General features: G+C 37.5%; 2 protein-coding genes across 7 annotated transcripts; one reads left to right on the top strand and one right to left on the bottom strand.

Annotated features, from left to right (window-relative positions):
• The first annotated feature begins 31,231 nt into the window (after positions 1-31,231).
• Positions 31,232-40,008, top strand: LOC131282474 (transcription factor Ken 1). Its single transcript, XM_058311950.1, has 6 exons — positions 31,232-31,241; positions 36,548-36,713; positions 36,794-37,005; positions 37,090-37,841; positions 37,911-38,172; positions 39,233-40,008. The coding sequence occupies exons 1-6, from the start codon at positions 31,232-31,234 to the stop codon at positions 40,006-40,008; spliced, it is 2,178 nt and encodes a 725-aa protein (XP_058167933.1).
• An 8,556-nt stretch (positions 40,009-48,564) lies between these two features.
• Positions 48,565-59,914, bottom strand: LOC131282384 (endophilin-A). 6 transcript variants are annotated; one of them, XM_058311827.1, is made up of 12 exons: positions 59,606-59,913; positions 59,129-59,197; positions 58,956-59,058; positions 58,842-58,904; positions 57,562-57,695; positions 55,504-55,570; positions 54,890-54,990; positions 54,686-54,789; positions 53,973-54,622; positions 50,773-50,865; positions 49,357-49,481; positions 48,565-49,247 (listed from the first exon to the last, which is right to left on the bottom strand). In XM_058311827.1, the coding sequence occupies exons 1-12, from the start codon at positions 59,648-59,650 to the stop codon at positions 49,122-49,124; spliced, it is 1,680 nt and encodes a 559-aa protein (XP_058167810.1). In that variant the 5' UTR covers positions 59,651-59,913; the 3' UTR covers positions 48,565-49,121. The 6 variants fall into 6 exon arrangements, with proteins under 6 accessions (XP_058167810.1, XP_058167812.1, XP_058167809.1 ...); XM_058311829.1 differs by having other exon boundaries at positions 54,525-54,622; positions 58,842-59,058; XM_058311826.1 differs by having other exon boundaries at positions 58,842-59,058.
• Positions 59,915-65,133: the final 5,219 nt, after the last annotated feature.

The raw sequence follows: 65,133 nt of genomic DNA on the forward strand, positions 1-65,133 counted from the left end.
AACTGGCCGTTTTCTTTCCATGCATCATCGCCGTCGTCGTCATCGTCGTGGCTGTCGTAATATCTCATTTTGCTCAGATGTGGTTTGGGACAGCTGTAAAGGACCATCGAAAAATTCAACATATGAAAGCGTACACTTGTTGGAGGCTTGTGCTGGTGTTCCATTTCACTTCGCTACGTAGTAGAGAATGCTTCATGCCAAACCTTGGAAAGCGGGATAATTTCTTATCGATATTTTTAGTATGTCACCCCTCGATTGATTAGGTCGACCACACATACCACGCATGAAGAAAGTGCTTCACACCTTCTTTGCCACGAACTCCCAACAACGCGGAACCGCCAGCATATTGTTATCAATGTAGAGCAGAAAGGCCAGACCTTTTTGTACTGGTTGACTTTGATCGAATGCATTTTTTTGGCCGTGCTTGGCATGTGATTAGGACCAATGATATGAAATTTCATTGTCTAGAAGAAAGTATTCACTAGCAGTGCATTGAAATGCGCACTCCTCTATAAGGTCTTTTTAACCATCGTAGGAATTAAAGCGGGTCCAACAACGGCAAAGCAACACAGCTAAGGCACCAACGCTTACACCACCAACACAGCTGTTGGTGAGTTGACCAACCGTCGACAACAACGACGCGAGGAGGATGGCAACGGTCACACCACAGTTGGCCATGTGGCGTAAAGTTGATGAATCGAAAGTGAAGCGATTATGCAACGAGCATAAATTTCAAGAGGGGTCTGCTTCCCTCCGTACAATACCATGATCTTCTCCCTTCATCCCCCATACAGTTGCACCCACCACCAGCATCAGCGCCGCTGGGAGACAGCGCCATCGTCGGTCTCCCTGGTCTCCTCCACCCGCTGCCCTCCTAACTGAATCACGCCTGAACTCCCACCCCCCGCATACTTTCCTCCAACCGTCCTCCATGTACCAAACAGCATCAGTGTCGATCGTTTGTCCACAGAAAACTATCACTTTTGCGCTCGCCGTCGATCTCACTATCGCTTGTTTCATTCCAACGATTGTCGCTTGTGTTCACTTACTCATCAACGATCGGCGATAAACCTTCCAACCCTACTCCATATTTCCCCTCGAGTATTCCATACCTTCATATTTGTGCCCTTCGATGGATTATACAAATGGTTCTCTCTCTTTCTCTCTCTCTCTCTCTTGCTCTCTCTCTCTCTCTCTCTCTCTCTCTCCCTTTCTCTCTATTGCTCTGTTGCTATCTGTTGCGCAGCTCTCATTCTCTCTGTGTTCGCTTGCTCTTACTTCCTCCTTTCACCACTTACTTCACGATCATGCTCGCGAGGAACGATCGCAACTCTCGACCGCAGCAGCAACAGCAGCAGCGCGTGTAGTGTTGCGCGATCGTCATCAATTCCACTAGTTTTCCCGTCAACCCAGAGGACAGAATGGAGCAGTGAAGTAATGCTTGTTGGAGCCTACAAGCTATTTGAAAGGCAGAGTGCAGGGTCGCCGTTTCGATTCAACTAGGTTAAACCATATTTGCTTGACTTCGTTTAGTCCAGCGTCCTGGGGTTGGCAAACTCGCCTCATGACGCAAATTCAACTCTTACCTGTTGTATTAAAATGGTATTTATGATTGGACTCCCTAGTTTGTTTGTTAAAAACCGGAACACTCAGTTTATTCAGTTGATATTCTGTTTACGCCGGTTTGTTATTCCTCTAAAGGGAACATAAAACAGAAATCAGTGGTAACATTCACAATTTTTTCATGTTCGGAAAAATAGGTGTAACGACGCGAAAGAACACGATCAATACATTTTGGCATGCTGCCTGTGTGTATTTTAAAAATTTTAAAATTAGGTAGTTTGCCTTAAAAATGAGGTTTTATATTGTTTTTATCAAACCTAAAAGAAATAGTAAGATTGTCAACCCCGTCAGTTTTTAATTATCTTTCTTTGGCTTTATACCCGTCGTAAGTTATTTTGTCCAAATAGTATTTCATAATATTTTCAAACTGGATTATTTTATTGTAATAAGGGCTGTAGAATTTGTAGTTAGCAAACCCTTTCTTTTTTCTCTAAAATTAGACCCTTGGTGATGTATGTTTTTTCTCCAATACGATGGCTTTTGCCGACCCCTGCACTATGGGTTGCTTTAGGATTTTAGACTTGGATCTATTTTGTGGTGTAAGTGTGTGTGTGTAGATTTTTTTCATCAAACAACTCAAACAATTGTTACAAGTCGCAATGGTGGCTTTTCTGTCCTCAATCCACCGCACTGTTTTGCTCTCACCCCCTCTACCGCTGGAACTAACCCAACATATTCAGCCTAGCAGCACGTGGGAGAGCTTGGGAAAGCAACGTTCAGCTTGTACGCGCACATCCCTAAGATACTTACCATGTTCCATTTATTCATTAGATCGTTCATTTAGCTTTTTGTCATAGGGAAAAAACTGTCAAACTTTGCATTTCTGTTGGCACCAGTGGAAACTCTACGGCTAACAAATATTTTTAATTTTTCATTCCTTTCGGTTTGTGAAGAATTTGAAATGCTGTCAAAAGACTCAATTTTCTTGCAACTATTTGAAAGCTTTCACCCATAGCGGCTTAGTTGTGAAACTGCTTGGACTGGGATGTTTATGTGTATGCGTTTGTGAGTGTGAAAGAGCAAGAACAAAGAAAGAGAGAGGTAGGAGAAGTGCGATTTCGTTTGCGCGTTTCTTTCGAAACGATCGCTCGTGTCGATTGCCGACCTTTCCGCCTTCTTGCTTCTAGCTGGCGTATGGTCCAGTCGGTCACGCATGACTGTTAGGGATGCGACTGGGCCCGTCAACTTTGTGTTCCTCTCCTTCGCGGTTTTCTTTGCCGATTCGTGACGATATTGCGGAATGTTTTCTTCTTTTTTTTCACTCTCGCTTTCACTCGAGAGCAGCCCCCATGGTCGCCAATGGCTAGTGTCGGCGCATGACTTCGCTCACACCGCATAATAGTATAAGGGTAACAGTAATAACGAAAGACATACAAACCCCTTCCGCGTGCGAGCCCACGACTTTCTGAAGGAAAAGCCTTGCGTAATCGAAATACATTTACGGTAGCGGTAGCGCCGGTTAGAAAATCGTCCCATGAGCGCCGGGGCTCACCACCTCGACGGCGTGGGTTCGAATCCCAACCGAGACCGGACCCTCCCCTGTACGAGAGGACTGACTATCCACGTACAACAGGGAAACAAGTCACGTAAGCCCTTAACGGGCAGTCATGACCAAGAGGTCGTTACGCCAAAAAGAAGAAGAAGAAGAAGAATCGAATACATCTTGGCAACTGTTTTACAGTCGACATCTCATCAAAGGCGTGCTTCTTATATTTATCCACTTAAAGCAGCAACTTGTTAAGCGATTGGAGAAAGAATCGCCTCCGGAAACATTGCCGAGTGTAAACATATTAATATTTGTGGCCAACATTAGCAGTACCACTTAAACTTTGGGAAACTTAAAAGTGGTCCACATAATTCCCTTCCACATGCAAACTTAAATGTGTTCCACATAAATCCATTGTACTTTTAAACCTTCGACGGTTAAGGTTGGGAATAGAACATGCACTAGTGTTCTATTATTGAATACGCATTATGTTTCAGCTGCTATAGAACCTTAAAATGCAAGCTGTGCATACATCGGTTCAAACATTTTCACTACCCGCGTTCGGTTGTTCAATTGCCGGCAGATATTTGTTCGTTAATGTTATCATATACCTTTGGCCAGTTGTACGTTAAAAGCATTTCTTCTATTGATAAGCCCCTAAAGCAACAGGATGAAGGTTCACTTGTGGCATCAGATAAGATAAATAATGGATGCCAACGACTACTCATTTCTTTTCGTTCCACAACAATACTACTGTTACCATTAAGTATGATTTAGGAAATAAGAATGTCAAAAGAATAAGCAAGGGTTAAATAAGTCAACCACCAATGGTCCTGCCCAGGAAAGCAGCGCGTGTTTCAGAAGTAGCCTGGTGTGCTTCAAATCCAATAAGCAGTCAACAGGCGCCAAATTTCATCTTGTGCAGTTGCTATTCTGTGTTTGCCCCGTTATTAATATTTAAAATTAAATTTCGCAAGTTGTTCACGGTTCAAAACTATCGCATAATCCGTGGCGAGAATTTCAGTCAAACCAGCGACATAAAACCCCACAGAAATTCGGTATGCTGCGAGGTAAGTAAGAAGAAATTGACCGATATTGTCGACGCAGACCTTGCGAACGTGCTTGTTTGTACTGTCAGGTTGGTGATCGGGAGCTCTGTTGGACATCTGTTGCACCAGCGGCTGATGGTTATATGTAGTTTATGCCGATGCACTGGGATAGTCTCGACCGAGAGATGATGCAACGCACGTGCAGCACGACAGGATGCGGTCAGAGGACAAATGTGGTCGTTTCGGTTGCGCATTCGAAAGTCGATGCATTTGTCATTTTTACCAACACTGCTTAGTGCACTAGTCCAATCCGGTACCTTGTCTGGCACCAGTAGTGCCAAGTTTGTACACAAAAAAAAGATATAATTATAATTTATATCTGGTGACGAATTCGTCCGTCAGCACTAGCATAAAGAATCAGTGAACGCATACGTGTAGACATACTTAAGAGATGTGGGGTTCGAGCCATAGGAACTACTTGAACGTTAGAACAGACACAGTGTTCCTTTTTACTTTTGGGCATAGCACTCCATTCCTTCTGTATATTACAATTATATAGCAGCATTTGTTCTACAATTAGATTTTTATCGAACACAGATTTAGTTGATCGAATAATATACAAGTTTATTATCTAAACCTGCCAAACTATTTCGTAAACAAAAACCATTGAATGCCTCGCACATTGTCATTGCATTGACATATAAGAACGTTCGTAGGGGTCCGCGACAGGCGAGCGGTAGCACCGTTTAGAAAATTGATCCATGAGCGGGGGCTCACCCCCTTGACGGCGTGGGTTCGAATCCCAACCGAGACCGGACCCTCCCCTGTACGAGAGGACTGACTATTCACGAACACATATAGGGTAAAAGGTCAGGAAAGCCCTTAACGGGGCCTGGCGTTCTTCTTGGCGTAATGACCAACAAGGTCGTACAAGAAGCATGTTTTTGTCTAAATAACTCTAAGTGGAAACGGGACTCGAACACGGGTTTACCAAGAGCGAAACCGTAGTCTTGCCGAGGAACAATGGCACAAGTTGAAAGTCGTAAGGAAATATCGCTACTTGAATGGTAAACGTTGATTTCGAAGAAAACTTTTATTTCGTACAATAATAGATTTTTTCCGAACGGGATTCGAACTCCAAACCCCTGATATCACTACGAGTACACCATTAATGAGGAGCGCTATGGCTATGTAAAAAAACTGAACCACCAACCTTTTTTATTGGTTATGATTACCGTAGAAGCACCATACTTGGCGCACTTTCTAATATTTTCTTCGATATTAGACTATTTCCAAAACATTTCAGCGTAAACTATGCAGTCAAATATTTGTTTATGTTTATACAATACATCCGCATCAAAACATGTTATCGGTTTTTAGTTATTGAATGTATATATGATTAAATGAAAAATTCCATCTCATAAGTGCGCCATTTTTTACCCGCGTTAGCAACGCTGCTAAGGAGTGTGTTCAACTGTTTCCAATAATTTATACGCAAAGGAAAAATTATTAGGGATTTCTTTTTATCAGAAACTGTTAGAATGTAAGTGTTTCCAATGAATCGTGGTTAGATTCGGCGCTTTTTGAGACATGTGTGCTAATTTGAAGCGAAAATATTTTGCGCCAAGTTTGGCTCACAGTGTTCCTAATTATTCAGCGTGGAGACTATGAATGTTTGCGCTGCTAGATATTTTTGAATCATAGAAGGCTTTGATGAATGAGATTATAAAAGTTCGCGATGAGATAGTTTTATTTCCACGAGAGAAGCCAAAGTCCGCTGCAAAAAAAGCGAGATTGTCTTTTTAATTGCTGTTGAAAAATGTTTCTATTATTTTAAGTTGACTTTTGAATAAAACTGTTGAAATTCATGAACTGCATCCAATTTGTTTTAAGTGCGCCAAGTTAGGAACACATCGCGCCAAGTAAGGAACATTGCAAAAACCATGCGTCAAGTTAGGAACATAATGTGCCACACAAAAATTTTCTGAAACTTGAAGAAATATCAATTTAAGAGTTTCTTACTTATTTTTCTTATATTCTATGGTAGTTAGGTAGTATTATTTGATCAAACATTGATTTTGTTATTCAACTTTTTATGCAGAATTTCCTTAACCGCGCCAAATATGGTACATCTACGGTATTTGAAATCTACGTATCAAAGTATGTTCAAATTAAAAATATTTCATAATATCTTTAAAATCAAGGATGAAAAAAAACTTTTCGAACTCCGGACCTGCGGAATAGCAACCATGCGTTCCGTGCAACTTTGCCCCCTAGACTATTGATAATAGTGGATTTTTGCGAAAAATTACAGCTATTTGTATGTTTGAAGGCAAACTGAATTTACCATAGTATTCTATGGAATCAAAATTAAACACTTTAGTGGCATTAATGTTGTCTCTCCCCGAACTTCGCCGGGGTATTTACATGAAAATGCCTCGTCGCTCAGGGAATCAAGTTACTTTTTTACGTATCTAGCCAAAGGATTAGTGGTGAGGGTATCAACAGTTTGTTGATGTGACCATTCTTTAAAAATACTAGCTCGAAACCCCGGCGAAGCTCGGGGAGGAAAAATGTGACTAAAGTTTTTATTCTTGGTTCATTTTCTATGCTACATTCAGATTGCCTACAGACATATAAGTAGCTGTGATATCACACGGTAATTTTCTTTCATCAATAGTCTAGGGGGCAAAGTGCATGGGTGTTGTTCCGGAGGATCGGAGTTCGAATCTAGGCTAAGAAAAACTTTTTTGTTGACGGTTGTAAAAAATTTTTTTCATAATTTTTTTTAGATATTTAAATTACTTTTTCAAATCTGATCATATTTTGTTACATAGATTTCAAATTATCATAACCATTATTAAATTAACAGCTTGGTGGTTCAATTTATTCACATAGCCATATATACCTGTATTTTCCCTATGCTATCCACTTGTACAACTGGTATACTGGTAGTGGTGCTCGAGCCTTGTATCAGAGGTTTGGTGTTCGAATCCCGAATGGGGAAATCTTTTATAGTACGAAATAAAATTTTTCTTCAAAATCTACGTTTGCCATTCAAGTAGCGATATTTCCTCACAATTTTTAACTTGTGCTATGGTTCCTCGGCAAGACTACGGCTTCGCTCTTGGTAAACCCGTGTTCGAGTCCCGTTTCCACTTAGAGTCAGATTGTAAAAAGCATGCTTCACGTGCACTGTAAAAATGTAGGGTTTATTGCCTCATCTCTTCACGGGACTTTGAAACTGAGATTTATAAAAATAAAGATTGAAAATGTTTGAACTATGTTCGTGTCGCTCCGATGACGTATTTTTATCATTTCACAATAATATTTCTGTTGCGGTTGCTCCTGCACAGGTTGTCTAGGATACGCACTACGATTTAGTCGCTGGGACCAACAAAACTGCCGAGGTGTGCAGTCTCTCGGTTGGTTTGTGATGCTGTTCATCATAACCGTCACTCATGTGCAGCTGGTGCAATGGATCGAAGCGACGTCCACAGCCTGTATCGCACACAATTTGAGAATTTAGGTCGAACGAGTTAGCAAACGATCGAATGGTAGCATACCCGATCGAATGGTAGCATACTATATATTTCAAGTTATGTTTTTAGTAAAAATTGAGAAATTTAACGTTATGTCTAAAACAATGTTTTTCTGCAGTTAATCTACTACATAGTTTAGCTTTTTTTATGTATGGAGTTCGGTGTACACTAAAAACTCGACCAATACTGAACCGTCGCTTCTGAAACTTTTCACACATTAAGTTTAAGTACTGCAGATGTTGTTGAAGGTTTGTTTGATCACTAGTTTTTGATTAAATTATCTAAATTTTACAATTTAAACTCAGTTTTAATAACACAAACAAAACAAGCATGTAAACAAATGTCAAGGTGTATCCAACATAGTTACCCTAAGGTTTATACATCACGGGGAAATTCATGAAATTTCATACATTTAAATATGCCGTTTTAAAACATTTTCAAAACTTCTCTTAATTTTGGTTGGTGCCTGCAAGCTTCTTCTTCTTCTTCTTCGCGTAACGACCTCTTTGGTCATGCCTGCCCGTTAAGGGCTTACGAGACTTGTTTCCCTGTTGTACGTGGATAGTCAGTCCTCTAGTACAGGGGAGGGTCCGGTCTCGGTTGGGATTCGAACCCACACCGTCGAGGTGGTGAGCCCCGGCGCTCATGGCCCGATTTTCTAACCAGCGCTACCGCTCGGCTAGAACCGCTACCTGCAAGCTACTTACAGTTGACACAAATTATTACCTACTTCTACAAAACTTACTCGAGAACCGGGCGATTTCCTCTAGATTGAATGTTTTTGAAGGTGTATTTCATCGTCGTTCTATTCGAGAATTCAACTGAGTAATCATATACCAACTAGTTTGGGTACAATACTTTTTTACGCGAAAGTGTAAGGTGTAAAGCTTACCAAAAAACCTCCAAGGTGAAATGTATATGCCTTCAAATAATCGCCTTATCAAAATTGGGCAAGGTGCGATAAGCGATTGAGGTTGTCATCTACAGTTTCGCAACTGGTTTTATTCATTTTTCTTTTTACGTTATTCTTTTTTCCTTTTACGATTACTATATTTTGTCCTTCATTGCCCTCCGTACCCCGTAATAGAATTCCGTAGTGAAAGAGTATGTCGATTGTCTAGCCAGATTGAACAGAGATCTCAATGCTGCTTTTTGGAAGAATGAAAAAAAAACGCTATTCAAAATTCAAATGTCAATGTTAAGATATTTATATAAATTTGGATGATCAAACCGCATGATAAAATAATTCAACAGGCACCGCTCGTTAAGTCTCGCAACTCATTCAAGAAAAGTTTCCCTAATTCGATCACTCTGTTCCACGCATTTCCATTTGATATAATACGATGAAGTGACTCTAACCGTGGGTCAAATTTACTACGTTAGAAATTGTTTGATCTGCGCCATTTATAGAATTGATCTATGACTTTTGAAAAAAAATTAGAAACTGCTATTTGCCTTTACCACTGTGTCGTGTGTGTTGCCACACTTTACTGTGCTGTATGTGTTGGGTAGCACAGTAACACATGACCCAACACTAGTCACAACGCTTTACGACCGGCGCGTTTGCAAAAGTTCCTCCGTATCTGCCCGCCCTGTTTAATCATTCTCTTTCAATCTTTTTCGAATTTACATACGAACAACGCGCCCTGTGAAAGCCAGATTTCCTTGCATCTATTTTGGCCCATCTTTCTGTATGGTCTGTTTATTAACAAAAATTATGGAAAACTACATCAAACTTATGATTGTTGTTGTGTTGTATAGGTGTGGGGCAATATGGCCCAAACACTTGATATGAAACACTTACATTACATAAAAATTTCCCAAATTTCGTATCAAGACTATTCGTTTCGGTTTTAGTTCGAATATTCGTTTCTATGAAACTGACATCATATGTTCAACATACGACATGTTGAAATCAACAATGCGTGGAGTATGAAGACGACATACGTCCAATTTTGATTTGCTTTATTTTTACTGTGCATCATGCCCCATGGACATTTTGAATGCTGGGGCATCTTACCGCCCCTGGGCCGGTGCATCTTGTCCTAATCTGTAGACCGTTCATTTTTTTTAAACATTTTGTAACATGTTAAGATTATTAAAACAGTTTTTCTTCGGGATTCGCTAAATAACATATTCACGAACTATAAAAATGCAAGGTTGATAGAAAAATATAATTTCGTCACGCAATGTATAAATAGTTGATTAAATAAATTAATAAACAATAGTTACAAAATTACACTAATTAGAGTAAATTTGTTTCCGCATTCCATTACTTAATTTATTTTTAAACGGCTTAATTCTGCTTAAAACAAGCCAGTGCATCTTAGCCCACCGGGGCAATCTGTACCACTTTCCCTTTCTAACGGAAAGAAATATTTTAGGGCGACGAATGTGTTGAAAACGAGAATGCCTAATTGTATGAACAATTCATTGAAGAATTAATACCAGTTCTATTCCCCTTCATTAACTATTACCGCTTGACTTCGTTGTGATTCCTTCGTACTGAAGGAAACGATTGGCTGAGCGTTTTGATTAGTAGACAGAAAACCCTCGTTTTTATTGTGAAACAAAAGCATCCATTGATCGTAGCAGGGAGGCAGAATATACCAAAGAGCATTGAATATCATTATATCTATTTGATCGTGATTTGCAAGATGCGGAAATATTCCTTAGCGTCAAAATTATACTACTATAGGGTTGTTTCTTATTAGCGTCCCGCCATCTTCTTCTTCTTCTTCTTGGCGTAACGACCTCTTGGTCATGCCTGCCCGTTAAGGGCTTACGAGACTTGTTTCCCTTTTGTACGTGGATAGTCAGTCCTCTCGTACAGGGGAGGGTCCGGTCTCGGTTGGGATTCGAACCCACGCCGTCGAGGTGGTGAGCCCCGGCGCTCATGGGCCGATGTTCTAACCGGCGCTACCGCTCGGCTGTCGCGGACCCCCGTCCCGCCATCGTTTTATGTGAATAAAAAAAATCCAAAGACGACGACGACACGTGCTTAGTGCGTACTAATCTTTTCATTGGCTCCTGTTGTTTAATTACAGTAAAAAAAAGGAATTTAATTTAAAAATAACATCTCTTATGAACGGTTTAAAGTTGCACGCAATAGCACACGTACGCATTAATATACATTCAGGAAAGGATTTGTTAGTAAACAAACATATGAGGCGCACACTTCAGGCGCGGTCATCACTAAATCGACCTTATTTTGGCTTTTTTAGATGCACAGAGAGAAGCCACGCATTCACGTCTCCTCAACAACTGTATGACACGGAAAACTGTACGTGTGTTTTGGAGGATCCCCCTATCGCTATCATTCCGAGAGTGTTAAGAATTTCGCAAAACATTACGCGCTTCCTCAAAAGATGGTCAGTCGTATTGATTACATATACCAGGATAAGCAGGAGTTTTTCTTCGATTACATGAGTATTTCTTTCAGCAGAGACACTTTAGTCAGCTTGTAATAAACTTAAACCTGTTCTAATGAACTACGACCATATTTCTGTGGGAAACATACGGTTTAAGGAAAAAGGGTGTTACACTAGGATTTGATCTGATACATCGAGCAGGAATGGTGTTCTATGAAAAAAATCTCATTGGTCATACACAAGTCACTGCTTTTATAAAATATACGTGAAGGAAAATTGATAACTGAATCATATAACTATTAGGTACTAGCGGATTTACCCGATTACAACCGGGAAGGAAATAACTGTAGACGAAAGACAGTTTCGTTCAGTATCTTTAGTTTTACGCTGTTAAGTTTTACTATTGTTGAATTCAGCAAAAAATTTAAATTTTTAGTATTTACTTAAGTCGACAGGTATTCATTTTTACATACAATTTGGATTAACTATCCAACTTTGCTTCTCCCTTAGTGTTTCCTTTTAAAATTATTCAGTTGAAGCAAGTATTAGAGATTTTTGATTTTTGATTTGATTGATTTTTGCCAATATTACTAAGTAAATAATTAAATGATTCATTTTAAAAATGTTAAAATTTATTAAACAAACTTATTTAGACTCAAAGTTCTTTTAAAAACAATTTTCCTAGTCTGGAATTCGTGGAAAAATGTCAACACGGTTCTGAAACTATCAATTTTATTTTATTATAATTGCCCACGAATTATCCGCCTAACGGTTAATCTGTTCCCTTAGCTTAATCGCTTTTCCTTAGCTTAATCGCGTAGAGATGATATCAATAAAACTGGCTTCAACAACAAATAACTACCCTTAAATTTAGTTTGTTGCACACCAGATCGGAAGATTTCGCGTGATGTAATAGTATGTAATGTCATTAAAATTACATATTGGAAGTGAGATCATTCGATTCAGAGACCATAAGAGCTACGAAATTAATACTCATTTAGTACTAAAATGACTTACAACAATAACAATTGTTAAAATTTGGTGTTGTACGAAAGCCAGGGTACCGTAACCTCATGATACGTACTCTTGTGCATGTGCACTCTTTTTTATTGCTGAAAATCTGTCTCATAACAGTAAGGTGGAAACATTTATTTTTTTCATGTATTATGTCGTGCTGGAGATCTGAAGTTTTAGGAAGGAAGAGAACCATAAGAATATTGAACATTTCACGCTTGAAAAATCTTCTCTTTTACATTAATGCATGACGTAAATTGGTTAGACGAATTTTGTGTGATTCGATGACATATCATAAAAATTTACGCTTTACATCACAGGCATTGGTTTGTTAAAAAAGGGAGAAAAAAAGAAATCTGAAATGAGATTGACCTGTCAAACTGTGACCATTCAATTAAATGACCCCTAATACTTCTAAAATGATACCCATATTGCAGTTTAACCATTGCTGAGGTAGGGGGGAGCCCCGCTTACCCCTTTTCATAGATAGATGAAATTTTATTACATGGTGGCTACATATTTAAGTAGCATGTACACACATTTTTGAGGTCCGCGACAGCCGAGCGGTATCGCCGGTTATAAAATCGGCCCATGAGCGCCGGGGCTCACCACCTCGACGGCGTGGGTTCGAATCCCAACCGAGACCGGACCCTCCCCTGTACTAGAGGACTGACTATGCACGTACAACAGGGAAACAAGTCTCGTAAGCCCCTAACGGGGCAGGCATGACCAAGAGGTCGTTACGCCAAGAAGAAGAAGAAGAAGTACACAAATTTTTATAAAATCCCGTTCCATAACTGTTGAATCGTTTTTATTTTTCATCAATTTAAGCGGTAGGTGTTGGAAAGGGGAGAGTGAAGTAGTAAACCAGCATAAGATGTTCGAAAGAATAAAAAAATAGCTACACTCCAGCCAAGTTTGGTACTGATCTACTTTTTTGATTTTGCATAATGCTGTTGCGTACATGTGCTAAGAAATAACACTTTTCGTTTTATCAATAGCTTTGCTATTGTTTTACTGAAGCGGAGGAAAGTTAAGGGAGTCTGGGGTCACATATAACATTACGAATATGGCCATTCGATTTAGAGATGACAAATACTGCGAAATTGATTCTCATATTTTCTCTTTGCATGTTAGATAGGGGGTGCCCATGGCGCAGCGGTAGCGCGAGGAAACACTACACCACAGGTGTGGTATCGAATCTCGAGTCTGGCACCCTCTGGTATTACGAACTGCTGACCACCGATCTATAATATACCGTCTTTTCGGTCACACAAAAAGTCTCTTCGGAGAGAGGCCTTGTCCCACTAGGGGATGTCTTGCCACAAAAAAAAGTTAGATAGGGGGGGAGGACTTCCGCTTCCCCTAGATAGATGAAATATTAACCCATCACATTTCCCTATGTAAGGAGTATCTGTATCAACTTTTGTGAAGATGCATTCAGTAATCGTTGAGCTATAATTGTTTTTCATTAATTTTAGAGGGATGGTGTTCAGGAAGAGTAGCGGAGTATGGATATATCAACAAACTAAGTTAAAAAAATCATCTTTGGAAAATTAGCTACCTTTCAGTCATGCTTGGTGCGACCCGGCCAAGTAAATTTTGCGTGATGCTATCACATACATATATATTTATACATATTTATATACAGACAACATATACATATAGAGGGTCCGCGACAGCCGAGCGGTAGCGCCGGTTAGAAAATCGGCCCATGAGCCCCGGGGCTCACCATCTCGACGGCGTGGGTTCGAATCCCAACCGAGACCGGACCCTCTCCCCTGTACTAGAGGACTGACTATCCACGTACAACAGGGAAACAAGTCTCGTAAGCCCTTAACGGGCAGGCATGACCAAGAGGTACAGACAACGTTAACTTTTATAATTATTAGATATTTCTCTTTATCAATAGAGCAATGATGTTTTTCAAACAGTTGAAATGATGACGGTTTTGACAGTATAAACAAACCAATATTATTTTCTTGATGACGCGTGATTTTTGGCGCAGCAATCAAAGGTTATAACCATAGTTATGCCATTTTGCTATAGGCAGTTTTTTTTGCTATCGATGGCGCAAGTACGTTTCAATGCGATGCTGTTGTCACATTGAGTTTTTTCACTTAACACGTTGACTGCCATGTCACCCAAAAGTGGGTGACAACAGAAATAAGTTCTAAAAAGTGTTTGGCCTATGCCCTATAGCCTAATGAAAATGTAACACAAATACCATTATAAGATAAATAACAAGTTTTTTGGGAAGCTAACTCTTTGCTTGACCTTCGATAACCGTCGGTTTAACAAATTTTATTAACAAATTTTATTATAAAAGATTGTACTAAAAAAGTGTGCTAAAAATGCTTGGCAGTTATCGAGTTAAGTGTCGTGATCTCCACGAATCATTACTCTTTTCCAATATATTTCAACTTCCAAATTCGACAATTTTTCCTCTCTTAATTCTTACAATCTCCAACCACTCTCGTCAAAATCAATCACAAGACTGATGGTTCAATCCATTTCGTTTTCCAATGTCTACTTTGTTCCATCTTTTTCAATATGCAGATCCATCTCGGTTCAGTAGTAGGCCATCGCTCTTCCAATTTTCATTGCCAACTATATAGCGAATGATTTCATTTTTAATTTTTTTTTCGTTTCCTCGCATTCGAAATTCGCTTGTTTATAATTTCGATTAATTCGTTCACTATTATTATACAATATATTCATCTAGCTCGGCTCAATCCCTACATTAAGGAATTGTAATTTTAACACGTTGCGTAATAAGCGTTTTTCGCACAATTTTTAGTACAATCTTTTTACTTAAAATTTGTTTATAATATTTGTTAAACCGATTGTTTTCTAAGGCCAAGTAAAAACTTAGCTTCCCAAATAACTTATTTTTAATATAACTATTATTTTTATGATGCATTTTCATTTATTTATGGGTCAAAAACTTTTTAGAACTAGTTACTGCTGTCACCCATATTTGGGTGACGCGGTACGGAACGTGTTAAATAAATAAACCTGTCTAAGGAGACTATAACATTTTTAGTTTGTTTTGCTAAAAACGCTTTGTACGCAACGTGTTAAGTAATTCTAAGTCTAAATATTAAGTTACTGAATTTGTGTTAACTGTGTATGGACGATTGTAGCAAACGTCGATACCGTAATTGCGTTGAATTTGATGCAACCTTACTTAGATTGTGATTGAGGAAGTGTAGTTATTCATGTTAGTGTCTACCTCTCAGATTTCAAGGCATTTTCTGTCCGTAAAAAAAGTACAACGCTAGGGGAAATCAATTGATCTCGTTTGAATACTGCTTGCGCATTGTTACCTTTTCATATGTTCCCTATAAAAAGAGATTTAGAAGGGGCAGAGTACCGACCGGAGTTGTTGACGGTTCCGTCGGTATTTTAGGGCAGTGGGGCAGCACTATTCACACCATAGTCGCTTACATAATGTCCACATGATAGGGCAGATGGTCGACAATTTAGGGAGAGGACCGCACCTTTACGGAAGCCGATGGATGGTAGCCATCTTGGCCTCTTCCTGCAACATCGTTCAGTATGTCAGCTTGCTCCAGCGCCGCGCCCTGCTTTATTTGCTAACGGGTGAGAACAATGAAACAAAAGACCCGCTCACAAAATATTCTAGTCCGTTTATGTGTGCTTCTAATCGCGAGATGATATATATTTTGTGCACATTCAAAGTTTTGCAATGGAATGAGCATTTCCTCCCGATGTGCCGAAAACAGTTGCAAAAGGGAGTTTTTACCGACATAGAGGCAACCAAATTTAAAGTGAACCAGAACGTAACACATTTTGCTTCTTCCAGGTAACAATTTGACCATGGGTATTTTGCTTTCCACGTCACTAGATACTAACAATCGAAGTTTACTAGTACTTGAAATGGTGTCGTCAAGATCATTGTAGGAATACAAACAAAGCAAATTGTATTTGGAACTGTTGATTTCCCTTCGAGTGAAATTGATGATTTGAAATTTGAAAATCTGGACCGAGAAAGCAAAATAATATTATTATGAAAAAGGACATCAATTATCATATTTCACAGAAAAAGGCTCTTTTACCATTTTTATTGTGTTAATATTAATTTATTCTAGTTGAATGTCAAGTCTGTGAGCGATTATATCAATATTTATTGAGCAATAAATCTACGAAGTTAAAATCTACGAAGCTGTCACTTTTTCAACCCAGAATGCTGAGAGCAGATAGTTCCTTCACATTGAAATATAAGGTTTATATTATTATGCTTTGTTCTATACTCATACGATTTGATGCAGTTTGTATGACAGAAGATTTTAGCATGCATTATTAAACGTCTTGGTGCAGGTTTACGTTATTTATGTACATACAGCTCATCTGAATTTCCAGCGGTAGATATGATGGTCTTCTTCAAATAGAAACAAAGTTTTGTATGTTTTGCCATTAAATCAATCACCATCAATCGTTTTATATGTATTTCATGTAAAAATTGTTCCAACCCAAAGTTTTTTCTAGACTGTAAATAGTTCCGAGCAGCAAAAGAGGGAAACAGGCAGTATTATTTTGAAAACGAAAAAATTGCCATTAAAAAAATTCCTCCTGTAAATGATTTTATTTTTTGCATTCAATCGAATAGAAACTTTGTGGTCCTTATTTAATCGTTTCTTTTTTTCCTTTTTCAGCATGAATCGCATCGAAGAAACATCCATTGCAAATGAATGCGCTAGCCTATCTATTACATGCCAAGCATATGCAGAGCATTAAACATCTCTGGCTGACTAGGTTATTTTTCTCCTGACTCCTGACAAAATTTCTACGACTGAATTGACATCTACATTCCCACCACCAATATTAGTTTTTGTGCGAAAAATTTGCAATATATGCAAGTAGGTATACAAACGTTCAAACCTAATCTCATAGATACAAAATATGAATATAATTCGGCGATGTTTTGCATTTTGTTCAGGGCGCTACAACCAAATAAGCTGATAGTGAGATTCAAGATCTTATACAATTCAACGCTTGTCACCGGAGCAGGAAAAACGGATATAAATGCTTGGAGGTACGTAATGTCATGTTTCATCCCGATGAACGGGTTTAAGGGTTTACTAGATTATTTTATGCCTTGGTATTGTACTATCTGAAAAATTATTGCTAGGTATCCTCACTGTTTCTCCTCAACATACATTGAAAATATTGACTCGATTGATTGATATGTTTATAAATAAGAAGATTTAAATAAACTTGTTGCTGTAAATGTTGCTACAACAAATATTGTTAGGAGAAACTGGACCTTTTCCTGTATTTCTCTGGTCTAGTATTCTTGGATGTCAATGCCAGACCTTGGGTATGGAACTAATTCGCGTCATTTTCTCTGCTTGTGCTGCTTAGACTATGAACTTCTGTTAGATTGCTTGGAAGCTCAGAAGAAATAGCTACATTATAAATAAAATAAAATAAATAAATTGCTCAGCTGAAATGGCAGAAAACATATGCCACGAATGAGTTTACGAGTACAAATGCTGTTAATGAAAGTGATCGTATGGTAGTGTAAAAGGATAAAACATACGTTTACAACAGTGTCATACGTGCTTAATAAAGAGCTAGAACTGCCAACCATTTCCTTAAACTGTTGACCCGCAGTTTAAGACAGATTGTGCAAACCGGAATTAAAAGTGCGAAACAAAAATTGAATTTCAGTTGTCAGTATTTGTATGAGAAAGGGTGACGATACAGGGAGTGAAAGAGACGATGCAGAAAATACTAGCATTCTTACCATGCCTTTCACATTCGTTCCCTGCATCATCGCCACGCTACCGAAAGCGTCTGTGGTGACGAGTTTGTTCCATTTGAACGATCTGTTCCCCCGCCAATGCCTCAACCAAGCACGAATGACAACGACGGCAACGGCACGAGCAACTACTCTCTACTCTGGTCACCTGGCGTCTCCACTGCAAACGCCACGGGACTTTATTCGAGTATTTCTTTTGCTAGAACCTCGTACCGGGTAACTAGTACATAAGCGAAGCGTACTAAGGTATTCAACCCATCCATGTCGTACCCTTCGCGCCTACTTCAGGTTCCAATTTTGTAATCGCAATTTCCTTTCTCTTTTCGATTGCGCTCGAAATCGCTCATGCACCCTTACACCCAAGCTCCTAATGTTCATGACCTTCTTGAAGCCTGCCACGCTCCTGTAGACTTTCCGTAGATCACGGGTGCTCTGTGCACAGGCACAAGTTGCTTACAAATGTTGATTGCAGGCTAATCAGCATCCAAATTCACTAATATAGGTGGACTGACGTGAAAAGTCCAAAGGAATCATACAGAGTGATTTGTGTGCACAAGAAGTGAGAATGTGTCACACAGACTGTGACATATTTTTGAAACACTGCGAAAACTGTTAAGGTGGATCCGAAATAGTTTTATCCAGACAAACAACAAAACCGTGGAATATTTTTGGTATCAGATATGAAATAGTAAAAATTTGGTATCAGATATGGAATATGAAAATCCTTGGTTGGATTAAAAAGAAAAGCTTATTTGTGTTTCCCTACGGCCGTATCCATCTTAATGAAAATAATACAGGTCGACCTTACGAATGGGGAATTAAAATTTTTACTCTTTGAAATCCGTGTCATCGGGGTTCATGTGATAGTCGTTCGTAGACACATGTTGGACGCCGCCACTAATTTAATAGTTAGCCAATAATCAACACAACATGAAAGACATGAACCTTTGCTTCAAGTTGTGCGATCAAACGTCGACACATTTCCGGTCTTACAATTTGACTGCACTCCTTCCATTACGCCTCGTTATCGAGCCTTGGTACAAGGCTAACATACAATCTGATACATTTTATTTCTTTAAAGTGGAAAAAACCGGAAGTGCACCAAAACAATTATTTTGGCTTGCTATCTGCTTCAGAGGCGTGGCATTTCGACGGAACATTCGCTCACGAGACGTCAAATGTCCTGAAGTTTTTCGAAAGTTTTCTAAATCACTTCAAATGTTCTATACCAGAAATACAGGTTTTGTAGCTATACTTTCGTTCGTTCGTGGACTTAGTTTGGCTTATGCACGTAGATACCGTTTCTAGTTTCTTCTTAGTTTCTAATAAATAAATACTGTTCTTCCACTATCCGATTTATGTTTTTTTTTTGTTAAACATATTTATGTTTCTCATACATTTAGATAAAACAAAACAAGCTGTTGTTTGTTATTTACAAATGTATGTTTTTTAATATGCTAGTATTAGGTGATTCACCCGATATCATCCGGGAAGACAACAAAATAGTCGAGAGAGTGTTTTCACTCAGTTGGGTGTAACCAAGTAAATTGCTTGGAGAAATGGAGAAAGCAATGTATAAGCAACTTGTTTATATCGTTCTCCTAAATATACGGATTAAACACAACAATCATAAAAATAATATCGTAACAATAACATCGTATTGCAAGCCAAGTAAATTGTCTTGTTTGCAGTACCAAATGAGATGTCATCACACCATATGGTATGATTGGCTGTCAATTTATTCGTTTTTTAACGCACACCACAGTGTTAATATGTTAATATGTATTGTTATTGGTAGGTTCACCCATGTTGTAAGTTCAACTGTCCTGCCTGCTGTATCTCACTGTCGACTTTTAGTTTTTATTAGCATTTCACGGCTGCACAGGTTTTGCTGCCTTCTGCTTTTATATATCTGTACATTCAACTTTTACTTTCAATCCGAAACCAGTTTGCGTGAGAAGTCAATTTATTCTGTTGCCTTTCATTTATTCTCATCGTTTCTGTTATTCTGTTATGTTTTTTCGTGTTATACAGTCCTACCAGTTTTTACATTTACCGTATGGTTCAGAGCCTAGTATAGTTTTGGAAATTTCAAAATGTTGAATAGTGGTGCTTATACCAATAGTGGTTGTATTGGAAAATATATATAATAGCTCTACGATGTAGTCAAAACAATAACGATCTTTGTGCTTGTGCGACATCTTCCTTGTTCTTCTACGGAGTGTTAAAAGATAAAACTTCTAAATCACTACAAAAACATTGCTCTATGAGACCAATACTTTGGTCTATGACTTACCAAACTTAACATTAACTTTGCTATTCTGTTTGTAATATGCTTCAAAAATAAATTAGAGTAAAAATATATTCAGTTTTGTTTTCTTTTTTTCTGTACTACCACCACTATGAGCACATGGTACCACAATTATAGGAACCATACTACTATTATAGGAACAACCGGCTAGAAAGAAAAAAAAAGTTTTTTTCGTATGTATTTTAATATACACTGTGAAAATGTATGCTTTCAGAAGAAAAATTGTCTTCTTCTTCTTGGCGTAACGACCTCTTGGTCATGCCTGCCCCCGTTAAGGGCTTACGAGACTTGTTTCCCTATTGTACGTGGATAGTCAGTCCTCTCGTACAGGGGAGGGTCCGGTACGTTTTTCGCATATACCGTACTTATATGTGGAACTCTAATATCTTCCCTGTATCTTAGGGGCCGCAAAGAGGCAGAAACATTTAGTTTTTCTAACAGTAATGGAGCGTCAATCTCGTTATTCAATTCTTTTGTTACGAACGAATTGATACTTTATACTTGCTAGTTACCTACCAACTTTATAATGTCAACTGTTACGATTCTGATTTCAACTGACAAAATTATAATAGACATGATCGCGTTATAAAATCAACTGATGCAGTTGGAATATCTTGTGCTGCAGTTAGAATAAATACTGCTACTGTTATGATACCATCTGAAAACCCCTGTAATATTGAATAACGATCAAGATAATATTTATTTTCGAATTTAGTGAACCCGATTGGTGAACCCGATACGCCGATTTGTCTATAGTGTATCTATTAAAACTACGGAAAATGGCGCCCCAGTAACAAAGATTAATTCTAGTATCGAGCGAAAGAGTAAGAGTTTGGATATTAAACACAGTTTGAAAATATTTATTGGGGAATCTTGGTCATTGTCAAAGTAAGAAACGAAGGCATGAATTTTTATATTTCGATTGAGGCCCGCGTAAGCGGCAATTAACATGAACGAGTTGTGCCTGAAGAACTGCTATGGATAAATCTTAAATAATCTATAAACACACGTGTTCATCGATATCTTACCAATTACTACTCCACGCTCATTAAAATGTTTCCTTTAATAAGAACTATTCAATTCGATAGTTACAAACTACAAGGAACAATCCGAGATTATTAATGTATTTTAAATAGATAGATTTGCTGATAAAGAAGTTCCTTTGATGAAGCTGATGTGTTTTACTTGTTTTGTATGTGCATCTCCGAGGCTGCCTTGTGATTGCCAACATAAACTCTAAACCACTGTTGAGCTTAGATACAACGTTTCGTTTTAATGAGATGAAATAATTTCTGTAAAATAAAAGATCGCCGATCATGCCCCCTTGTGTAACAACTGTATTAGGTCATACTCACCCTAAGGTTTTGGTAAATATTTGAATTCGTATTGCTCGCGAGTGGAAATTACACTTTTATGAACATTATAGTGTACATAAACAAACAATTAATTAATACTGTTAATAATCCAATAGGTTTCTCTTTATAGATCGACTATGACTTTACCAGCCCAATTTATAAACATATCTCCCGATTCATTTTGCTTAAAATTAATTCAGTGAAATAAAAGTGCCTCGGCTTACTGTAACGCATCTTTGATTTAATCGTTTACGTTTAACCGTTGACATAACAGTAAAAACTTACTTCTCATATTTGTTTTGATGATGTCGTTGACAGGATTAATTACTAATAGAGTTGTGTAATTCAGAATCAAATTTTTGAATCTAAATGATTTTTTGCGTTTTAGAGATTCATGAATCTTTCAATGAGAGATTTATGAATCCTACAGATTTATCAACTAATGAAAATTGATGTGCAAAAAATGAGTAGAGAGACTCCTCTTTTTTGTCGTATGATCCACGCCAATGCAAGAATCATGGAGATTCGTGAAAGATACATGAAAGATTTGTGAATATTCATTTAGGTTTCGAAATATACATTAACATATCCAGTTTCGATTCATGATTCCATCTGAATGAATCTTAGGTGAAAGATTCATATGAATAAATCCCGCCAAAAGATTCATAAGGCACAACGCAATTTACTACCAAACAGCATCCAGGAATTAATTCCGAACTTCTAATACTTGCACTCTGTTCATAGCTAGCGAAGGCAGAATATTTCTGTTTGAAAACTTGTCCTCTGCTAGGTAATTTCGACCTACCCTATATTTTCCAATGAATTTACCCACCCCTGTAGGGCTGCCAGTACCTTCCTTGGCGTTATTGTTGTAGGTCGTTCTCTGTTACATAACGCACGCCACCTCTCCAGGGAAGCATGCATGCAACGCGCACTCGGTAAATGGCAACTTGTTTTTTCCCCTCCAGCAGCACATTCACTCACTGGCGTACAAGCTTGCTCCCGCATTTGTGGGTCGCATGGACGACGAAGGGGGTGCGGCCTCGGTCGACGGGGTATCCGAAGGCAACAAGGGAGTGTAAGACTCCACAGTTGGGAGATGTAGGGAATGCGAGAAAATCAGAGAGTTGGCAGTCGAGTTCAAGAGAAGCCGGCCGAGATGAAATGCTAAGGGTTGCTGCAGTATATGTTACTAGTTGGTAACGGCACATAGTACAACCAGTGTAGGTTGGCACTCCTACGTACCAAAACTAATGCCTAATGGATGCAACTTTTGTCATTTTTTTTTAAAGTTTTTTTTTCGTTACGATTCTTTGAGCGGGTGTACTGTATCTCGGTTGCCTCTGATTAACTTAAGGCTGCTTTCGTCTTTTTAATTCCCTTTTATGTGGAATCGAATGGCATCACGTCGCTTCACGAGCGAACAGCTGAATATATGCAAGACATAGAGATAGAATAGGAACGGAGGAAAGAGGTAAAGAAACAAATAAATTTCCGCTATAGTCATTTCAACCACTGGTGTGATTACGCTTCGATGCAATGCTATTGGAAACGGCTTCGATTCCTTCCACTAAAAAATCGGTTTGAAATTCTAATTAATTTTCAACTTCGTGTCACGTTCGACGACTTGTTGTTGCGCGAAAAAGGCGCGAGATGCGAATCTGAAAGTTCATTTTTTGAATATAGACGGGAAGGAATCAAACGACAAAGAATATTGAATAGCTAATGCGGCTGGGGGTGGCAAAAACAATTCTCTATGCGCAACAGCATCCCGCCCGAGTGAGTGGCTTTTTTCGAATTGACAATTCAATGAGTTTTGCAAATGATTGCTGAATGTTTTATTTTTTATTTTTTATAGGTCCGGTAGTTAAATACCGAGATTGAACTTCGAAACTACCCTGGAAGTTGAAATGGTTCATTAGCATTTCTACTATTGTGCTCTTTTCGTTTGTCGTAACTTTAGATTATTTAGAAACAATTTCTTAGATCAGTAGTCTCGAAAGGGTGGTTTTCGATCGCACTTACTACTGATTAACTGAGAAAAAGTTTATTACGGGTACATGCAGGTGTGCCATTGGAGATGCACCAAATATCGCATTGTTCTGTGACTCATGTGCTATAAAGTTACTAAAAACTGATGCCAGGCATAAACAAACAGTCATAGAACATAACAGAAATAACATCAAATACCAAAAACTTTTGAAAATTTGTTTATTTGTTTATTTAGAGTGTAAACTCAACGGACAGATAAAGTCCCAATGAGTAATTAAATCTATCTTAAACGCGACAAAACAAAATACATACTTCTTATACAAAATTTGGGTCCGTTGTCAGGCGCATCTTAAAAGTATTAATGTTATCACAAAAATTGAAGGCGTAGTAAGCTCTATTGAAAGTGTAGCTCATAGCGGTCATTGGAGCGAACTGGCCATAGCGCGTACTATTGGCGGTTGTTCTTAGGACTTCCGAGGTGCGGAGCTGTCTAGAGGGAGCATTAAAGTTAATTAGTTCCAGAAGATTGGGGGCGTCAATCTCACCCTGAATCAGTTTGCCAATAAAAACTGCCTGTTGTACTAGTCGTCGTTTTTTTGAAGTTTGTAGTCCTAGAAGTAGGCAGCGCGAGTTATAAGAAGGTATTGAATCTGAATCTCGCCAAGGGAGCGATCGTATTGCCAACCTTGTGAACCTTTTCTGAATCATTTCAATTCTATCGTGCCAATAGTTAAAGTGCGGGAACCAAATTACACTATTGAATTCTAGACTAGAGCGAACTAAGCTAACATATAACGTTTTGAGACACATTGGGTCATCGAACTCTTTGGCGTTCCTAATGACAATAGTTCAGCAAACCACGTATTGAACCTGGAATAAGTGTTGCTTGGCCGACAAAATTATGACCGATTTTAAAACTCTCTTTTTGCACAAGCTTCGTAGAAAGATAAACAAAGAAGATGTGATAAGCCAAATTCATTGGCTATTCTAAATACTCTAAAATTGACCGCAAAGGCAGACAAGTGTTCTTTTTTCAGGTGTGGTACTTACCGATTTGCACACTGTATATTTAAAATCGTCCAGATTATTCTAAAAAGTGCTCAAGACAAAGTGGCACTCAGGAGTGTTTGGTGAATTTAGCATTTAAAGTAGCATTGAACCAAACAATCAAATGTGGATTGGAAATAGTTTTCATTAATACCTTGTTGTCTGTATATGTGTTTGCTTTGAAAAAAGTATGAAAAGCGACAAAAATATTAAGAATCAGAAGACTGTGGCGAATGGTCGTTATTATGTGAATTATGTGAAATATTTGCCCCAACGTTACTTCTTTGAATCCAAAACATCTAACAACATTTCGAATCCGCTATACAAACTCCAGTAACTGAGTGGTTCCATTAGACAGTACGATTGAGTGAAGCGAGCGCGAAAGCGAGATGCACTGTTCTGATGCTTTTCTGATGCTAGGCTTAGATAGCAATATACGTAGCAGCAAATGCGAAAGCGAGATGCACTGTTCTGACACTTTTCTTACACTTAGATAGCAATATAGCAACGAACGAGCGAAGCGAGCGCGAAAGCGAGATGCACTGCAGCATATCGGTTTTCCCACGCGTTCTGCTTTTGCTAAGAATACTAAGGATGAAGGGGAAATTTTTGTTGCGCTCTGATCGGGTGAACGATTTGATGATCGAGTTTTTGGTAGTCGAGAGGTTACTTTGATTAACGATGGTTACTTTGCCGGAAAATAAAACAAAGCAAAGCGGAAATCTGCAGTCATAGTTCGATTCAAAGTTTGTAATAGGGTGGAAATGAAACGATTTCGTGATTATGGAACCATTTTTTTTCAAACATTGCATTTACTTTTGGGAAAGGTGGTGCTTCAACGTGATGAAAATAACAAGCGCAGAATAAAATTAAATTAATTAAATTAATAAAAATAAAACTACATCCATAAGGTTGGGCCCTGTAAATTGGCCGTGTTACCGGGCCCTGTAAACGGAACCTGTCAACGGGCCGTATTACCGGGCCATGTAAACGGGTCCTGTAACCGGGCCCTGTAAACTTGCGGTGTTACCGGGCCATGTAAACGGGCCCTGTAAACATACACTGTAACCGGGTCCTGTAACTGGATCGTGAAACCGGGCCGTTTTACCTAGTCTTATTATAAAAAATCCTTAACGTCACGCTGCAAATCCTAACGCTGCTCCTACTTGGATAAAGTGACGCACTAAAATCGATGCAAAACCACATATTTGTATGGAAATTCTCTAAACGCTCATCCCATTGCATTGCATTGATCGCCATAGCAATCAGTTTGCTTGGGGAAAATGGAAGGATCGCTATAGCAACCACACTTGACCTGGGGAAACGCGCTCTATATTTTGGAAAATAAAAAGAATAACCACGGAAAATGAAAAGAATGTGTTCTATTGATCAGACATATCAAGGAAACACCGGATGAATCTTTCAACATGATTCTAAAAAATGTGCACCAAATCCGTGTTCAATATGCACGGGCAACCTGGTTCAGCTCGATTCAATCACTTTTGCTGTGTTTTCGAAAGGTTCAAACAAGCGCGAAAGGTCACAAAAAAGAAGAAAAAACACTTAAAAATAAGCACATATGACATAGATTTCGCACAAAACACTATCACTGAAACAAAAACACAGTCACAAAAAACTCACCAAACACTAATTCTATTGCATTATATTTTTAAATTCAACGGTTTTTAAATTGAGATCGTTAAAAGAGCACAATTGCACAGGTCCAATGACGGGAATTTTAAATCGCGTTCAATTGAACATGCGTTCCACAGTGGCCTGGAACTTTACACGAACGAATGAAAGAAAGTGGTATTTGGTAGGCACTTTGAAGCAAATATATTTTTTTTATTCAGTTGGTTTGTTATGGGACAGTGGGACAACCATTCTGTCCGTATGGCTTGATTAGTACCATTTTATCAACAGCGGGAGTCAGAAAATCACAGGAGAACATTATATTTCTCGCCTGATTTTAAAGTTGATCACATTTTTCCTTGAAATGATTGTACATAATTTTTTCAAACAAAATTAAGCACGGTATTTAAAATATGCAATGGTCTGCAGATTATCTTACTCATACCGCATTTACAAAATGGGCGAAATTAGTAGGAATCGATAACATATCCTTCATTGAAAGAAGAGGGTCTCATACTTCATTGAAATAGGTTACATTAGACTGTTACGTATGGCTTGGTGACAGCTTCTGAGTTTTAACCGGGTTACAACACAATCCTTAGGTCAAGCTTCTAATGCCATAAGCCCATGGAGCAAAGCTTCCTATTGGGACAATGCTCTTCCAACCGGCATGAGGTTTTGAGGAGATGCAGCGTTTGATCTATTGAATCTACCATGTTCACTTTATTAGATCTTCTAAATTATGCAAAATTAAAATTGTTCCTTTGCAATTAACCTGTATTTCCCGGGTACCCCATATCTACCGGGACTATTTGTCGACACATTAGACAATTCATGGTGCTTGGCAAATAACAGGCATTGGCCTGTTATTTTTCTTTGACTGAATTTGGCTGTATGATAGTCAGAAAATTATTGTATCCGGACAATGTAAAACACATCCCTCAAGTAAAGTCTGCAGTGATCAAAAATTCTTCTGTTTGGCCCGATAAATGTTTCATTACCATTCGGCCATGCCGGGATTTAGATTAGCCTCTCATAGTTTAATACAGGTTAAATCTTCTAACTGAGTTAAGGCTTTGATTTACTGAATTTGCCACAATTTTACCAGATTCTAATGCAAATTCTTTCATCAACATGGGCCCGTGTAACCGGGCCTTTATACCTTTTTTTTATGTGACACGATATCCTCTAGTGGGACAAGGCCTCTCTCCAAAGAGAGTTTGTGTGCCCGAAAGACGGTATATTATAGATCGGTGGTCAGCCGTTCGTAATACCGGAGGGTGCCAGACTCGAGATTCGATCCCACACCTGTGGTGTGGTGTTTCCTCGCGCTACCGCTGCGCCATGGGCCTTTATACCTAGTATCATATAAAATTTCCTGCAAGTGATCAGCGATACGAGCCGTATCATCAGCCGAACGAGGACAATTTTGTCTCCATTGTGGTCCAGAAAGTAAGTTTCCTAAATTCCCGTCTTGGACGTTAAGCATTCATGAAGTCGAAAGAGTCATGAAAACAGAAGGCAAGAAAGATGGCTAGATTCGAAGTAGAACGCAAACATACTGATGAAGAAAAGGAAAAAGCCCAGACGAGAGTTAGACCAGACCAGTCAGAAAAAAAGACTCGCAAGGAACTAATTTTTCGCATATAAAAAAAGGAATCAAGAAGAGGGAAAGGAAAAGGATTTAAATTTGAGGTTGGCGAACATGAAAAAGAAAGAACCGATTGGAGAAGCGAAAGATAATTGAAGAAAACCGAAAAAAAACGTTTGAAAGTGATCACCGACAGTGAGGATTCGTACGGCGCACGGTCCTGAGGATTGAGAGCCGCGCGAGGACGGCCTTAGTCGGTCGTTTCGTTCGGATCTGTCAACCAGGTCACTGTCTGCAGCGATGGTGCGAGGCATTCTTTGCGCAATGAAACCAAAGCAGCGAATGAAGAAAGGGGGGAAGAAAAACAAAGAAAAACGGCAGCCACATAGAGAATGTATGACCTTGAAAAGTTTATGTATACCGCGAAAGTCTGGTGCAGATTTCAACGTGCGTGCGTATATATGACTATGTGTGTGTTGATTTTTGCATGAACAAGAGAAGACGGACGAGGAGGATCGATCTGATGGATAGGGGTTTGTGTACGTTGCACGTTGCAGCCTTAATGCCTGCACGTTGGAGTTCTTGGGATGGAGAACATGCGAAAGGATCAGCTTGCTGTCGAAATGGTGATGAAAATAAAGAATCCGTGACAGAATAAAGTAATCACCGAATGCGATTGTTATGTCAAACTATTTAAAATTGTTTTAACGGGTAAAATACAAACGTATTGTTGTTTTATGTGTTTAAAGCCTTCTTTAATCATACTATTTTTTGTAGTAAGTGGTTGTATGCCATTGCCTTCGACGTATGACTACGATGACTTATCAATTTGATCATATGTTTAGGTTAGCCGGTGGAACTCTATCGTACCCGAAAACTTACCTTTTAGCATGAGTTTTTTTATATATTCGATTAATATGTTGCTTTCAATCGAAATATGACAATATCTTTTAATACATTAAGGTTAAAAAATGTTGATAAAAATGTGCTCAGCAAAAGTCAGGATCTAAATATTCTGTGGTGTCTTATATTCTGTGGTGTCTTATATTCTGTGGTGTCTTATCAAAGGCTTTAAAAGAACAGAAAATAAAGAATGCAGAGATTGCAAGTGATAACTGTGGTGGTAAAACGAAGCAATGGTATGTTTTTTGGCGCTCAGAATCTCCAGTCTGGGTTGAGCGAATTTCATAGTCTGGCAAGTTTCAATCATAAGAACACAAGGGTCCACCGTAACTAATCGCATTGAATGCTATCCCGAAAAAATGATGCATGGCTTGTTGTACAAAAAAGAAAACCGCGAACGAGCGAAAGCCAGCGATGGAGCTGGATGGTCAAGAAGGGTGAAGAAGCGAGGAAACCAGAGATGAAAAGATGATCGTGTGTGTAATGAACGTATAAACCGGTTAATAGGTTACCACAGGATTGACTTGCATTCGACCTGATGACGATTTCTCCGCCGCGCCTACAGACTCCTTGGGACAGACGAGGCTGTCTAATCGCAGCACGGAATCGAAGGAAAACTCTATTCCCTTCCCTTCGTCAGCTGAAGTGGTCCATTTCAAGGGCCCACACTGGTGTGCGTGATAAAACCATAAGAAAGGAAATCGCAAATTCACGCGGTCCAGGGAAATGCGCTAGCCGATAAAAAAGTGGTGCCCTTTTCCTGTCCCGTGTGAGACGTCACGTGTGTGTGTGAGTATGTGTGTGCACGCGCGCGCGTATGTGTGTGTAAGCGTGTGCGCGACTTTGTGTGTGCGACTGTGTGTATCGATACTTCACTAAAGGGGTACGCGGTAGCCGTATTCGGCGAGTGTGACCTTGAACGATTCACTTTGCAATGTAGGTTTACGAGCATCAAAACCAATCTGGTTTGCTTTCGGTTGCCTGTTGGTGAAAAAAGAAATGACTCCGTTAAAAGGGAGCATAAATAAAAAAGGAAAGCTTCCAACAGTTCATGCAGATCTCATCACTCACACACGAAACAACGTCACAGTAAACGGTGGACGGTTTGTTAGAAAGAGTTCGGTTAGCCGAAAATTAAGGTGAAAGGACGTCGTTTACGAAGCCGCAAGCAAAGCCAGGATACGGAAAAGAGCCGTGAGCTGTTTCCGATGGAGCTTGGTCAAGGCAAGGTTATAGCGCCATTTAAAACAAAAATGTGCAAAACGTTTCAATTTATTTACAAATGAATAGTTCAAATTCAATACATAATATATCAAGTCAAAAAGTAGTTGTAGAGTCTTAAATTAACCTCTTTTAAATTCGGGGAAAAGTGTTAGGTTTTGATACGAGGTTTTACAATGACTGACGAAGACAGTTAATAAACAATTTAACAAATAAACAATCACGCCTAGCAATCTCGCCTGTCTTTCGTGATAATTTTACATGGATCTTGGACAATGGATTTAAAAATTTAAAATTTGATAGGTTTTACAAACAAAGTTAAACGGTGTTTCTAATACTATGCACCAAAAAAGCTGATATTAGATACTCACACATCTTTCAAGATTATCGTGCGAAAGCTTTGTGCTTTTCTCTAGTATGCGTATGCGTATTTTTATCAATCCTGATTTGCGGCTTAAACTACTGTTTATAAAATTCAATTTAGTTAGTTGTCCTCAATATGCAGAATGTAGCTTCAATCCTCCTTTATTGACACCTAATCAATAATTATGTCAACGTTTCTAGGTTACCACAGAAAATAAAATCTACATTTGTACACCACCACCATTATTTGTGTTCTGAATGATTTAAATGTTTATGTCGGTCATATCTAATTATTTTTAAAAAAAACGTTAGTTCAGTCGGATGATTTTCTTATCATCGCTGTTTTTCCAGCTGGGAGTTGGTAATGAGTTTGCATCGTCATACAATCCACGAATCGTTTTTTAAATGTCTGTACCTTTCATTCGTTTCTGTAAAAATGATTGCTCATCAAAACAACATTTTAACTTAAGCTCCCCACAGAGTACAGGGCAAAACTGTAACTGGAAAGGCACTCAAATAGGTTTATAGAAAGCTAAGTTTGCATACTCATCAAAAATAGTCAACAGTTCCTTCACCTTTGGACAAACTGTTGTGGAGCAAAACTGTGTGATTGTTTTTCATTGTGTTAGCTTTAATTTTTCCCGCCTACCAGAATGACGCCGCATGGGTGCAGCATTACATATTAAATAATTATGTAGAAAATAGTTCAGAATGAAAAAAAATTAGAAGTTAAAAATTAAATGTGCAAACTTGTACAAATAAAACGTTCATATACATAATGTGTTCGTCAATCGTAGACATACTATTAATGGATATTCGTGATATTTGTTATTTTTGTAATGGGCCTTTCAATTAACACAACATATGATTAATAAAGACAGTAAAGAGCGAAAACAAATGTCTACACCTGACAAAAGGTGAGGTAAGAGCTATTAATCTAGAAATGGTTGGTAGTGTTGTATCACAGTTCGGATGACCCATCTGGAACTGGACAGAAGAATGATAGATGCCCGAAACAAGCTGAAAATATTCGTTACGCAGAAATGCATTTCCCTCTTCTTCAAAGGGCAGATTGGTGTGATGTACTCAACGCAGGCATGGGGCTTAACTCTATGCGACATGGGATTGAGTGAATCGCTCCGCGGAGGATCGTGGAAGCAGACACACACGAATAGAAGCATGACACAGACGCCGAAAAAAGCGCAATATCGGCCGTCTCGTTTTGATCAATTTCGTCTTACGAGGGTACAATATGACCTTGGACTTGACTCGGCGGTCCGTGCACACATAGGCGTTTGTATATGTGTGCCCCTCTTGCGTTTCACCCTTCACTGATTCTTTTCCTATCCCCGTTGTCCGCAAACAGGCTTAGAGATGGCCAAAAGCCGGTTACGTGTTCGAAGACATTACGATTTCCACTTTCATTTCCAGTCACTGGCTGCAGTGCGTCAACTGCTTACTCCTTTTTTTTGCTAGTTCGTGTAACGCCATTATCTTAATTTTCAATTTTTTCTCTCTAGCTCTTTTCTCACAAATTGATTAATAAATCTTTGAAGATTCGAATCATACACGAATCTTTCGAAACATTAATAAATCTTTCATGTATCTTTATAATTTTTGCATGGTATTGGATCGAGCGACAACAAAACTGGGGGATCTTCCCTTAGAATTTCAGTGACCCTTCTTGGCGCAACGCCTGTCTCCGTTAAGGGCTTACAGCTATTTCCTTTTGTGTACGTTGATAGTCAGTCCTCTCGTTCAGGGGAGGATTCGGTCTCGGTTGGGATTTGAACCCACGTCGCGAATCCGTTGTTTTTTAACATTATAATTTTGAGCTACGGTTTTGAGTTATGTTTCTCTCAAGTTACCCGGTTTAAATGGCGGTATTGTCAATAAACCACAGTAACTGTCCTACGAGAAAAGCCTAGTACCTCTAAAAATGGCCGGGTCCATCTAAAAAAATTAGCAGGTTTGATCTTTATTTTCTTGTTAACACGTTAATGGGAAAGCTCTATTCGAAATGCAACCTAACGAATACATTATACAAAATTGTATAACAATAAATAAATCAATAAACATGCATCAAATGTATGTGGGGTTGAAGTGTGTTGAATTACTATTACTCAGTATGTCTGGTCAGGACAATTAATACACTACAAAGAAAAAACCAAAAAAACAAAAACCAAGACATTAACGCACAGATCTGCCTAGCTGTAGTACGGCGTTATTCCCAGGTCTAATACAAAATTTAATTGCGAATAAATAGACCAACTGTTAAATTAATGTTTTTCAAATACTTTTGCTTAACCGTGTAAATTGAGTTTTAAGGGGAAGTTGGTTGATTTTCGGGGGAAATTTTCGTATACCGGAACATGGGCAACATCGAATTGATTGATGGCAGGTTTAAGTTTGATATACCCAATCTCGATGTTAAATGGGAATGAAACATAGGTTCTAGGGGTGGTATTACACTATACGTATCCATGCTTCTAAACAGTCTGTTTTCGAGAGCTTTAAACATGGTGGAGTGACGAACTTTGCGTTTCGCCCCTATGTCCAACGGTGATTTAAAAAAATTAACATTCATGGTAAAAATATCATGGCAACTGAAGAACTGGAAACAGGAAGTCAACTGGCTATGAAAAATATATTTTAAAATGAAAGTAACTTGATTCATGTGATGTATATTTTTCCATTTTTAAATATCAAACGTCTGTCATCTTTTGATACAACATTTCTCAGAGTAAATCAATTAAACCCCTTTTTTTAAATCAAATTTGGACCACCAAAGTTTGTGAGCCATGCCAACTACCTTTGCATACAGTCAATCGCAATATTGAGCATGCATCCAAATGAGCACTGGATTTTCTTCTCCAACTCGCTCAAACATTGACCTAATTTATTTTTTAAACGTAGTTTTTAGCAAATTTTTTGTTTTTCTATTACTTGTTTGAAATTTTTATAATAAAATGATAAGTGAAGAAGGGCTATCTTCATCATCGCAAAATTGAGCATACAGCTCTGTGTACATCACAACCTAAGGGCCAAATTGGGATCAAATAAAAAATAAACACATTTAGTTAGTATTTTGTATGACTATCTTTGGGACCCAATACTGCCTGCATCCGTTCTGGCATCGATTCCACTAATCTAACTACTCCATATGCCCTGCAAAGCCATTTTCAGTTCTCTTTTGTACCTTGGCGTTAGTCGATCGTTGTTTTTCGACTGATGCTTTGATAAGCATCCTAAATGTGCCATGGGGTTGAAGCCCATTGATCTGGGGAAGTGATTTGAGTCAGTTAGGCATTATACGACACCAGTACCACACGACGTATCAACTGAAGTTTGTATCGTTGTCTTATTGGAGACAGTGCTTACAAAGTAAGATGATTTTTTACGATAGGCTAATGTACGATGGGGGACCCAAAAGTAACGGGAATCGAGTTGTAGGGAGAAGAGGGAGGAAAGGGGATCGGGTTCAATTTTTTTTTTTAAATCTTAACATGTTCTTGATCAGTATGCAAAGTTTAGTTTCTGTGAGTGCATCCGCTAGTCTTTGAGATTTTTTGCAGTGTAACGGTTTTAGTGTTTTCGGCGATTTTGTGAGATGGCCAAGTGGAACTGAGGCCAACCTCGTTCTGGGCGCCCCCCAATTTCAAAAACGGACGAAAATGTTCCAAAAATCAACAATCTTGTTCAGAATTTGTTCCTCCACGATGGAAAAATCGGTGACATGTCATTTTTGGTCAAAAACTGCCTCACGGACAGCGCTTTGTGGGCAGGTGCTGTTTTCCCTCAACATCTTCAAATCTGCCGGGTGGATTTTTTAAGTTTATCCTCCATTATCGATAAACAAATTCTAAATAAGATTGTTGATTTTTGGAACATTTTCGTCCGTTTTTGAAGTTGTTTCAGAATGTTTCAGATTGTTTAAATAACCCATTTTGTCCACGATGGTTTCGCTAAATTACATTGTTTAAGTTCTACCAACTGCCATTGAACTTTATAGTACAACAACGCTTCCTTCAGTGTGATTGACTGTTAGGGCCAAATCGTGAATCTCTGGCATCGAATCAGAACTATTTTGACGTCACAATATGCTTCATTTACAAAACACAGTTTCTTCATCATGTTCACTTTTCGAAAAACAGGTTTTTTTGAAGTAATACAACCCAGCAAAGTGTTCATGTGAGCAATTCCCCAGTTGATGTTAGGACTGACGTGCCTTCTAAGAGTGTCAAGTAATTTCTAGACCTGTTTTTGAATTCTTTGCAAGGATTCATTCTTAGTTTTCAAGGTATTCCTCGTTCGTCGACTGTTATAAAAATAAATTTCGTCCTTTGTTGGTAAGGTTTTTAAGTGTCCCTTCATTTTTCACTTTTCCTCCTCTAGCAGTATTGTACATTGTATTGTTCATTTTACCGCTAGTTCTAATCCCCATAACAACTTTCTGAGGGAAAACATATCAATATCCTTGGTACCAGTTGTAATGACCATTTAGGTCCCATTTGGGTCAAAAAACATGCCAAAGTGCTTAATTTGTAGACTGTTCAGTCTCCTAGATGCGCATACTACTGAACAAGTATTGTTTGGCACATTCTTAAGTTCCCGAAACCTTAAGTTGTTAAAACCTGTCTTTTTTTACATATTATTTTTTTATAAAAAAATTTAGGAACAAACAGTAAAAAAGCAATTTGTAATCTTCATTTATACAACCAATAAGCTACAAAGGTGAATTTAAAAGACTTAAGAAGATCCAATTTTCCTTAGATGCATGCTCAATTTTGCGGCCGACTATATTTGACAGTTCTGGTAGCAGCAACATGGCGCTGCCAAACGCATTTCATCAGCCGTCCTCACGTAGGTCCATGGTCACATCCATGGCCATGGCTTTTGACTCAATAACTACATTTTGAAAGCGTAAATCAGTTCCCGTCGAAGTAAGGGCACCATGCGGCCATGACTTGAACGTGATTTTGAAAGTCTGTGACATTCATAAATACGATTTTCTCGTCATCATGGACATCCCTACATTAGTTTGTTGGCCTATTTTCACCTCAAAATTCAAGTGGAATTGCATAGGTTTGGTGTCTCGGTGTATAATGGGAATCAAAGAACTATTAAATTATTCTCAAATCCTTGACGACGAGCACACAAAGGTTTTCTTTTAGCGAAGGTTAGCTCCTCCACTTCGTTCACAAGAGGGCTTCCAATTCCGTAAGCGGTCGTAAGCCAAATGTGAACGACACGTTGAATTTCAATTCCTGTCGCCAAAAAACGCACCACCCGCACCCACTTTCCAAAAACGAAGCTTGGGTTGTTCAATCATGCGACCTTGGTTGCGAGGGCAAGGATTACGATAAACATACCCTACCACCTGCTCATTGCACTAGGAAATAGCACTATGTTACAATGTTGGAATCATCCTGATACGTCTTTTTGATTTTGTTATTTTGTTTTTTTTCCTTTCGTTTCCCTACGATCACATCGAATGCGTTTAGTTGGTGAGTGATAATATATCAGGATACTCTAACGATGGAAGGTGTCAAATGCATAGATGTGTACGCTATGTACTCCACAAGGGAGAATGCATTCATTTGTCTGGAGACATCAACGACGTAGTGAAGGAATCTCTTTAAATCTCACACAATTGTTTCTTCGTTGCATTTATTAACACAAAAAAATTTCTACAGCGTTATGTCGTTTGAAAATAAGTTTTGTTCAATTGTCAAAATTGAAAGTATGTTTCAAAGGTAGACTGACCTAATAAAACATTTCTCTATCTAATACGATCGATCCAAATGAACTGATAAAGTCCCTTTTTTGTATTCAGACCCAATCTTAAACTTAACAAAAAATTAGCATAGATTTTTACTTCTATCAGTCAGAAACTTCTGGAACATCAATATTAATGCCTTTTCTTCATTTCAATACTCGTAAGAGATGGATATGGCTTGAATGTTAAAATTAATTTATTATCCCTTCTTATTAGTGCAGATCACTTTGGTTCCACCTAAAATAATTAGTGTAGAGGACCATTCTACTACCATTCTTCATATCTAACTACGTCTATTTGGTGTTCGTTGTTGCAAGTCGAACACTAAAAGCCTTCACGAGGGGTAAATTATAATATCTCTTTAATGTTGACAGGACATTGTCGAGTGTAGAATATTCCTATTACAAGGACATTAACCTGTGCGATATGAGGCTTCAATTTCACGACTAATGAAGTACAATTTCTCTTGTCGTCCTACAGTTAGGATGCTGATGCTGCACTATAGCAAACATGGCGAGTGTATACTCCAAGAGATCGGTGCAGCATTTCGCGGGGAGCATGCGACAGATCTTTTACTCATCTGTGATGGCAAGGAGACGGTACGAGCCCACAAATTGGTACTGGCTGCTGCCAGCCCTCTGATAAGGTAATGTATAGTCGCGATTCCCTTAACTTTTCTTCAAGCACAGCACCATTGTAATTCAAGCTACCCTTTTGTAATTGTAGAATGATATTGGAAGAGACACCTGTACTGGAAGGTGAAACCACGGTGTACTTTCCGGACGTGCAGGTGTGTTATTTTCGGCTCCTGCTGGACTTCCTGTACTCCGGACAAGTATATGTGCCGGCCAACGAAGTACACCACTTACAAGATCTCCTAGCTCTACTTCAAATCAAGCCCAGCATTTGGAAGAATAGCGATTGCAGCAATGATTCCGGTAAACAGTTGCCTTTAGATAGTTCATTTCTATTTCTATATTTCTGTAGTATCTATGTGTAACGTACCATGTTTGCCGTTTTAGAGTCGCAAAAATCAGAACCCCTCGTTGATATCAACCGAAATGAGGGTATCACTGCATTGGATCACCGGCGAAGGCGTGCGAGTAGTCAGGAGGGTCTGGTTCAAACGAGGAGCGACAGTCCGACAAGCCGATCGAAAGTGAGTGTCAAAAGCGAGCGTAATTCGGCGGGTAGCTCGGATGATGGAGGTGACCGCGAGGACACCGACTATATGGACGAAGTCGAGGAAGCCATCATCAAAAGCAACAACAACTTGCAACATGTTGGGCACCCGGACCAAGATGAAGGCGATGGAGGGGGAAGTACTGAAGGGGGAAGAGGTGATATAGCTAGTGGCGAAACGAGTGCATCTAGAGGCATCGCAGAGGAAGCAGGCAGTACGACTGGTGAAGCACGGAGTGAGTCAAGTAGTAGAGGTGGCGGAGATGCTACTCTACAATCGTCCCGAACGGCTGGCGTTGATCGCAAAAGTCCTTCAACGAGGCATAGCAGTGGAAGTGTATGCGAGCCGTACGCGGACGACGACGAAGACTTTGAGCTGGATGTAGAAGATCGCGAGTTAGTCGACGAGGCCTGCAGTACGGAAGTGACCAGTCGAACACCAACCAGTGGAGGTGGTACAGAATCGTTACAAAGTCGCAGGCGCAGCTCTTCCGATCCGGTCAATTTATCCATTGTGAAGCAACAACAGCAAGAAGTCGACTCAGACGATGCTAATATCGACGTTGAAACGATAGGCAATGCACCAACAAAGGTAAGGTCAAGCAATTTGAACAGCTAAATCGTCAGCTCATCTAATACTTTCTGTTTGACACGCAACCAGAATCTTCTTCCACCGCGGTATTTGGATCCATTTCGTACCAAGCGGAAAGCGTATTACATACAATCAGATAGTGAATCGCTGAAGCCACTGGACCACGAACTACTGCACGGCTCTCCGGACAACTATGTCGTGACACCCCATAGAAAACGACGGCCCGGATTTCACAACTCGCCGGCCCAAAACCCGCCCTTCGTTCCAAGCTACCTCGAGGACCTGCGCTCACGCAAATGCTTCTTGGCGGCACCACCATCGTTCTTGGCAGGTAAGTAACACGGGACGACCACCATCCGGCCATGATATACATTTTGTTTCGATAGAATACCAAATTTTGGGTAGAAATCGTTGTTGTACCAATTTTTTTTCATATCCTAAAGTAAATAAGTTTATCATTTTATATCCCTTACGTAAGCCCGTAATTAGGCATACACGAAATACCTTAAGATTTAAAAAATCTGTCTATGCATTTTGGTACTGTCCATACGACATGACGACCCATGTTGTCAAATAAACGCACAACTAAAATAGATCATGATATTTTCTAAAGAATTTTTAAAACTCCTGTTTCCTCAAAATAGTATAAATTTATTTTATTATTTAAAATTTGGTCGTATATATTCAGCGATTCCCACACGAAACGCAAACACTTCATAAAAAGAAGAAAAAGTAACAGCTTCGAGGCGAACAACGTGAGGTTTCACTTTGTGTTTTTGGTACACATGTATGGTTCGCTCGAAGGGTATAAACTAATATTTAGTTTACTGTTTGAAAACTTCACTTTTGATATGGTTTTTTTTGCTCGATAATAAATAGTTTAATATTGTTGGAAGGAAAGGAAGCGAAACTTTTTCTAAGCTATAAAACAGATAACAGAGATCATAAAAGATTTGAAAAAATCTTTTAACTTTAAATATATTTCAAATTTCATAAACATCCTGGGCCAAGAAAACATAAAATCCAGCCAATATCAATCGTAACAGAATTTCAAAGGAAGAAGCACTGCAGACGCTTATGATCAATATGATGATTGATCTTCCTTGGAGAATATTTTATACTCTTTTACTTTGCTTAAACTTATCACGGAAATGATAACAATAATTCAAAGTTTTCTGCCAAAACTACGGATCTTAATAAACCTAGTATTGAATCAGTTTTATGTTTTTTGTTTTTTTTTTCTACAAAAAAACTCCACTAAAATTATCGTAACTATCAAATTCTTATCTTTTGGATAAGGATCAACTATGAAAATTATTGGATACAATGCATAACTAGTTTTCCGCGACGGAATTTTCGCTTTTAAATTAGGATTCGTTTTTTTTTGTCAGAAACAAGACCCGGATCGCCTGGATCGACAAGACCCACCGATATTACGGCGCTCGGCAACAGCCTGTCGTCCAGTACCAATAACAACAATAACAATACCAGCAGCACCAATAACAACCGGATACGTCCTCCTAGCGTGGATAATAAATTGGCAGTGGCGCCGTTTGTTTACCCATGGGCACCAGCGGCTTTAGCCGGGCTACCGAGCGGTCCATCGGACTTGTTGGCTGTTCCATATCTGCATGCCGCCAGCGCCAATACGGACACCAGTCCGGCCGAATTGATTCAACAAATGAAGAACTTCGAGAGCACTCAGGCTGAGGCGGTCTTGAGTGCACGATCAGGTGGTGGAAGTGGAGCTTGTGGTGGCAGCGGGGGAAGTGCGACTAGTGGATTAGGTGGTTCAGGATCGAGTTCGGCCAGCACGGGCGTCGGTAGTGGCGGTGGATTGGGGAGTGGTAATGCACCGGTGCGCGAGTATCGGTGTGAGTATTGCGGCAAGCAGTTCGGAATGTCCTGGAACTTGAAGACGCACTTGCGAGTCCATACGGGTGAAAAGCCGTTCGCTTGTAGGCTTTGTGTGGCCATGTTCAAACAGAAGGCGCACCTACTGAAGCATCTTTGTTCGGTACACCGGAACATCATCAACTCACCGGAGGCAGGTGGACGCTACACTTGTTGTTTCTGTACCTTATATTTTGAGACGCTGCAAGAACTGGTGCGCCATCTTTCTGGTCACCACAACAACCTGCTACTTAGTAAAAACCTCCATGAATGATACGCGGTGCTGCCACCTAACCTCGATAGTCTTCCAGGACAGGCCACGATCGAGTCGGAAGAAAGCTTTCTGCTGCAATACTACCAGCAACATCAACACCGGCTTGAGCTGTTTGCTTCACTTTAACCATCCACCCATTATAACTCACGGAATAAATCACCATTACCATAGTACAGTTTCATAGCTTTAGGATCTTATCCTTCACGTTGACGAGATACTATTAAAGGAGGGGGAGGAGTTCCAAATCCCTTTAGAGCAGACGCAGGAGTATTAAACAAGCGCAAATACTTATACAATCCCCGATAAAGTCCATAACTAACGTATTTACTCCGCTTAAGCCGAAACGTCCTGATCAGTGACTGATGATGTCGAGTTTTGCTTTGATTTTCCACAGGAAAATTGAACTTTACAAAACTTGCAATCGTTCGTCAAAACATTAGGAGCGTTCTGATACGTTCTTTTATTCTTCCTCGTTCTTAGAAATCGTCTAAAACTTAATATGCATCAATCATTTTCTACACATGAACAAACTCCCATATTGCTACTCATCAATGTCGTGGTTAAATTGTAGAATCATATAACGAAGCGGTCCTGACCACCTCCGTTTGTGTGCCAACTAGGTATACCCGGAGCGACCGTTTGTTAAATATTTGGGATACTAGTGTATACGCTCCGTCTGTTGTACTTGAGAATATAAGCTAGAAGAAAATGAAAACTCGATACTTAATACTCACTTACTTGTGCCAAATTTGTCCCATTTTGCACCCACTGCGTGTGTCTTCCTTGTGCAGCAGCATAATCACGGAAGCAAAGTAATGAAAAAGCGTCAAACACATGTGGTCTGTTTCACCGATAAGTTCCTTTTGTTGTTTTATTCATGTCTTGATTGCATTCTTGTACTTTTTTTTTAAAAGTTCTGTCATCTTGTAAAGGGGTTGCATTTAATAAATTGTAAGTGCTTTTAGTTGGCTTTCAGACTGTCATTAAATACATGACTACAGCTATCAGCGCAGTCTATAGGAGAGTATTTGCCATGCTTCGCCTGGACCAAAATAGCTAGATATTGGTGGTGCTCACTTTTACAGCAGGGGCAGTGTCATATAGGACTCGTCCATGTATCTTTTCTTTTGCAGAACAAGCAATTCTATTTACAAAACCATATAAGGCCCATCGGTGTCCAACGGTGGTCCTTTCAAGAAGCACACATGTTCATATTAAAATTGCCACTTATTGGTCAAATTTGTGTTTAAATTTGAAACACATTAACCCATAATAAATGAAAGCAACTTTCATTCCAACAGCTAATAATTGATTTTTGTATGTTTCATCAGTCTCTCTATTTACCCCTGCTTGTTCATATCGCTTCTGGATCATTTTCCGAGGTTTTCGGGCATAGTTATTTAACAAGTACTTACTGTTTGTACAATTGTGTTGTAAGCAGAAAAAATAAAAGAGAAGCACAAAAAAGGAAATCCACATTACTAAACAACAATTTGATACACTGTACTAATTTTTGACACAAATCACATGTGTTTGGGTCCGAAATAAGCAGTCCAGACAGTTTTTGACAGCAGGCAGAGCTAAGTGATATGCCGTTCGATCTAAGATAGCTAAGTACAATTATAGTTAGCAATAAGCACAACGTTCATAAAAAAAGTCCCGAAAATGGAAATAATTATTTTGAACATATAAAAAAAAACGGAAATGAAAAAGCACATTGTACTGTTCAATGTCTAGACAATGAACAAACAGCAATACTTAAAATACCAATTGAAAGCACATTTGCGAAGGAGAATGGTTAATGAATGATTTGTTGTTAGTTAACAGATGGTACAAATTAAAAATGTAGGGCAATTAATAAACACTAGTAAATGAATCCTTTAGCAGAACAGTGCTATGAATTCGCTGCATTGAGATCGTACCGAAGACAACCATAAAAAATCTCATACACTATCATTCCACTCTTAAGTGTGAAACAAGACAAGGGAAGATATGCTTTGAAAAGCTGGTGAAATCCGTCTGTTGAAAAGGAAAAAGGAAGCGAATTACTTCTCGAGAAACATTACAACAAGAGCACATCGTGCTACGGATATACTCTAAGTCGTGTGGATGGAAAACAAGACAAACTAAAGACAACAACTGCGTGTTAAACCAGCACAGTTATAATATTTCTTTCCTTCTGCTGCACTGTTAAACCGATGGTTTGATTGAATCGATATTAGATAAATAGTTGAATAAAAAAGACATGGTCCTCCCTGAGGACTTAATGGAGAACGCAAGTTATGAAAATCGTAAGATGAGTGATGAATGCGTACTCTACTTATTTTATGTTATTTTTACTGTCACATAAAACTAGGAAAATTAATTAATTTCTGGTAGCTTTGACAATAGCATTGCGTGTACTTAAGTTGTAACATAATAATTAATACTAAATTAATTAAAAATACTTTCCAATAATTTTAACTTCCCTACATCAATGTAAAATGAGGAGGGTTTTCTTATAGGAACATTCTTACAACTGCAAATTGTGCAACATTTTGTAGTCAGTAAAGAGACCGAAACTGTTTCATTATTATGTCCAAGTTAGTTACATAGCAGTAGAATTGAATTAGTAGATGGGTTGAACACAAAACTCTATCACATGAGTTAAACAAGACACTCCTGTAAGACAATAACATTAATTTTGATCCAACCGACTCAACGTCATTGAATGTCCTGCAACTGAATTAGCAAGAGACGCGGGAAGCTTGAAGCCAAAAAACAGAAAAAAAACATTATGGAACGCCATGAACTAAGTAAATGAGTTCATGATATTTAGATACCTAACATGATTGAAAATGACATTAAAATGAAATACTTCATCAAACACTCTTACGAGCACCATGGTGCGCTGCAGATGATGAATTCTCCACTGCCTCACAAAAGAAATTCACTTTTCACTTTGACCTAGAGATGCATAGTAGCGCGTAAGCAATTCCCGTCATTCCTTAACGCACTAACATGGTACTGTGAAAGATACTGTAAAAGGATAAATAAATAACATTATAAACTTAGAAAGCAAACAAAGCACAAGAGAAACCGCTTGAAAAAATAAATTGTAATATATAAATATACATACAAATATACATATAGAATGTAATTCACCGTCCCAATAATGGTGAAATGAACGGAACAGTAATTTTACTATTCATTGCAAGGATGTGTTCAGTATAGTATATACCTAACTATATGTCAGACGATAGTTTTCGCTAAATTCTGCTTATATTACTGTACACTTTGGACTCTTTGTTCCCTTGATTGGAAAACCTTAGTACACCTATAATAATTTTCTCGCTTTTAAATCAAATTTTCATTTTATATCTTAATTATGAGAGATCCACACAAACAAACCATTGTCTATAGTTGAAATAGGCCGTTGCTGTAAATATTAAGATACAAACGAGAAGGAAAACATGCCGGATGTGTAGAAATGTATTATTTAATAAATGCTTAATGAATCAAGATACTACCCGTTTTTAATTGACCGTAATTTTGTGGAATAAAACGAAGGAAGAATAAACAATGCAAAAACAAAAGCGTGGAACCGTATACGGAACTGTTTCGTTAAATGATGGATAAAAAAAAAAGATCGACAAGGATCATGAATGCAGCTCATTTTAAATTTTTTCGATATTCATAAAGACGAACGTACCAGCTCAAATCTCTTTAATTAATTGAAAAATAAATGTTTTCTTAAAGTGCACTCTGGTTGTTGCTTTTGGGCATCAATTGTAAATTTTATTTTTATTTAAATTCTTAACTGAGTAAAACACTTGGGCTCGTTTAAAGACTCCGTGTTAGCTTTTCAACGTCTTCGACATTTTCAACATCTTTAGACTGTGCTCTAGGCGGTGTAAGAGTGTCAAGTGTATCTTCCTTTGCGTGTCTTATAATTCCTATACTTGCCACATGCCCAGAATATTACGTCATCTCCTTCAGTAACAAGAAACAAGATTTTCTCTTCAAGCATTACAGGGGCCATTCCTGTTGCACTCCTAGACGCCATTTGCTATGACGTGTCGATCTAATTTATGTACTGTGAAGTAAATATTGGATCTATTTATTATTTCCACGACTGGACAGGAATTCAGGGACATGAATGGCCACACACCACCGACTTACAACTACACACAGAAGTAATTATCATGGATTTATCGCAACCCCACTTTAGATATTGGATACCCACTTTGTTCTTTAACCGGACATCAAGCCATCGTACATGGAGAGAAGAATATACTGTATATATCATCTAAATACAATTTTGCATGCAGGATATTTTTAAAATCATTTTTAAATCTGCATTAAAACCTATGGTTTGAATGGCAGGCTTTTGACCGTAATTCCTTTTGTATACTCTTTTTTGGAGAAAATCAAATGCGGCTAGTTTTGTAGACGATCGTTTACCATATTGAATAAAACTATCTTGTTTGAAACACTATAAACTAGACTTTGTATGGAGAAATTTGAAGCACATTTAATGTTGTGATGTTAATCTGTGTGTATAATGAAAGATTATCTGCCTGTTATGCAAAATTGTACTGTGTTCGTTTACAGTTGTGGTTTTTCATTTCCCATTGCAATTTATTAGTGTACCCTAACTCTCGCATTGTTAAACACATTTACTGTTATGTGTATTTATCTGACTAGAATTTCGAATGAAGTTTCTTGGGTTCTGCTATAGTATATATTTATTTTATGATTACATTAATAAACTTTTTTTTTGTTTATTTTAGTTTAGCTTTTTATTCATTACTTTGCATTCATTTGATTTAACAACTATGTATTGTCATTTAAGATATTTGAAAGAATTTCAAATTTTGTATGATTCCTCACAAGAATTTAATAAGGGAAATTTTGTAACTCAAATAATGAAAACATCTTTTCAAATGATAATTAAACGTAAACGTAATCAAACGCAAACAAATTAAACGCATTCCGAGAACTTTGTTGTATTGAAATGTATATGTACAAGGCTTTAAGTTCTCATCTTTCAACAAAGCTGCACGTTTTTAAAATACCTTTCTGTTAAATTGAATCAAATAGGAAATAGTTCTGGAGCTTGGAAATTTAATGGCATCTGTTTCCAGGTATAATGTGCCTTGCCTAGGCCAGTGTATAATGCCACCGAACTACGGTAGAGTCACGATATTTTGCTAAGCCAATAGGCCGATTTGCTTACAAAGCTTTAAGGTATCCGGATCATCTGTAGTGTGTATTAGTGTTAGTGGTTTAGGACCAAAAATAATTTATCTTGTTTGTTTTTATTTTGATAACAAACGTAAATGAACTAATGTACGAGGGGGACCCAAAAGTAACGGGAATCGGGTTGTAGGGAGAAGAGGGGGGAAAGGAGATCGGGTTCAATATTTTTTTTTTAAATCTTAACATGTTCTTGATCAGTATGCAAAGTTTAGTTTCTGTGAGTGCATCCGCTAGTCTTTGAGATTTTTTTCAGTGTAACGGTTTTAGTGTTTTCGGCGATTTTGTGAGATGGCCAAGTGGAACTGAGGGCAACCTCGTTCTGGGCGCCCCGTGAGATGGCCAAGTGGAACTGAGGGCAACCTCGTTTCTGGGGAACGAACTTCAAAACGGACGAAAATGTTATAAAAATCAATAATCTTAGTTAGAATTTGTTTATCCATAATGGAGGATAAACTTAAAAAATCCACCCGGCAGATTTGAAGATGTTGAGGGAAAACAGCAGGAAGAAAACGGCGGATACGTGGCGAGACTGGTTCTTCCACGGAACTGAGACCACGACACGCACCTGCCCACAAAGCGCTGTCCGTGAGGCAGTTTTTGACCAAAAATGACATGACACTGATTTTTCCATCGTGGAGGAACAAATTCTGAACAAGATTGTTGATTTTTGGAACATTTTCGTCCGTTTTTGAAGTTGGGGGGCGCCCAGAACGAGGTTGGCCTCAGTTCCACTTGGCCATCTGACAAAATCGCCGAAAACACTAAAACCGTTACACTGCAAAAAATCTCAAAGACTAGCGTATGCACTCACACAAACTAAACTTTGCATACTGATCAAGAACATGTTAAGATTTAAAAAAAAATATTGAACCCGATCCCCTTTCCCCCCTCTTCTCCCTACAACACAATTCCCGTTACTTTTGGGTCCCCCCTCGTATTTGCTTCAATGGCTAATTACTCTAATTTAAATACGCAGGTGCATTGTACTCCACCGGTTCACGTTGACCCACTTTCTCGCAAGATACAAACGATTTAACAAGCCAAACTTAACATGTTGATCAAGTATTAGTAAAACTATCTAAAAAGTATGTAAATGTTCCTTCATTTCGTTTGATTCTGTCGTACCATGATAATAAAATGGATTGTTCATGCGGTAAGTACATGTTTTATAGGCAAGGGGGTGTGTGATTTGATAGGGATGCAACACGCAAAATAATTAAAACTGTGTATATGAAAAGCCTATATGCAAACTAGTTATTTTGCAGTTGTTTGATAATACTAATTTTCGTTCCAACAAAACCATCCTAATATCCAAACACAATTCCAAAATAACTGATAATCATGTTTACCTAAAGCATTCTTGTTTCCTTCCTGTTAACTGGTGACTGAGGACTGTCATTTAAGTAGAAATAATGACTGCAAAGTGGAATATATGGACATGTTTGTAAAAAATGGGTAACAAATAGTGCACCACTGGCAAATTAAATAATTATAAGAAACAGTAAAACGATTACAAATTATGCACGAAACCGATTGCAAATAGTGAGATGCGTTAAAGAATATGTAAGTACTGGTTGTACAATACATACTAACACAGAATATCTTGCGACGGTCATGTACGGGACTCGACGAGTGCATCTTTTATTTTAAAACGTAGATAAATTCTGTTTTTACTGATTGTGATAATGCTGCAACGTATTAGTATTTGAAGCTACAAACCGTCCAACCTATTTAAACTTAATTAAAAACTATTATAGCATCGTTGGTAAAAACCTGATATATAGCTATCTATGTATAGACATGTTATCAGATTAACCTAATTAAAAATAACAAACACGAAAACGCAGACTGAAATTCAGGCGCTATGGTGAGGCTGTGTTTTGCTTATTGCTCGTAAATGAATCGTAAAATATATCCCAATATACATTTCTGCTCACCGTCTCTATGTTCATCAATTTTTCATGCTGTTTTTTACACTTCCGTACCGTACTTTTACGTACTTCTTATTCCACTGCAAGTGGTACAATTGCTAGGCACAATCCATCTAATTGTTAGAAATTCGAATGTTTGTACCTTGCAACAATCAAAATCGTTGATTTCATGAATGACCGTGTTCTAAAGATAGTCTAATAATGAACCAAATGACATAAAGTTAGCTTGTGTTGTGAAACAAATGAATGAAATATCTCCAAAATTATATCTGCTAGTCAGATGGGGAACCTGAAGCAATATGTACCCGACTAACTAACATAGCAAAATAACCAATTCCTATGATAATTTCTTTAGTATGTGTTGTATGTGGGACAAAACAGGTCTTTTAACATTACATTAATGTCCAACGACTTTTATTACTCTTTTGGAAGCTTTTTAAACTTTGTAGAATCATTTTCATTTTGATCATTATACCCTGACAAAGATTTTCCGAAATATTTATTATTTCAACATAATACACAGGTATTTTTGTTTCATGAAATAGACAGTTTTTACACAAATGGATTCGCAATGTTGTGCACTGAGACTCCGGTGTAAGATAAGATGGAGTAAACACGGAAAAATAAATTATTCATTTCATTTCAAATTCAAGGTAAACTTTAGTTCCAATTTGGCCTGGATTGTATTGCAGTTTTATTGTATTGTATTATAACAAGTAGTAAACTACATACTTTACAGCATCGAAATTTATTGGCAATTTGCCCAAGTCTGAAACATGAACGAGACGCAAAAATGCATAATACAAAAAGTTTGTTGAAGGTAACAAATTGACGTGCTTGCATATGAAACAGTGAAAGTGCATATTACCCCAAGCTTCGCTGTACTTAAATATGGCAACATGAGTTATTCGGCCTGATAAAGACTGATAATATCGAAACTCTCAAACAAAGATGTACCGAATGTTTCAAATATGCAAACGATATCGTTTTCTGATATACTACTCAGTTATTCTACGCTCTGTCATATCGCACTATTTCAGTCTCAGACACTGCCCCTTTTTGTGTGTCTAGGATAATTCAGGTAGAGGAAAATTAGAGTTTATCAGAAATATCGCCAAAAGAATATTTAAAAAGGAGAAACAGGTTTTTTGTTTTTTTTTGCAGAGTTTTTGTGAAACACAAGAAGCTAAACTGTGAGACTTATTAGTGAAAAAACATTTTTTTCATGCCATCTACGTCGAGAATAAGCTACAATTATTAAATTTATGAATTTAAGAATGTAGAACAACGACCGTTGCTAAAACCTACTAAAGTTACAATCAGTCCTTCAAATCTTTAAATACATGTTACATGTGGATTCGACTCTTTCAAAACGCTTTTCTTGGGATACATGTTACTGCATTAATCGTTTTCTTGCTTGATTTTATTTTTGTTCCACATATCGTTCAGTTGCATAATGGTTTACTCATGAACTACTGGAGTACTTTTTACACACACTGCTTTCCATTGTGTTGCCCTATAACCTTGCCGATCAATGCATATATATGAAGAATGTGCATAGTTGGTTTATTATTTGAATGAACAATCCTTTGATAGGTTCTAAAGAAGACGAAAATTATACGAGCAGAGTATTTTTTTACGTTTTAATTAATCAACTGTGTTTATCTAACATACCTCCCTGCTAAACTTACGTTCGTTTTAGGTTGATTTAAACCAATTTCAAATAAAAATCTTTATACCACTTATCTTGTCACTGTTGCACTGCTTCAAATTAATTCTTTTCGCTGCTATTAGATATTTTTTTCCTTTAGTTCCATATTCTCTTTCTATATTAGTTTCATGCTATTTGTGTTTCATTATTTTAACATTGTCATTTAATTAACTCCCTAATTGTTGAATATCGACACCTTCGCGAATGTGTGTCCATTTTGGGAGATCACCTTAGTTGTTGGGCAGTGGCACGGTTATTTGTACGTACGACTGTGGGAAGTAACCAGTTCTTCCATTCAAACTGCCTTCAAACCAATTCTCGTCGACACGCTGAATCAATGTTATGACATCGTTTTCCTGTAATGACAATAAAATGATCAACATCAGAAATCGGAAAGATTGTTCGTATGTAGGAAGGAACACCAAAAGGAAAATGTTTGAAAATGATTTTGGCGAGACAATTTACCTTGAAGCCCAATTCTCCTGGATTTTCTGGCTCAAAGTCATACAGTGCCGTGCAACATGGTTGCGTTTGCTTTGCTGGCATCGGTGTTCTTGCAGGAGATCGCATTGGCGAGGGTAATGGCGATGCTAAACGGTACAAATAAAATATAAATAACGTTTCTATTAAATTACTCTTTAGAAATATACGTTTAAATCCTATTATTACTAAAGAATTATCAACATTAACTGTACACCATTTCTTATTAACATCGACTAACATCACACCTTTAACATTTTAGTTCTTCGAAACATCCACCATCTAGTTTGATTACAGAATACTTACACTAATTAGAAAAAGGTAAGACTATGTGGAATATGGGAACAAAACTAGTAAGCCATTACTTCCGAAAGTAGAATAAAAGCAACATTTTGTGGTTGGAAAAAGGTGGGAGTAGATTAGTTCAGTCCCACCCGAAACACAAAGCAGGTTAAACCAATTTTATGATATTGATGCAATGCGACTTAAAAATTCCTATTATATGAAAAAATATACAACTGAACAAACACAATCTAATAAAAATATGAGAAATTAAAAAAATTAAAAAAAATAATTTTTCAGGCACACATACATACTGTTGAATCTGAATGCAAATCATGCCACACTCTGGATGCAATAAGTTACAAGCCACACTCTTAAGAACAAAACAGAAAACAATCATAGGCATAGACTTGAATAACTTCTTTCCGAATAAGCTTATATGTGCAACGTAACCATCTCATCTGGAACATGCTATAAAAAATATGTATGAATGTAACATGAGAAAAGGCAAGTCAGGCACATGGCTCGAACTTCTGGATTCTTAATCTACTCTATATCTCTAGTCCTCACTCAAAAAGCATCACAAGAGGTAGTTATGAATACTCAAACCACCCTTTTAAACCATGTGATGAGTTCCGCACATATCTTATTCCGGGAAATAGCTTAATTACTATTTTATAAAGAATGGTATATACATGATACTTTCTGCTGCCAAAAACTAGTTAAAACTAAAATAAGAATATAAGTGTGGCCTGAAGGTTATGTGAAAAAAATGCTACACAATTGCATTTCGTATGTACAGTTTGCCAAAGAACTTAATGTTTTTAAACTATTTAATAGTGAACCTTTTTAAGTACTTCAATCTTAAAAGTGGCAATAAAACATCTAACAATGCGCTATCAAAGTACTGCATGTAGAAACGTGCTTAGTGCGTTTAGTTTGTCAATTCATTTGAAATCGTAAAACATTCAAAAGTATGAATAAACACTAAAACATAAATAACAACGATCACACTTTAAATCGAAAAGTTTATGTTGGATTTTATTTTTTAAATGTTGTGATTAAATAGCAAGCTAATTTTGCCAAGATTTTGATTGGAATGAGTTTTTTTTCTTTTACCATTCGTAGAACGCGCCTGCGATTGACCGTTACCCAAAAGTTCCAGATGTGTCGGTTTATTGACCGGCGAACTGAGATGTGATGACGAACCGCCTAGCAATAAGTAGGTAATACAAATAGCAAGAGACATTGATATAAACGAATAACAAACATTTCATAATATTGCCAGTTTGAGAGAGAGAGAGAGAGAGAGAGAGAGAGAGAGAGAGAGAGAGAGAGAGAGAGAGAGAGAGAGAGAGAGAGAGAGAGAGAGAGAGAGAGAGAGAGAGAGAGAGAGAGAGAGAGATAGAGATATGGAGAGTGATAAGAGCATCGTAATTAAAAGAACGTATTTAAACAATCATTCAGAGAAATACACAAATTATACATTTCCTCTTACTGGCTTTATCCGACTTTTATATATATATTATATATTTAAAATTAAAAGTATCTTTCAAACATAGTGCCAAAAACGGGTTTTCAGCATTCAGAAAGACGATTCATATCACTTGATATAACAGTTTAAAACATGTTAAATAAGAGAAAATACAAGACATAATTGATGAAACACTGTTAGTTACATAAAAAGTGAAGGTTATAAAGATTTTGTGAAAATTAACTCGCGATCGTTTAATGTCCTCGAGTGTATGTACATGTATTAAACGTTGTAGAGATTAAAAATCAAAACGTTATTTAATTTAAGGCATTCTCATATTTAACGATGAAAGCGCATAGCTTAAATCAATCACTGATTTCAATCATAAAAATCAAGAAAGAAAATTTAGAATGATTATTGTAAAGTTTTCAGGAAAAACCAATGTATTCCAAAAAGTAACCCAATATTGAGAGTATAAATAAGTTCATACAGCATTCAGTCGGAATTACCAATTTTGGTTGAAAAATGTGTAATTTTTTCTTGGTTCAAAACGGAGGGAAATCTTTGTTCAATGGAGCAATTTTTATAGCACATCCAGGAGGGTAGAACTTCCCGAGCTTTGTAATAAAGATTTTACAGCTGGGCTCACCAAACAGTATTTTCTTCCCGCCATGGATAAAATGAGAAGGATCTACTTTTTATCGCCATTCATAATTTGATACAAAAAAAAATCCCTTTTTTTGAAACGCTCAAGAACGTTCTCCATCTTTTGCAACCAGAATTCTAGCCGTAAACCATGTAAACACAAGAGTTTAATAACTTTAGGGCACATGCTTTTAATAAGGCACATGCAAATGCTTGCAAAAAGAGCACAGCCACCGTATTTTTCAATGTTTTTTTAAATAAAATTGACAAAGTCTCCAGTCTTCACTAACAAAAATGTTATTTTCTAAGCATAAAGAAACAGAACCTTTCACGCTTTAGTGAAAGGCAGTGTTCAAAATGAGACTTACTGGATTAACCCCTTTACAGTTTTGCCCGAGCCCGACTCGGGCAAGCGAATGGAATTTGTACTGCTGCGCCCGAACCTGGCTCGGGCAGTTTTTTGTCGCACGTTTTGTTTCTACTTTCGTTGCGTGTCGTTTATTTCGAGTGCAGTGGCTTCGAAAAAAAAGTTCTTATGGGTTTTAAATCTTTTATTCATACATTTGACACTAATCGATGCAATTGAGCCAAAGTTTTGCTTATTATCGACAAATTATTGCTGATAATAATCACAAATAATGCATATGCAACTGAACATAATTTAATAAAACTCAAAAAATTTGTTGGAAAATATAATTTTTTCTTCGCTTCTAGATCAATTTTTTGAGCCATTTTCTCAACTTGACAGGACTGTGAAGGGGTTAATCAATCCCTGAACACACTAGTGCCGACATCAGATAACGAAACCACGCAAACTTATTTATACTCTTTTTATAATACCACACACAAATTCTAACGAAAAGGACGAATGTTGGTGTACATGAAACAAGCTTAAACATCTACATAAATGTTATGTTGTATTAAATTTTGTAGCCAATTCCCATCACCAGCATGATCAGATTGTTGCAGTTTATTTGTCGATTAATACCTCAGTTTATCTAGTTAATACCTCAGAATTATCAATTATTAAAAGTGGATCGCAAAGATTTAGTTCGAGCACCGCATAGCCTGCTTACCTTTAAATAATCTTTATGATATTGTATGGGAACTGTTGATTCATGCAGGATGAGAAAAATGCTATGTAACCCATGTCATACAGACCCCAAAAAAAAACCCATTTTATACAGACTCAGATATGCTCCAATACAACCACACCTTATCTGTTTCTATTCTGTCTGTGTGTAATTCTGTTTGATAGAAGCCGATGGAAGTTAGCGCTGATTGCATCGTAGTCCGCATTGCACTGCCCATACTCGCATATGAGTCCCATTTGCAAAATCACCATTTTGAGAAAATAACGATTGAACATTTTTACATTAGAAATTGTTTTGTTGTTATTAGTGATACAAAATACATGATTGGTTGATCACAACTATTGTATTGTAACATAAACATTTCGCTGAGAATGGCATTTTATATAAAATACACGTTTTTAATATTAAAATGGTGAAAACAAACTATATGGGACACGATGTGCGGGTACTTTCGAAGGCGAAAGCAAAAGTACTCGCATCTCAGTCCCATCCTGTAGCATACTTTGTTTACCTTGCTCGTCAAAACGTGATGTTCGGGTTTTCATTCCATACGGATATTTGCACTTCAACAGTATATAATTCGTTAAAAACACTTGAATTACAACCATTTGTTGATTATTTTAATTACTTTATATTACAAAATTGTTGAAGTTTCAATAACTAGGACTTTTCTTTAATTGAAGCTAAGTATTATTATATGGGACTGTTATGTGGGTACTTTCAATATAGCACGCAGTCAATTGGGTATTTTTTTTTACATTAGCATGCACAAAATGGCCACTTTGAGATTTTTTTTTGAAAATATATTGAAAATGAACATTAGTCATGGGGCTAACTCAAAAGTGATGAAAAGTCAAATCGGACTGATATTCGAGTATGGGCAGTGCATGTCTTGTTGATTTTCTAAAGACCACCACCGAGCTTTTTCCAAACGATTATAAGCACATAAACCCCAAGGTAGAAATTTTTCATTGTATTTGGAACAAATCACATCAAGCCTTATAAATTATAAATTGTGAAGATGGGAACCGATCCATCTATTCATAGAAACAAAAATGCATAATATAACTTAGTAAAATAAATTATAATGAAACAAAAAATATCACCTGACCAAGGATCACTGTAGTTGTTGTTAGCAAACATTATGGTGCTATGATTTGCGGTACTGTACACGGTACTGTTACTGGTTTTATGACTAAACCGATTATTTTCGCTGCTAGTAGTTGTGGTAGACCTGGCTTTGCTAGTCCCACGAGTACTACCACCGTCTCCAACAGCTCCAACGGTTGGTTGGTCCCATGCATTTAACCAGCTGTCCACGGATGACCCGCTAGAAGGTGGAAGCATATCTAAACCAGCGGGAGATCCAGTGACAACGTGAGCAGCGCCACTACCACTTTCGCCACTACCACCACCGCGAATGCTGCCTACGTCTTTGTAGCCATAAGCAAATCCACTGCTACCGCTGACGGTTCCACCGCTTCGCGTTGACGCTAAGCTCTGCTGGGATCCGTACAGTCTATTTCGGTTAAAATTACTGTTGTTGTTGTTGGTTTGATTGGCAAGGTGGTTTTTGTTATTGGACAGATTTTGCTGGGAACTGTACATGTGATGATGGGAATTGTTCAACCTGTTGGGATTAAATAAATGTGGCCCACCGTTCATTCCATCCTGCGATCCAAGAATTTCGATGTTTAGGTCAGCAAGCGTCTTGGGGACGAATTCAGATTTTGGCCTTGCTGCAGCTTCCTCGCGTCTGAGTGAAAGTAAAATAATGATAATCAGAATTACAAACATAAAATAATGTGTCCAGACTTACTTTTCGTTTAATGTTTCCACTAACACTTTCAGTATTTCAGAACACTGCGAATGATAATCCAGCATACCCTCGGCAAATGTTACCAACTGTGAGACTTGCTCGACCTATCAGGGCATATTCAAATAAGCAGATATAAATTATTAATCAGATAATAGTCTTTGGAATGTTTGGAAGGTACATGAAAATGTTAAGAGGAATACTTACATCATTCTCGAGCAAGTTGTACATTCCAACCTGTGCGAGCTGTAGCGATTCAGCAAACTTCTCTTCTGCGCTCCTGATTTCATCATCTGTAATTTGAGATCCTATCGATTAGTATATTTGAAAGCATCGTTTTCAGATGATAAACAAATAAACGTGAAGATCATCCAATAGATGACAATACGATGTATGCAAAAACATTATTCAATCGATACAAAAAAAGGAAAAAGAGGAACGAATACAACCAGCCAGTGTCCAAAATACCAAAAAAGCAGATGAGACGGAGGTTCCGGAAATCAGAAACGATGGTGGTGCAAGGGTGGTGCAGGAACATTCAGTCAAATGCCACGTAACGTAACAATCAGAATAGGAAAAATTGAAAATAAAAAAGCATTAACAAAAAATTTAAATATTATTTTCACGCTATAACTAATATTTAATAAATAAATAAATAAATAAATAAATAAATAAATAAATAAAACACTTTATATTGAGTATTTCAAAACGATAAAAAATGAACTAAGAGCTACTAAATCTAATTTAAATGCTATCTTTACAATTAATTTACGATTTGTCTCATAGATGTATAACTATAAATTGTATAACTATAAACTTACCCTTGGCTTGGCGTCGTTTCTTACAATCGAAATCAAGACGTCTTCCTTGGAGTTTTTTGCGATGATGCTGTTTATTCATTGGAGCAATATATAAAATGAACAAAACAATATTTTATTAGAAAACAAAACACACGAAGCTGCTTTTAGATCAACAGATTAATTTTTATATCCTATCGCTAATTATGAACTATTAACACGTCTATGAATACACAAGTTAAATGCGCTGTGTTCTTTCATTGCCAAATAACATATAATAAAATATAACTAACTAGCTCGACGCACTGGCGATGCTCGGTAAAGAAGGGATTGAGAAAAGAATTATGGTTTTTACTCTTTACTTGATAGTTATGCTTTAATTTAGTAGTTGCAATTGCATATATAAACCCTGTTGTATAGCTTTCGTGGATATACCTTGACATATGTGAACATGCTTGTTTTTTTTTGTGTTCTTGTAAATTGTGTTTTCAATTCAAAATTTAAAAATTGTTTTTTTCAAAATTTAGATGATTTTATCAAAAAATAATGTTCAAACAAATCCTCAACAACATCTGTAGTTCGCAAACTTAATGTGCGGAAAGTTTCAGAATCCACGGTACAGTATTGGTCGAGTTTTTAGTGTAAACAAAACTCCATACGAGAAAAAGCTAAAATATAGAATAGATATAGAGACTGGTTTGCACATAATCACATTTTTGAAACATCTTGAATTTGCTTATTATTTAAAAAAATAAAAATTTACTTTTTATTGCGCATGTAATGGGAATATGAGGTACAAGTAAGACACTTGTATTCACAGTGAAACTTTGCCCATAATCTCTGAGGTACCCTCTCGGCGACAAGGGTTCTATCCCAACTGAGACATACTACCTACGACTGAGCATCCATGTACATAAAGCTGATAAGGCCATTTATGAGTAGACATGACCTAAAAAGGTCGTTCTGTCAAAGACGAAGAAATCAAATGGTTTAGAATTGTGGTTTCCAAACAGTTTCTGCACCTCAACCGATGAGTGGTGTTGGTCTGGGATTCATAGGCTAAGATGTCACATCTAGGTTTTCCGTTATCATGCTTATAACATGGACCCGACCCACCAACCGAGCCTGATAGTATTGTTTAGCCGAACGACACTGAGATGTAAAATATTTGTTTATGTTAGTACAACACATCCGCATCAAAATTTATGTTTTATTTTTTGTTACCCAATGTAGACAAAAACAAATGAAAAATGTCATCCCACAAGTGCGCCGCATTAACAACGCTGCTAAGGAATGGAAGAGACTTTTTCTTCTTGGCGTAACGACCTCTTGGTCATGCCTGCCCGTTAAGGGCTTACGAGACTTGTTTCCCTGTTGTACGTGGATAGTCAGTCCTCTCGTACAGGGGAGGGTCCGGTCTCGGTTGGGATTCGAGAACCCACGCCGTCGAGTTGGTGAGCCTCAGCGCTCATGGGCCGATTTTCAGACCGGCGCTACCGCTCGGCTGTCGCGGACCCCGATCGATGAGACTGTTTCCATCAATTTTTACTAAATTTATCAAGCTAGATAATTTTTTTAAATTTATTAAGCTAGCTCGTAAAGCAAAGAAAGTCGCTGTAGTTTGTTTGAAAGCAAAGTCCGCTGCAAAAAATGCTAAATTGATTACTTGATTGGTGTTGAAATGTATTCAAGTTGATCATTGAATACTGTTGAATAAAGCTGTTGAATTTAATTAACTACATCCATTTTGTTTTAAGTGCGCCAAATAAGAAACACTTTGCGCCAAATAAGGCACATTGCAAAAACCATGCACCAAGTTAGGAACATGATGTGTCACACAAAGAGTTTCTGAAACTTGATGAAATATTAATTTTTTAGTTTCTTACCTATTTTACTTATATTCTATGGAAGTAGTTAGGCTATGGCTATGGCAAAAAATAGTATGATTTGACCGAACATTGATTTTGTTATTCAACTTTTTATGCACAATTTGCTTAACTGCGCCAAGTATGCATCAACGGTACTAATGTTATTCTATTTTCTTTATTCTAACCCTAGTAACATCCAACAACACATTCTTACCATCACTTCCTTAAGGTCCTTTGTTTGCAAATGATGGAGCGGTTCGAGGAAGTTTTGTTTGATGTTATCATCAAGCGAATACTTCACATCAGCCATCTGCTTAAGCGAATCTCCCATTTCTACAAGCGCCGATGCTGCATAGGTTGGAAAACAGGCGATTACAGTGACGTCGCGTTGGATAGTTGGGTATTATTTGTAGCATAAATCAGCAAACGATGCAGTGAGCCGCCCGTAAAGAACATTAGATCCACAGCAATGTTGCAGGGAGGATTAAAATTGCGTAGAAATAAAAAAACTGTATTAGTTGGTTTATTAAATTGTAGGATATAAGTTTTTTTTAATAAAAATTATCAATGGAATAGTTTTTATCAGTGGTACCAGGTAAACACAATTGTTTATCTATATAGTATTTAAAGTAAATACATGAACATAGAGTGTAGCGAAGAAAAGAGCGAAAAAGACTTAATTGTATGAATCGAATAGAAGCCATGTAACCAAAATGCGTGGTGGAACGAACATATTATCGTATAATTTTTCCGGTTTTACGATAAAATTCTATGTTAACTACTGCTAATATTGAAGAGAAAACGATTGTGAAAATAGCATAAACCTGTTCTTGTTTCACGAAGTCTAACTTAAAAAACGAGCTGCATATATGTTTCCTGATGCCAAGAAATAAAAACATAATGATTTATTATTTTTAATATGCATGTTTTAAACGAGTCGTTCGAGTGATAAATTATTTCACAAAAAAATAACACATCAATATCAATGAATTGTTGAGCGCTTTGGAATGCATTTGTTATGTTGAACAAAATTACTGATTCATATGTTTGAAGTATAAATACAATCTAAGCTAAGGAAGTGTGGAAAAGGTAACGATTGCAAGCAATGCAGGTTAAGATCGATTTTAAAACAAAATATGTTATGCCTTTTTTTATTGAACTGTAATGTGGGCATACAAATGGCAATAGAAAATAAGATTTGGAAAATTAAAGAATATTATTCCTTGGTATTACCACATTCGTCTGTCGTTAGGTATATCAGTGTATTTATTGAATGAATATTGCAGTAATCAAAATTCGATTCGTTGTCCGAATGCATTTAGCTAACAATAACAGTAAAAAGAACTATTCAATTGCATATAACATCACTGAAATATATGTGATGATCATAGTATTGAAAATATCAAACAAAATAAAAAAAAATCATCTAACATTAGTCATCTTTAAAAAATAGGTAGTGCAATAAATATATTCATCAAATAAGTGTGTACTTACCGAATATGCTATCCTCACCGAGCTTTTTACCGTATGTCAGCATGCAGTCCGCCAATATACCTTCTGGTTGTGGATAAGTATTACTTTTAGCCTGACCTGATAGTTTAGAAATACCTTTGACCGCTGCCATCTTCGCTCTTGCTGTCGGGTTAGGTTGTAGGTACTCTTTGGTCTTGGCTTGCAACTCTTCCACTAACTCGACGGTGACATCCGTTTTCTGCAGTGAGTAAAAGATTGATTAAGGATACAGGGCTTTTATCACGCTAGAAATGTTTATTACAACTTACTCGCTCCATCTCCATAAAATCCAAATCCAGCTTGGTGCCTTCTGCACCTCCCATCTTTTCTGTAACATACTGAAAAGTAACGTTTCAAAACAGCGAGGTAGCTTGAGAACATGAGTATAAGACACAATGAACTAAAGCACTAAGACTCGAGAATGTTTTTCATGCATAACAATTTAACAAAAAAAAACGAATGTTATATTGCTTTAAAAGAATCTGAGTTTCAATGCTCATTCAAACTAATCCTCACGCCTTTGATTTGCCCCAATAGTACATTTGACCCCAATTGTGCATCATTTATAAGTAATAAGAAACTATTGCATCAGCAATAATTAATTGATATTGAGTACATGTATTCACTAAATATTTAAAAAGAATGGACTATGGATTACAAAGACACTGTCTAACTGTAATAATAAACATAAATTAAGTAAAAATAATAAAAACAGAAACTTCAAATTTATCGGACACACACATTACCTGATTTGCTTTATTGATTTGCTTTTTAAGGCCCGCAAATGCCATGTTGTCGCCTTTGGAGAAAATGGTGAAAGCTTTAAAATTTCCCGGGGTTCACAAAAAAATATTCCTCCTCTTTAAATCTTCACGCTAACCACACGCGCTGCAAATGCTTCACTATTTGAACACCACTTTTTATGTAGATTTTTCTATTCTTTTCCGAAATTAAAAGGCGTTCACTAGTAAAGGTTGATATTCAATCAATTTCACTAACACTTCCCGGAAAGTGCAATCTGATGTTTAATATTAACACTTTGTAACCTGATGGAATAAAATGTTTGTGAATCTAGAACACAGTCCAACATTTGTTTAAATTGAAGCAGAGTTAAATAGGTAGTACAGCACGGTTTAGCTAAAAACAATATGCACAATTCATTTCGTAGTATTCGTAGGTATCCGTTTAAAAATAGGCAGCAAATAGGTGTTGGCCCAGGATCCAGCAACATGAAAGAAAGTATAAAGAAGAAATGTCAAGTCACGGATCAGTATGAATCGGAGCAGATAGTGTTGTTCTTTTGTTTAAAATATATTTATAATGTAAGATTTGAAGCTAATTATGTAAAGGATCTTTTCCTTATAATCAGTTGGTGCTTGAATTTTCCCATGAACCCGCTATAAACTCCCCTTAATATAAATATATCTTTATCGAAAATATACCCACAGCAAACTATTTGTGCTGCGTTTGATGGTGTTGGAATGGAAAACGTAACTTTTCCTAAAACAAGAGGGTTTTTATAGAACATATAGCTTTCACTCAGGCAAGAAAGACAATTTTCTAAACTGATTTTAATCCTTGTATCACATCGATGAAATTCGCAAAACCTAAAAGTTCACTTTAGATTGGAGGAGTTGAATTTATAGTTTATAGAAGTTGCAGAAAATACAAGTGCACTCGACTCGCGACTGGACTGTGTTCTCTTCTAGACTGTAAATGGAGAAGCTTCGTTGCTCACTACTATCTAAAAAGTATGCGCTCCACTGGGACTAGAAGACGAAAAGCTTCGTTATAAACAGGAAAACGTAGGATGAAAAGCTTTTTTGAGAGCTAGGAGTAATACTAACTCTTATAACAAAAACCTTTGTCCCTTTTCCTTTAACGCCTAAATTTTATGTTTCTTTTCTCTTTCTCTATCCGTCAATCCTTTCTCTCTCCTTCTCATTTTCGAACATTCGTTTTTCCTTACTCTCACTAACTCTCTTTCGATTTCTTTGACGACCTCTTCTCATCATGGCCAAATCGCACTTAAAAAAAGGCAACATTATTTTTATTTTTTTAAAATTATTACAATAACTACTCTCATACCGTTTATATTTTTTTGAAGAATAAATAACAGGGTCTTTAGAAAATATTTGCACCGAATTGCCTGCTATAAAAACTCAATCTCAAGACAAATGCACATTGGTTTGATACGAAACTGGTAGGCAAAACCACCAACAGGTTATAAAACTTATACCTAAGAATATAACATAATGCACATAAAACTTTTTGGGAGCATCCTAAAACACATTTTTTTTCACCATGTCACGTGATACTTTATTTTCATCTAGTATCTGCTTCAAGTGTATTAAATTATTCATTCACGCACTAGCTGAACAACGACACAGAAGAGACAAAAAATCTATGAAGAAATAATCAGTTATGGAAAACGATGGCTATTGGAAATACACAGCTAAAACAAGCGGTTTTACAAACCCAGTTTAATTTACGTTATCTAGATGCTGTTTGATGATTTGCAGAGTATTTGCTTTACGATTAACTTCAACTGGACGACGAAACACGATTGACAAGCATTTGGAATATGCTACACCATCATCCGTTTCGTCATTCAATAGCGGCACGCCTGCGCGTTTGTATCTTGAGTTGTAAAGCATGGAAAATTAGGCCAAACAGCATTCCCCTATCGTATAATGCAGCAAGAACTCTTTATAGTAAATGTTGTTGGTAAACGCTCACTGAATAACGAAAATCACAAGTTTTATTCTTTCATGCGTCTTTTTGCGCGACGCCTTTTCCATTTTAGTATATGCAACAGTATACTTCCAATACTATTCCAACGACAATCTGTAAAACTGATTGGAACAACTTCCTTTCAATCCCGACTAGGAGAGTTTTATCAGCCATGTCTCGGAGGCGTGCTGGTATTGGTAGTTTGTATGATATGTATACTCGCAGCTTGGACCGAGTCCTGACCCTGACACAGAACAGTGAACGAGTTTCTTCAGGCTTTAAAATGGCCAATTGTTTGCAAGTATCCTGATCTACGTTACTAGCAGGTTTCAATCCGTACCTTGTTTAACCATCAATTTGATATTTTCCTCACTTATCTGCGTTAATTACCGTGTTTTGTCGCGTTTTTTATCTTTTAGTGCTTTATTGCTACATTACATATTATAATATTTTTAAAACTATGTCAATGCTTACGCCAAAATGGCTTTGCCTTGGATGGATGTAATTGTACAAGATGATACCAGAAGTCACATCGTCCGCATCTCAGATGGCTCTTGCACTTTTGGAAGTGTAAGCATACCATTAGCACAACCCATTAGTATAAGGTAAAGGACTTGAGTGTTTCCACCCACCTTCAACAGACTCCATGGGACGTTAGCCATGGTCATTCTCATAAGTGCTCGAGATTTCTTATTTTACCTTGGCTATTCTATTATATGTTGTATTAGGTGAAGGTGGATGGAAAACTATCAAGTTCCTTTGCTACCACCAAGGGACTGCGCCATATGGAGGTGGAAACTACGGGGATGATCTTCTGTAAGTCAATCTAGACCCTGGCATACGCTGATGATATTGATATTATTGCTAGAAGATTATCCTATGTAGCAGAAGCATACCAAAGGATCGAGCAAGCGGCGAATCGGTCTGCAGATTAACGAGGGAAAAAAACCAATGGTGGCACCACCATCATCTCGCATTAAACATTAGTAAAACACACTACATGGTGATGTCGAGGAGGGAGTGGATCGGCCAGCTTTCTATTGCCATCGACACGGAACCAATTGACCGAGTCTCCCAGGTTAAATATTTGGGAGTCATTATTGACGACGGACTTACATTCAGTGCACATATTGATGGGCTCATCGTTAAAGTGGCAACGAAGTGTGGTGTGATAAGTAGACTGGGGAACAACCTAAATTTTTTTGGGAAAGTTATTATCTCACTACATTTTAAGCAATTATATCATCACATCTAATTTTTGTCCATCAATATTGTCCCTCGGCAATCGTACGCAGCTCAAAAGATTGCAAAAAGTGCAAAATTGGGCGTGATTTGCATTCCCTCTCCTAGTGCTGCGATCACGAGCGAGCGCTGCGAGTGAAACTTGACAGCTCGATCGTAGTTGTTTTGGGTTTTAGTGCGAACACAGTGATAAATTTTCAGTGAAATAACTTGACGAAATTGCACGTGAAAACGTTATGTTTTCATACCAAATATGAAAAGAACGCATGTAGGCGACGACATCATTTGGAAGTGGTGAAATAATAAAGAACATCTTTCTTGAACAAACATGATTTGTGGGATGCGATGGCGTACGCTAAGGATTGTGAAAGATTGTAATATGATGCATACCCACTGAAAGTCTAGAATGTTTTGTAACAATAAATGATCGTTTTTTTTGCGCATACGCGCGCATCTTTACGTTATTCTGTACTTTATATGTGAAGCTTATAGTTTATCACCTACTAGGCGTCTCCATCATGCCATATGCAGCATCATGTGTGGTAAGAAATATATGAAATTCTCATTCAATGAAATATAGATCGATGATCGTATCGTAAAAATGTGAAGCAGGGTAAGTGGTTGAACATCACGTAAAAGGGGAAAGACAAGCCAAGTCAATGGCAAAGAATGAAATTTGGTTGGTTTGCTTTGAATGTATTAGGTCGCTTTTTCTTGTTCTACAGCTCACAAACCGATCTTTTTATACCCCAAATTCCTCGGAATAATGTGCCCTACACTAAAATTTTGTTCTGTTTGTACCCTTACCTATAAAAGTTGAAGTTAATTTTCAAGAGTTGGTGAATCACACTGCGTGTAGATTAATTGAAAAGCAAAAGGCAGAAATCTTGCGGCACCTTTCATCTTCTTTGTGTGATTCACTAAGCGTCGTATTATTGCGCTCGTGGGGCATTGACGGATCTAGTGGAGACAGCATTTACAATCAACTGTTTCATGGCTCCGGAAAAAATACTGCATCAGACAGTGATTTACTAGTATCGGCATTAACGCCTATCCGGCATTCGTTCATTAGTTCATCATCTGGATAAACTTGATGCCCCAAAGTGTTAGGTTTCGCAGGCCAATTGTAATCGAGTTTGAGAAAGAGAGAGCAAGTTATATGGCGGTAAACTATTCATTTTATACGAGTTTAATTGATGGAAAATTTTTGGCACCGACACTCTGACTATGCAAACATGTTGTTTGTGGTGCAAAACCAACAGAAATGAGCACTTAGAAAATGGATTTATTTCAAATCCTGAGAATTTATCTTATGGAATATCTCCACTTGAATTTAAAAAATCGAAGGTTACTAAAAATTATAAAAACATATACAATGATCGAAAAAAATATATTGGAACAGATGTACAAGGAATTTGGTGTTAAAGTAGATGAACCAAGGCAAGTTGGTGGAAATAGTACGACAGGGAATGTTTGTCGTTGGGCTTTTTCAAACATAGAAAAACTGAGCGATATTTTGCAAATAGAAACACAACTTATAGAAAGGTTTCGAAATATTTTAATAGCTATCAACTGTTCACAGCCTTTAAATCCAAAAACTGTTAGTCTACATCGCAAAGATACATACATCATTACAATTGGCACAAAATGCCTTCTACTGTCCATAAAGTTCTTGCGCGAGTAGTTGAAATCATTGTAAATGCCCCAGCTCCATTGGGATCTTAACAGAGGAAGCAACAGAAGGTAGAAATAAAATATAAAGAAGGGATAGAAGAGAACATGCCCGTAAAATGTTACGAGAATTCAATATTAAAGACATTTTTATGAGAGCATTACAATCATGCGATTCATACATTTCAACAATATCTCTGGCTAAATCGTTGAAAAATAAGAAAAAATCCCATACCCAGACGCAGTAAAAACATTTTTCGTAGATTACAGCTCCTTAAATAGTAACAATCCCTTGCCAATTCAAAACCAAGAAGATGATGGTACAAGTTCAGAATATTCAAATAGTAGCTCTTCGTTAGGCGACGTTATGTCCGCGTTAGATGCTTTGAATATCAATTATTTTCTAGATGACAATGTTTTGAATGATAGTTTGTAGTAAATCTAGTTTGTTTTATATTAAACTAAAAAAAATCTTTGAGCTAATATAAAAAGAAAGATTGAAAAAATAATGCACCCATAGAAAATTCCAAAAATATGTGGTTTTTGCAGCGCCACCTGGCGGGATTGTCCAGAAACATCATAATTTCGTGTAATATAATAGTATTACACGATATTACAATGAAAAAAT

The sequence above is a fragment of the Anopheles ziemanni genome, chromosome 2, assembly GCF_943734765.1.
Source record: "Anopheles ziemanni chromosome 2, idAnoZiCoDA_A2_x.2, whole genome shotgun sequence".
Lineage (NCBI taxonomy): Eukaryota > Metazoa > Arthropoda > Insecta > Diptera > Culicidae > Anopheles > Anopheles ziemanni.

What these genes read in the sequence shown, in the direction of transcription:
- LOC131282474 (XM_058311950.1), top strand. An exon ending in CGATTGCAGCAATGATTCCG is followed by an intron (nt 37,006 to 37,089) that starts GTAAACAGTTGC and finishes TTGCCGTTTTAG; the next exon opens with AGTCGCAAAAATCAGAACCC. An exon ending in TAGGCAATGCACCAACAAAG is followed by an intron (nt 37,842 to 37,910) that starts GTAAGGTCAAGC and finishes ACACGCAACCAG; the next exon opens with AATCTTCTTCCACCGCGGTA.
- LOC131282384 (XM_058311826.1), bottom strand. Translation starts at nt 59,650, where the DNA reads ATGGCATTTGCGGGCCTTAAAAAGCAAATCAATAAAGCAAATCAG. An exon ending in ATTTTATGGAGATGGAGCGA is followed by an intron (nt 59,059 to 59,128) that starts GTAAGTTGTAAT and finishes TACTCACTGCAG; the next exon opens with AAAACGGATGTCACCGTCGA. An exon ending in ACAACTTGCTCGAGAATGAT is followed by an intron (nt 54,790 to 54,889) that starts GTAAGTATTCCT and finishes ATGCCCTGATAG; the next exon opens with GTCGAGCAAGTCTCACAGTT.